The following is a 72,089-nucleotide window of genomic DNA, read 5'->3' as shown; positions in this document are numbered from 1 at the left end:
CCCCCTTCTGGCCTTATCCTCGCCCAAACAATCATTCGTTTATTTTTTTTTTATTTTTTTTTATTTTATCACATGATAACACTGAGCGAAGTTGCACTCCATCTTCTGGATCATCGCTCTTGCCCAGCACTCTTCCAGTGATCTGGGGAGGGGAAACAAAAGGTTCCACAAAAACACAACATATACTTTACATTCCTACTCTAAGCCTTAACGACACTATTCACAGGATATTTACACTTGACCGCCTCCCCCAGTGGATGCTAATAGACCCAGCGTTACCTGGGGAGCCAATTTTCAAATTTGCTTGCCCGAAAATTATGCGGACATCATGCCCTTGCTGCACATGTCAAGTTGTGTGGGATGTCGGGATCGAGTGGGACTCACACATCTTCACAACACTCACACGATGGTCATCATTACATTTCTAGGTCATGGTCATCATTTTAATCATGCAGGCTGAATCCCGTCGTGGCCGTGGGGTGGGTTACCACAAGATGATGGGGGCCACTCAGGTGCAACCATGCCCACAGGTAAGCTTTAATCCAACCCGGACGTTTCTCCGCCCCGCTCCCTTTGATTCCCTCACCCCTGGTAGCCATCAGCTCTAACCCGTACAACACTCTGGAAGGGGTCTCACTGGCTCCTCTGGCCTTCCTGGGTCGCCAAGGTCCTACCCGCCTTGGTCGCCCAACCAGACCCTCTCCCAGTTGCCTCCAGACACTGTCACCATTAGCCACCAGGTGGTGAATCTCCTTGAAGGGGGTCGCAATTCACGCTCACCGTGAGCTTCAGCAATCCCTGTGGACAAGCACATCATCCCCACCCACAAAACCCACATGACTCCCCCACCCCATCGGCCTTAAATGTGACACCTGCATTTCTAACACTTCGCCGACCATGACCTTCCCTGTTACCACACCATGTCCAATAAAAAATCAATGTGTGCACCATACATTTCACTTCTTAACTTAAAACAACTCACACAGCACTTCTCACCCGATCCACGCACCAGCCATTGGACAGCCACTTGTGCCCGCTTTTTTACCAATTACCCACTGTCCCGATTGTCACTCTAAAATCCAGCAGAACTTACAAACCCATGCCAATTTTCCCACAATTCATTTTTTTTTTTCACCAAAGGAGGGCACTTCGCCATAATCTCAGCAGCCGAGCATGGCCGTATATGCTCAGCCCAATCTAGTCTCCCCGACTCCCAAGAGTGATCTCCGGACCCGACCTATGAAAGGGCATCTCGGATAGACCTGGCGGTTCAGCAGGAGGATTCACCCTCTCCGAGTCTAAAAGTCTATTGGAGGGTCCCTCCATCGCCGGGTACCGGCAATATCGTTGCATGTGTCCTCTTCGCCCGCACCGGAAACAACTCCCCATAAAAGGCCCCCGTGGGTATCGGTGTAATGTCTCTTCCGGTTCCGGACCCCCTCGGCCATAATCAAATTGCTCTCTTGGCTGGGCTGGACCCCGCCGCTTTGGCACACCAACTACCGAATTACCCCTTATCAAACTTAACAGTTTCTGGCAAATTTCCTGAAACATTTCGATAATGCCAATTTCTCCCAGCCCCCCTCCCTGGTCCTGAATCTCTGCCTGTCAGATCGTCACCGATGGCCTCTCGGGCACCCGACCTGGCCGACTCCACAAGGCCAGCCTGGCTGCGCACTCAGCCGCTCGGTGAACGGTGGGTGGATCCTGTAGCTCCACTAGCGCTCGGACCTCAGGGTCAGGAAGAGCAGCTAAAAATTTCTCTAGTGCCAGTCTGTCCCACGCCTCCACTGTAAGGTCCCGATACGCGATCCTGACTGATTGGTAAATGTCCTGAGCCCGCACCAGATCACAGTTTGCCAAACCGATGGCTCAACGCCTCGCAAATGTGGGAGCTGGTCAACATCCCCTCCGCGATCACGTTTTACACATCTGCGGCTGGTCCCCACAACGTTGCCACCAAATTCCCTGTACGTTCCCGCTCATTCCACCCGTTTAGTCGGGAAATGCACTCAAATTGCGTCAGAAAAGCTTCAACGCTCCCTGATCCATCGAAATTTACCAGGGGGATCACTTTTACGGTGGCCCGCTTCTCAGTTTCTCCCTTGTCCGAATCCAGCCCAGGGATCAAACACCCTTGTGGCTGCGTATCCAATTTCGGAGCCCACTGTGGCCAAAGATGTTTTGTGGTGAGGGTCTCATGGGTCAATTTTGCCTCCTGTTCCAAACGTTGAATGGACCGATTCACCTCTTCCCTCAGGATCTTCTGGGCCCGCACAACCTCCTCCAAGGCTCCGTCGCAAGTTTGTAGCTGCTCCTCAACCAACCCGGACACTCTACTTACAAAAGACGGCTCTACCAGGCCTTTATCCAAGACTTCATCTTGGCTCATAATTTTATCTTGTTCATCCAACCGAGCCTCCAATCCTTTTACCTCCTCCGCCAAATTCATCCCTTGCTTCCTCAGCTCTCCCCACTCTTCAACTTGCAGCTGCATACGAGCATCCACACAGGCACGATGACGTTCCAGGCTTTCATCCACTTTATCAACCCGAATGTTCGTTGCATCAATTTTATCTACCAATTTTTTCCATATATTTTCCCCCTCCAATATAATTTCTACCTTTGTTTCCTCCAATCTATCCTCGAATTTACTTTGTATTTCTCCCAATTTAACATCCACACACTCCTGCATCTCAGTTTTCATTTTCTCCATCTTTTCCCCCAATTCATCCCTCATTAAATCAATCCGTGCACCCAACTGTACCCCCATTACCCCCAATTGATCTGTCATTTCTGCCCTCTGTGTCACGAATTGATTTTCCATTTGTGCCGTCATTTTGCCATTTGTGCCCCCTGTGCCATCATTTTTGCCCCCTGTGCTGTAATTGCACTCATTAAACGTTCCAACATTGTCCAGATCGTCATCGTGCCGGTTTCCGGCGCTGCCGGCTCCATTACGGGCGATGAAGCGCGGTCCACGCTCGGAATGGGGGAGGTTCCAACCCTACCCCCGTCTCTCCCTTCTTCCCCCGACTCGCTGCCAGACACGTGGCCTTCCTCCTCAAACATCTGCACATCCGCCATGGTGCAGAAGTCCCGTTTGCCGCCAATTAATTTAAATTTGAAAAATCCCGCCAAAATTTTCCCGCGCTCGCGCGCTTTTCTGTAGTAATTTTATATTCCAATTCGTGGCGAGATTTTAATCTTGGTATATTCTCCCGATACCAAATATAATTTAGAGGGGTTCGAACATCCAACACCCTGACACCAATGTGACATCCACGGGACTTGAATAGTCCCGCCAACGTAGAATGAGCCGAAACGATGGAGGCGGTTTATTTATTTATAACCCAAACATGGCGGTTCTAATCGCTCTACCGTAAACGGGACGAGGAAGGTGGCACGAGTCACTTTTCACTGAGTTGATGATGTTTATTTGTTTTTACTATTAACCAGAAATAACAAGACTCGGCAAGAAAAGGGATCCGGGGCGATTCGACGGGATGGTGTGGGATCGGGCGTGGGGAAAAACACAGACAATTCCAATGAATATACAGATCTACAACCCTCTAAGGCGCCAAGCACACACACACACACACACACACACACACACACACACACACACACACACACACACACACACACACACACAAAACGTAGCTATTTCTGGTGGTCAGGCTGGACCGTGGTGTGGACGCAAATGTCCCTGGATCGGCGTCGGACGAGCTGGCCTTGCTCTCGTCAGGGGGGGCAGGAGAAACCGTGGTGCTGTCGACCTCCTGGTCTTGGCCCAAGTTCGCTCACAGCCGCCAGGGAACCAGTTCTGGCGTCAAGTTGCGAGCAGGAGAGGGAGGCAGGTCCGCCCGCCGTTCGACCCCGTACTCCGAGTCAGCAGAACCCCAGAGCCAACCAAGGTGAGGCACGAGGCTCAGCAAGGCTCCAAGACACGATGAAGAACACGATCGAATCAGCACAACAACAAGGACGCTCTCCGCGCAACAGCGTCCACACCAAAAAACACGATCTTTTTGTCCCGATCTTCTTCCTCTTCCTTTTCGACCCCGAACAGAACCTTTTTATCCTCCTGTCCTCGTCACTTCCAATCGAGCCGTTTATTGGCCCACCGCCGTTGCCTTCTGCCAATCGTGACCACGGGGCGGAGCCATCCGCTGCACTGTCCTGTGACGTCACGGCCATCCTCCAGAGAATACCAAAAGGGGTTTACGCAGACACACTTACCCTATCCCGTGTCCCTATCTAATTACGTGACAATTATCATTTCCCCCTTGAAGAAATGAACATTTACCAGACAACTTATCACCACTGAATTGCTACTTATTACATTGAGATCCTGGTAAACTCGAACAGCATGGCATACCTAATTAAACATCCTAATTACCCTTTGAATGCATACCCCCCCCCTGAAACGTAACAATAACTTGTGTGTCAGAACTATTGTCTGAAGCACAATGAAACCATGTTTATTATTTCTGATAATCCTTAAATGTTACGCCATTTTGAGGTGATCAATTTGCCTTGGCAAGAATTATTGCTTTCCTCACTGCAATTGAAATACATTAAATGTGTTATTGAGCTTGCATCACTGTCACAAAGTTCTGTCAGGTGAAAGACGCAATTAGTGAGCGAAATATATTTACAAAAATTGACTAAATGGCAGAAAATTGTCCTTCGTTATTGCATAGTTACAGATTCCAACGTTTTTTTCCTTAATTGGCACAGTGAAATTAGCCACGTCAACAAAAAAAATAAAATTGATGTCATTTTAAGAGTAATTTATTTTCCTTCACTTTATCAATTTATTTAAATGGACTTGTTGGATGATTGTTATGAAACACATGATTGTGGCATGTTTTAAAATATGAATTTTCATCGACATTTTGTCCTTTATTAATTGAATGTCGAGTTATGTGATCATAGTGGAGCTTGTACACAAATCCCATGCAGAAGAAAGACATTAGTGGACATCAATGAACTTTTCCAAGATTTACAAGGACATAAGAAGACAATGGGCAAACATGCATTTTGAATCTGGGTTCACAGCATTGTGAGCTAAGGGTTGACCATGGGAACATGAACATTCCAACCCACAATGGATTGTTTTAATCTGAAAATACTGTTTGCATCACTGACATTGTTGATGTGTATCCACGTTGACAGTTTGTTACTCAAGGCTTTTCAACAGGATAAAAAGAAGCTTTGAAATGATGTGAAAGGAACTAGGTAGATGAGGCACTTGTGTTCCGACATTAAGCAATAAAGTAAACTTTGACACAGGGAAGGCTATTGATGGATCCGACCTGTACCATATTCACATTCGATCACAATCCCCTGCTTCAAGTTATGATAAGTATGCAGCACACCACAAGCAATGATTTCAGCCAAAAAGGATAAGTCATTGGCACACAATGGCTTCTCCTTTTTTTTTTTTAAAGGATACCATCAGATCTTGAAGTTGACACACCAAATGTGGCTTTGTGTCCCTATTAAAAGAACAGCATGCTCAATGATACAACGCCTCCTGCTGGTACTTCTTCTTTTGTCTGGTTGAGCAGAAGCTATCGTCAGAGTTGTGGTTCTAAGTCCCCGAGTCAGTTCAATGCCCTGCCGGAGAGAGTTTAACTCCAATATGTCACCCTGTAACTTGTGTCAGAGATAAGATGTTCTGATGTGCTCCATGGTTTGGTCAAGGTTTCGGCAGACACAGCCAGGCGAGGTTTTGAGGGGCCACATGAGCTGTGTCCAGTCCTTATCCTGTTGAGGGTTGTTCACATGCTTCTCAAAATATTGCAACCAGGTTGTTGAACTGTTTGGTCAGGAAGAATGTATTTGTTGGAAATGGAGTTTTCAGCCACACTTTCATCCAATATTCTTCAGTGTTATGGAGGAGAAGGTACTGAACTCGTGACCAGAAAGGGCTTCGGAAGATCACGTGGCGAGTTAGGACATCTGTCAGGTCTCTATGGATAGGAAGATCCGGGTTATTGTTTATTTGGATTACCTCTCTGCGTGTTGCTGCATTCCACCAGATGGAGGGGGTGGGGAGTGGGAGGGTGATGTTTGAAAGGAGTGGTAACCAGTGAACTGGGGTTTATTTCAGATTTCCAGTGATTAACCTCATTGCTAAATGAAGATGTTTCATTGAATTTAATGTGACAAACTGAGGCTCAGATGGAGGCACAGTATTCCCTATTCAGCTGTCAAAAAGGTCAGAGCTCAGGCAGAAGTGCGAAAGATAGCAGCTTTTGCACCCCAAATTGTACGAGTGATCTAACGAATAATTTTTACTTTCAGCTGTTTTTTTTGGCAATCTTACAGATGGGTATTGCGTGGTGATAAGTACATGTAGGTATTGCATCAAAATGGCCTCCCAAAAAAGCCAGACTACCAAGTGAGCGGTCTTTCCAGACTATGACACCATTTATGGGTTGGCCTCCAAGGAGATTAGCGGATATGATCTGATACAAAACATTCTGAATGAGACTGAAACAAAGGAATTTATGGGTGGTAATATTGTAATGAGTCACTGGAATTTCCTGGATGATATTTTCTGATATTGTGAAGAAATATCTGTGTACCTTTAAAAATGAGAATCCTCGACAGAACATTACCATGGACCATGATCCAATATGGGTGGTGTGTGGTGGTCACAAGGATTTTTGCAAGCACATCTTAACGCCACTAACAAGAATTAAAATGTGGACAGGGATATTTCTATTTCAATGGCTTCATCATCTGGGTGAAAAATGGTTTATTCATGAACTTGTGAGAATAAGTGTTTAAAGGTCCCCTGACATGAAAAATAAACTTGAAATTTATAAATTAACTTGACCTTCCTTGTGAAGAAATCACCCATGTTTATTTTTTTTAATCAAAAATGGGATAATTAGAGCAATATTTCGATCATTTCTGGAGCTATTCACAACTTACTATGCCCCGCCCCTTAAAAAAATGGACTTCAGCGAATGTCTGCGTGACGTCACATACAGTAACTCGCACAGAGTGGATTGACTCGAGTCGAGATGTCGCGCACCTTATACAGTACCTACAAATGCATTTGCACATGTTAGTGCAATCTCTGTGATCGTCTTAATTCCAGTGATTGTTTCGCGAAAGTTTTAAATAGTTTTAGCTGTACTTTCGAAAATGCCTGCAAGATGTATCGTAGCAGGATGCAGCAATACAAGCAAAGACGGTGTAAGCCTTAATGTATTCCCGAAAGATGATAATCGTCGGAGAATATGGACATCTAGAGTGAAGGCACTGCTTCCATTGGCATGCTATTCATTAACATTTTGCCAAAATGCTAGCCTGGTGTTGGCTCAGTGGTTAGGGTGGCGGCTTGGGATCCTAGGGTCCTGAGTTCAAGTCCCGTCGGCCGCCGAATTAATACACCAGGGGGTTGACTCAGCCAGTCAATCTTCCGAGGTCGGCGAAATGAGTACCAGTTCCAGTGTGTGTACTGGTAGAGGGGCACTGCATCAGCGACACAGTCACGCTTCAAGAAATGATAGCTACCCTGGCAGCTTAGCTGCCATATGACCATCACCAGCAGCCAAAATGCTGTAATAAAAGAAAAGGGAAAAAAAATGTTTGCACAACTATGAAAGACAAATGTATCTGTCCTATTACACGGCCTCATATCTTCGGGACTCTTACGACTCTTACGCATTGACTTATACATTGTGTGCATGCTAATACAAGTTAATTGTCAACTCGAGATCTCTGGAGTCTAGACTAGCCCGATAAATCCGTCGTCCGTCTGACTAGGCTGATAAATCTGACGTGCTGTAGCTTTATTTTATTATCGTCTTTTTTTCATTGTTTTCTACTGGCGCTACATAACGATAGTAGGAATAAAATAAATAAAAATGCAACAGAACGTCAGATTTATCGGACTACTCTAGACAATTGTGTCGCAAGGTGTGTTCTGCACACAAGTTTTCATCGTATCCGGACAGCGAGGTTGCTTCGTTTTATGCACGGAGAGATACGGCCGATGACATGCGCCAGCCTTGTTTGTGATTAATTCGCCGCGGAGAAACATGTCCGCTGTGCTGGTCACGTCACCTCACTAAAATATTTCTGATATCGAGCAGTATGCAAGTCAAATTTACATTTTTGAATTACGAATAGGATTTAGTCTAACCAGTTGTTATTGCCAAGTCTTCCTTCGATGTCATCCCGATCATCATGAACGCCAGGAATTTCATCGCCATTTTTCTCTGCTTGTCCTGCTTCGGGCTCGAACTGGTAAGGCCGTATTCCATTTCCAGCTGCCTGAACTTCACCTCCCGCGACGACGTTATCCGACAATTCTCCATGTGATTCAGACCAAAATCCTTCATTTCTCTCACACTCACTGTCGTTACCAGACAAGTGAAAGTCCATGTCATCCATTATTCAAAACCAAATGTTCGATTTTTTTAAAGCAGAAATGAACGAAGCGATTGAGTCGACCAATCAAATGTGGAAACACAGAAAGCCAATAGAATCACGTGGACCACCCACCCGAGTAATTAACGTGCAGCCTTTGACATCTTGTATATGACGTCATGTGGGTTACGCCCCTTTCAGGAGAATTTTTAGGAGCGTTCCCGAAGAGGTTTGTTTTTTTTATTTTACATTTTACAGAATGAGTATTGTGATAAAACATTGTCAGATATGAAATCACGATGAAAAACTCCTCTCGGACATATATACTGTAAATGAAATTTATGTACTTTGGCATGTCAGGGGACCTTTAAGTTAAAGAGCACAGGGAATACAATTTACAAACATTGTTATGAAAATGAGAATTTGCATGTATTTTATCGTGGTATTTTTGATCATGTAATTTTACCGCGATGCTACTTCAGACCAAGGATACTCATCATTATTATTAATTAAAAAAAAAAAATTCTAAATATTACAGTACCAAGCCTTACCAGGCTGCTACGCCATTGATTATGTTCTGCTTATTTCCGATGGACTTAGTCCGAAATGGGGGCTCATGGATTTGGTCTCAATTTTCATGTCAGTGCATGCATGCATGCGTGCATGCATCCGTCACCATATTTCGGACATTTATGGACCAATTTTATTTGTACTTAGCAAAAAGAGAACACATGATGGTGTACATATGCACATCATTTTGTTTCGTGATTCAATGAAAGATGGTCGACTGGTGGCCATTTTAGTTATTTTAAAAAATAAATAAATAACGGTATCGAACACGCCTTCAACCATTTCTCGGACATGCATTCACCGATATTGTTCAAACCTGGCACACATATAAAGAATGATAGATCATGTATGCAAGCCATTCTTTTATTTTTTTTAGATAAGATCCAAGATGGCCGACTGGCGGCCATTTTCATTGCAAAAAAACCCAATGTTGAACATGTCATCAAGCATTTCTCAGACATGCATTTGCCAATGTTGTTCAAACTTGGCACACAGATAATGAACGATAACTTGCATAAGCAATTCATAATTTGTCGAGATCAGATCTGTTCTTAAAAAAAAAACCTGGGAGGGCTCCATTACTTTTTTTGGAACTGGCAGCCATTTTGTTACTTAAATGTGTCCCCAACAATTTCTCATACATGCATAGTCCGAATTTGTTCAAATGGCACAAGCACAGTACATCACGGCATACACACGCTCCTCATTTTATTTTTTGATCTGATCAAATGTGACTGTCGGGACGTTTGAACAAGATTGGTAAAGATTAATCTGTGTCAAATTTGAACAAAATCGGTAAATGCATGTCCGAGAAATGGTTGAGGATGTGTTCGATACAGAGGATTTTTTTGCAACTTAGATGGCTGCCAGTCTACCAGTTTGCCATCTTTGACCAGATCACAAAATAAAGTCAGATGAACGTACATGGCATCATGCACTGTGCCTTTGCCAAGTTTGAACAAAATTGGACAATGCATGTCTGAGAAATGGTTGGTGACGCATTTTATTAACAAAATGGCTGCTCGTCGGCCATCTTGGATCTCATCTTGAATCAAAATGAAGTACATATGTAAGCTGTCAATCCTTATCTGTGTGCTAAGTTTGAGCAACATTGCTAAATGCATGTCCGATAAATGGTTGAGGATGTGTTCGACACTGGGTTTTTTTTTAACAGCTAAAATGGCCGCCTGTCGGCCATCTTTGATTCCATCGCAAAACAAAATGAAGTACATATGTATACCATCATGTGTTGTCTTTGTGCCCAGTGCAAATAAAATCGGTCCATAATGTCCGATATATGGTTGTGGGTGCAGCAGCGCACGCACACGAAAATGGAGACCAAACCCACCAGCCACCATTTCGGATGAAGTCCAAAGGGGGCTAATAACACTAAAGGGTGCATACTTAACCAATGCTGAATCCAAATTTGTATACAAGGTTGAAAAAAAAAATCAAAAACAACAGATTTAATATTGAGGAATCGAATCATATCTAATAACTCTAAAATGGAACTAATACTCCATAAAGTGTTAATACCAGAATTATTACGAATTGCTAAACAATATTTCCTAAATTGCTCCCAAACCACTCGTAACTTAAATTAACCATAACTGACAAACGTTTCAAAGTACATTGCTCCGACTATAAACCTAAACTTATATAGGTTTCTAAGAAACTTAGGGATACAGAAAAAGACGGGGAATACATCCATTTACCTCAACTTTTTATGTTAAAATTATTACTGAAAACCTTCGAATGCTCAGCCATAATGTCTTGGAAATGCTTTTGACATGGAAAATATGTGCTATTCCCTAAACCAGTTGAAGAACTCTATCAATACCTAACTCCCTTAATAAAACCGCCATGTAAAACTTTATACAACCCACCACAATCGTATTAGCTGATTTATCTGCCGGAACTAAAACATACTTCTTATGCACATCCTGAATATCCTTCGGAACATGAAGCTTACTCAACAATGGGTTTGCCCAATCTTGGGAAAACAAGCCTTGGCTTCTCAAACACTTAATCCTTTAATCGAAAATTTCACATTTTACAGACAAAATCAGAAACAGAATCAACAATAGAAGATCTAACACAACTCCATGGCCGAATCACTGGTTCCCCTATATTTGGCTCCCATTTTCATAAGATCCCTGATATAAGTCAGAGTGTGTGTGTGTGTGTGTGTGTGTGTGTGTGTGTGTGTGTGTGTGTGTGTGTGTGTGTGTGTGTGTGTGTGTGTGTGTGTGTGTCCTCCATAACTCCAAAACCATGAAGCCGAGCAACTCAAAAATTTGCATGCATGCTACATAGTGCATGAATGAAAACTGGGTGGTTGGGTAAAGTTAAATACCTTTTTCGAAGATAATTAATTAATGGTGTACCTTCATGAAAGGCTCATCCTTGGTCAGCCCAACTTCACCTCACAGGTTTTAGTCATCATTTTGATTCGGCCTATTAAAAATGCCTTGCCTTGGAAACACGACATACTCTCACGGAATAATTAAAGTAATAATTTAAATATGATTTCGGATTTGAAGATCAGATCTCATGGGCTAAATAATTGTCGAAATCTGTAAGCCTCTAAATTTCATCGAAGAGCTCAAGGAAAACGATGATATTTTAGATTTTGTCTTCCGGCAGACATGCGTGCAACATTTCATGTTGCGAACTCCGCGCCACATACAAACACAAAATAAACATCATGCTGATGTTATTTTCGTCATGTGTGTTGTTTACCATTGTACTTGAATGGCCAATAGTTTTTCATGTGTTTTTTTTTTAACCAATCAAGTATACCATAAAAACGAATCAGAATCAAAATAAAAAAGAACAAGTATATTTGATATTCTAATATATTAATACATATTTTGATGTGAGACTTACATAATGCCGGAGGGCGTCAAGAAATTCAAAAACGAAGACTTTTTTGAGAGTTTGTACCACGGCTTCTCTTTGTTCTTCCGTAAAATTCTTCCACGGCTATTGGGGCATCACTTCCGCTCTTGGTCTTTGACAGGCTGCACCCATTGGATGGTAATGAGCTCCTGATCATGTAATAATGTTCATATCTCATTCTAGGCATCATTTTTGTTCATTATTACTCACACAAGCAGGGTACCTGCCCCGCAGGCGATCTTGATCCAAGCATGCAACACGTTCTTCTGATGCATACTTTTATTTGGGTGGTGGAGAGGGCAACTGACAGCTCTGAATCGGCAAAAATTAAAATAACCCATGCAGTTATGTGCATGAAGCAAAAAAATACCTACTGATTAAAATTCAAAACACCTCACTGCACTGCAAAACGTGGGGACAGGAATACTGCACTGTAAATGGTGAAAAATTGTAATACCCTCCCCCACTTGGAGGCGGTGCTATACGACAATTTACATGAAGAATTTGCGTCTCTCCCCTCCCCCCCCCAACATCACCGCCAAAGTTAAGAACACGCCGATACATCAATTGGGGCCATGCTGATTCTATGTAGCAACTCTGGATGGAATCAGCCCACAACTGTTTGAGTAGTAGCGTGACAAACAAACACACAAACACTGGTCCATGAATTATAGTGAGGACAAGGGAAGAAAGGGGGAAGTAATTGTGAATTTAACTTTACATCTATATTTACTTTTAACATTTGTCTTAACAAATGGGAACGGGAACAACGCAGGCATGATAGGCCGAATGGCCCTCTCAAGCGCCAACGTTCCCTGTGTATATTTGTGTAATGTTGTGAAGAACAGGAAGAAATGGGGAGAGGAGGACAGAGAGTTGGCGGTGTGGGTGCATGGAGTTGGAAGAGGGAGATTGACATGATGGGAAGGGGGAGGGGGAGATTGAGGACTTGGGTTGGAAGGGGGATTGAGTACTTGGGGTTTGAGGCAGTTGCGGACTTGAAGAAGAAAGGGGGAGGGGATGACAGAGTTGGCTTGGGGGAAGTTGGGCAGAGAGTTGGGATCAAGGAGTTTGAGGCATTTGAGGGGGTGGGCAGATTGAGGACATTGGGTTTGGAGGGGGTTTGAGGATGAGATATATATATATATATATATATATATATATATATATATATATATATATATATATATATATATATATATATATATATATATATATATATATATATGTATATATATATATATATATATATATATATATATATATATACATATATATATATATATATATACATATATATATATATATATATATATATATATATATATATATATGTACATATACAAACATATATATATATATATATATATATGTACATATACAAACATATATATATATATATATATATATATATATATATATATATATATATATATATATAGATATATATATATATATATGTATATATATATGCATATATATACATTATACCAAGGTGATTGCAAGATATATATATATATATATATATATATATATATATATATATATATATATATATATATATATATATATATATATATATATATATATATATATATATATATATATATACAAGAATCTCGATCAGAGAACTTGCAGACAAGGCGGGTATCAGCATTGGATCCGTTCATTCCATTGTGACTGAGGATTTGGGCTTAAGGAGAATCTCAGCGAAGTTTGTGCCAAAGCTGCAAACCATCGAGCAGAAGCATCTCCGTTTGGAGATCGCACAGGACATGCTGGAGACTGTGAACAGCGATCCCAACTTCTTCAACACAGTGATCACTGGCGATGAGACCACAGTGATCCGTTATTTTGTCAAAAACGAAAATCCGACGGCGCTCACTTACACTTCCTCACTCATCGGCGGTCTGTCGGCGACTGACAGCTTCTGCAGGCGGGAAAATATTTACACATACAGATTAGGATCGCCTATGTACGTGCACCAAACCAGGCCTCCCTAGCTTCATTTGTTTACGCACAAAAAATTAAGGTTGGATACTTTTTGAACACACGTCATATATATATATATATATATATATATATATATATATATATATATATATATATATATATATATATATATATATATATATATATATATATATATATATATATATATATATATATATATATATATATATATATATATATATATATATATATATATATATATATATATATATATATATATATACATATATACATATGTACATATATACATATATATGTACATATATACATATATACATATAGATACATACATATACATACATATACATACATACATATACATACATATACATACATACATATACATATATATGTATATATATATATATATATATATATATATATATATATATATATATATATATATATGTCGAGATGTATATATACCCCTTCTCTGTTGATTATGATCTCCATCAGATATGAGTCCCATCCCAAATAAAAAGACCAATGAATCGCTTCTTTTGAGCAAATACTCCCCAATCAATCTCACCTTTGTACATAAAAGAATAAAAATAAAAAACAATGTTTTCTTTCAAAAGTTTACTTTGTTATGTTTCCCAGGTCTCCCAGACCCCATTACTGGAAAGGTGTAAAGTTGTTGAAAATGTTGTGGATGTCTTCTCAATAGTAGGATCAGTGAATCGTCTTTTTTGAGCAAATACAGTCGTGTCCAAAAATATTGGCACCCTTGCACTTTTATCAAATAATGCACTATTTCTTCCAGAACATTGTTGAAATTAAAAACATATTTTGGTATCCACATATGAATTTCTTTGGTTTGCAGAGGAACAAAACAAAAAAAGCTGAAAAAAATCATTAAATATTAGCTTATTCCACACAGAATATCCTAAAATGGCCCAGACAATTTTAATATCACCTTTTATGAGTTGTTGAAAATAATTAGATTTCAAACATGTGATTCTGCTTTATTTTGGAATGGAACTCACCTGTATGTCTGGTGTTGGCAAAATGGTTAGGGTGGTGGGCTTTCGATCCTAGGGTCCCGAGTTCAAATCCTACTCAGCTGTTGAATTAGAACCAGATGGGGTTAACTCAGCCTGTCATCCTTCCACGGTTGGCAAAATGAGTGCCAGCATGCTGGTATACTGTGTCGGAGTGGTGACCCGTCCAGGATTGTGCCCAATAGCCAAGGAGACTGCTTAAACAGCACCATCGCTCTGCATAGAGTATGATCCCAATCTTGAGTATGAATTTGAATTTGAGTATGAATTCATACTCCCATAGAGTATGAATCCAATCACACAGAATATCCTAGAATTTGAACTTGAGTATGAATTCATACTCCCATAGAGTATGAATCCAATCACACAGAATATCCTAAAATGGCCCAGACAATTTTAGTATCACCTTTTATGAGTTGTTGAAAATAATTCGATTTCAAACATGTGATTCTGCTTTATTTTGGAATGGAACTCCCCTGTATGTCCTGGTGTTGGCGAAATGGTTAGGGTGGTGGGCTTTCGATCCTAGGGTCCCGAGTTCAAATCCTGCTCAGCTGTTGAATTAGAACCAGGTGGGGTTAACTCAGCCTGTCATCCTTCCACGGTTGGCAAAATGAGTGCCAGCATGCTGGTATACTGTGTCGGAGTGGTGACCCGTCCAGGATTGTGCCCAATAGCCAAGGAGACTGCTTAAACAGCACCATCGCTCTGCATAGAGTATGATCCCAATCTTCTCCTCCTCCTCCTCCTCACATGTGGTGATTTGCAGATGCCTGTAATATAAAAATCACTCATTCAACCAGTTTGAATGGAGAAAAGGAGTCAAACAGATTCAGATTCCAAACAGATTCAAGCTGATCTTCAGACACAAGGTACAACAGTTTCAACTCGCACCATCCGTTGTGAACTCATTGAAAGGGGATTCTATGGTAGGAGACACAGGAGGACAGAGAGAGAGAGAGAGAGAGAGAGAGAGAGAGAGAGAGAGAGAGAGAGAGAGAGAGAGAGAGAGAGAGAGAGAGAGAGAGAGAGAAGAAAGCCCGAACGGAGTTTGCCAAAACACACCTAAACAAGCCAAAATCCTTCTGGGAGAATGTCCTCTGGACAGATGAGACCAAATTAGAGCTTTTTTGGGAAAGCACATCATCTCTATGTTTACAAAAAACAAGATGAAGCCTTCAAAGAAAAGAACACCTTCCCTGCAGTCAAACATGGAGGAGGTTCAGTGATGTTTGGGGGTTGCTGTGCTGCCTCTGGCAGTGGGTGCCTTGAATTTCATGGCATCATGAAATCAGGAGATTACCAAGGTGTTTTGGAGCGCAATGCTCAACCCAGTGTCAGAAAGCTGGGTCTCACTCGATGGTCATGGGTCTTGCAGCAAGACAATGATACCAAACGCACTTGAAAAGCACCCAGGAATGGTTGAAGCCACAATGCTGGACTGTTCTGAAGTGGTCAGCAATGAGTCCAGATCTAAACCCCATTGAACACCTGTGTGGAGATCTGAAAACAGCAGTTGCGAGAAGGCACCCTTCAAATCTAGGAGAACTGGAGAAGTTTGTACAAGAATGGGCCAAACTGCCAGTAGAGAAGTGTTGGAAGCCCATACATGGCCGTAGGAAATGCTTGACTGCACTTATTTTGTCCAAAGGCTGTGCTACCAAATATTAAGTTGAGGGTGTCAATAATTTTGGCAATGCCATTTCTTTTTATTTTCTGATTTAAAAGGATATTTTAAGTTCTGATCAAAAACAAAGGTTCTGTAATATTAACAATGAAATAAGGAAATGTGGAGACCAAATACTTTTGTCAATTTCAACTTATTTTTCGAGAAAATTGTGATTTATTTGAAAAAAAGTGCAAGGGTGCCAATAGTTTTGCCGCGACTGTACTCCTTGATGAGCCTCAACTTTCTGGAGGAAAAAAATTATGAAATATAAAAAAAAATCTTTTTTTGGCAACAATAAAAAATACATACATTACCTTTATGAGCTTCTTCTAAATAATAGGATCAATGAATCACTTTATGAGGAAATACTCACTTATGAGCATCGACTGATTAAATAATAATAACAAAGAATAAAAAAAATTAAAAGTTTACCGATTCGAAATAAAAACATCTCTCTGATGCAAAAGATTTTCCTTTAGAATTGGAAAAAAAAATGTTTGGCCCAAATAATTTATTAATGTCATGTCGCCATTTCAACAAAATTGATTCAAGCATTTTTAAAAACTGAATATATTAAAACAATAAAGTATTGGTAAGAATTCAACACGTGTGGGCTGACACATAACAATAATGTGGGGGCTCACATTATCATTGTTTGTGGTTTTATTTTTTTATGGCGTCAAAAAGAGTTTGGGCAGGGAAAAAAATTGGAGAAAATAGTACAAGTAAAATGTTAAAATACATCGAGAATCATGATACTTCGAATCGTATGTATGCAACCCACCTCAACCAGCCCCCATCACCACCCCTACCTCCCACCCCATTTCCCGTGCCCACATCATTATTATATGACCCCAGAGGTATTGCCTTCACGGCTCACTATGCGATATAAAGTCGTTCTTTTTAATAAAAACTGACAAACCAAAAAAAAAATTCCAAACAAAGAAGACAAATCATGAATGTTTGTGTAGACTCAAGCTAGTCACAGCAAAAATTGCGCACAGCCAAGCAAGTCAAGTGACGTGATGTCTGCAACCAGGGACCAGGGCAGGCCTCATTGCAGTCTGCACTTGACTGCTCAATTTCTCCGCCATCTCAGACACTCACCCCTGAACCTAAGAGTGCAGCCTTCGATCCTCATTGCTCACCCAACCTGACAGGCCAGCCACACATTCCCTCAATTGCTGAAAATTCCTTGCAGCACAAGAACTCTTATCCCATGCCAGAAAGATCTTTGCACGAACCAGTACCGAGAGTAAAGATAAGGCTAGATGCTTCAACATGCATACTACTGAATAACTTCTCAGGTATAATGTATATACATCGATTAGTGATGCCATAAATAATGAACATACTGACACGTGATACAATTTATGTCATCATGTGGGTTTGATAAAATCATGCTAATCTTCAGCGATTATTGCAACATCATAACTGAAAATATTTTACAACACAGCAATTGATTACAAATCCCATCAGTAATTATATAGTGAGCAAAAAGGGTAGCTCAAAGGTAGTGCAGTCGGCTTTGAGCAGTCTCGTGTGCATGTGATTACAGACCAGACTGTAAACTGTCAGCTTGATGCTTGTTCTGTTGCATCCACGAGTACGCCTGTATCCGAAGGGATGTCAAACAGACTGTCTGGTCTGCTAGAACTTAGCTCGGGATTTTAAGTATTGTCACGGTACCATTCGAAAAGAGTCAGGTATTGTGTGTATCGCCACCCTCGCCAATTCTAAATTCCTGCCATGACATATGGAAGGCATTGCATCAGCCACACAGTCAGCAATGATACAAAGCAGCAGCCAGGTGCTGTGCACTCGTGAATGAATGAATTACACAGGTTAACACCATTACCAGTACTGAATATCACAAAATACTCATGTTTATTACGACAGTCTTGTGGTGTGTGTTGATTAAAATATTAATGACATCCTTGTCTGTTGATTATGATGCTTAGTGAAGAAATACCATCAACACTCTGCATTATTATACTGCTTGGTACAGCTGAGGTTAATACGAGGTGTACACTGAGAGTAAGAAGAATTGAAGAAACAACAGGAGAAACCATATTGGCTTATTATAAAGGTTGTAAGTGCTCAATGTATTAAACTCGATATTGACACCAAATCAGACTACTAAGCTCCATTAAGAGCTGATGTTATTTAGGCCGAGGTCACATTTGCCACGGCGGCCGTGGGGTCTCCAAAATCTACGGCCACTAGCAATTATACGGCGGCCGCAGTATTTCCACGGTCACACAATGTAGCAGTCACATATGTTTTTATTTTTCGGGGAGCTGCACGGCGTATTTATAAATTGTGGAGACCGAAAACGTGGGGTTGCCATACGGTCTTTGATTTGATGTCGTACGGTGACCTTAGGGCGTTCCTGCGGTGGCCATAGAATTTTCAAGGCAGACGCAAGGTGCCCGCAAGGCGACCGCAGGGGTCCCTAAGGCGAACGTGCGGCCAGACGGACGTTAACGAATGGGTTAATTTTTTATTTTATTTTTATACCAGTTTTTTTTTTGGGGCTTGTCGAATTGCTACGGCGAATGTAGAAATGAAAAAAGTTATAACTCCATGTTATAATTCCACGGCGACCCTACGGCCTGTAAAATATAGCCAAACAGCGTAGGGCCACCCTGAGGCCACCTCAGAAACTCTGCGGCCACCGCATGTTTCTGTCAATTCAGAGGGCGTACGGCCACCGTATCCTCGCCGTAGAGCAAATGTGACTTCGGCCTTAGTTATGCATGAAAGCATGGCACATGTTGCCTTATAATTAATCAGCCTCTTCAAAGCAACACGTTGTGTAAACTTGGAAGAAATCATAATTGCGATATCTTTGAGTGAACCTTTGGTTAATGCAATGAAGGGAAAATAATGTAAACTGAGAAGACAACAAAACCACTAGAAATTACAAGCCTGATTAAAAACTCATGCAATGAGCAAGGCTTGAGTTTTCTTCATTGTTTATAGATGATCATTACAAAGTGTGTGATATATGGTGGTTTAAAACATTATCGCACATGAAAGTGTCAAAACGTTTGTGCTATACTGCAGTTAAAAAAGCTACAATTTCCACAATTTCGGCTATCTGTGCATACGTGATATGTAAATGATTGCAAATGCATAATCTCTATGCTTAACATCCCTCACTCTTATAAAGTTGTTTTATTACCCACACACTCCAAGCAAAAAGCAGGGTTAAGCAATTGATTCACTTTGCCTGTCCGGCAGTCAAACAAAATTGAAAAATCATTCCAAACAGGAAACTTACCCATTTTAAGGATGACATAAAGGACACAAGCAACAGGCATGAATAACTAATGTAACATGTTAAATAATGTGGTGTAAAAGATGCTGCATCAACGGTGGTAAACGTCCGAAAAAAATGTTTTTCTATATCATCATTATATCATCGTTTTATGGCTGTTTCCATGCTTGCATGTGCAATCTGTGGTTCATCTAATGGCTGCTTTCCAGGCTACACGATCCCTTGCTTGTCCTCTTGTTAGGCCTTTAACTGTAAAATCGTCTCTCATTAACACATCCCAGATTTTCGTCGAATGGCCTCGAGCTCTCCTTCCACTCATATTCATATTTATACACCTCTTCACACAGCTGCCAGTCCCCATCCTCTCCATATGTCCGAAAAATCTCAACCTACCCCGACACATAACATCACTAATGCTTTCTATACCTAACCTATCTCTTAATTCCACATTTGGTTTCCTATCGTTCTGTGTCACATCACACATCCATCTCACCATTCTCATTTCATTTCGTTCATACCTCCGTTCATCCTCCTTTTTGATCAGCCATATTTCACTGCCATACAACATCACACTTCTAATGCAAGCTGCATAAAGTTTTCCCTTTAATCGGAGAGAGGTCCCTTTCAATGTCAATCGGGGTAACAAATCCTGAAACTTCCTCTCGCTACTTCTAATTCTACATCCTTTAAAATCTATATTTTATCTCAACTTCATTATGTACTCAAACACTGTCGAACACAAATTAGCACTTTCAAAACCCTTTTGTTTAACAGTACTGGGATAAAATATTATGGCATTTTATTTTTACATCATTACAACCAATCACATTTGTGGCTCACAGTCCCTGCACGTGTCTTTTTTTCATCAAGACTGCATGGAGTGAGGAGTCCCATGAACTCTCTAGTTTATTAACTTTCTCAGCAGGCTCCTAGAGGAGTTTGAATTCGTTTGAGTAAAGTTAGAAGACCGTCCATAGCCAGGTGGGCATATGAAGGGACAAACGACTGAGATATCGGGCAAAATCGAGACCTGCTAAAAAGATGGCAGAAGACTGCGAAGCCAACAACCTATCTGCAGTGACAGGAGGAGGATCATAGAATGTGTGCTTCAAACTCATGCTTGCGATACCAAGTAAGTTTAGGGTATGGGTTTAAAGAAATAAAATGTCATCGGCCCCATTGTTTTAATAATTTTGCTGCATGAAGTTCAAGGGCTAGCCCCTATTTATTTAAAACTAAAATGGCCATCGGTTTACCAGTCGGCCATCTTGGATCTGATCTCGAAGAAAAAAATTGACGTGCATATGTAAGCAGTTATTTGTTATTTCTGTGCCAAGTTTTAACAAGATCGGTAAATGTATGTCCAAGAAATGATGGACGTGTTCGATACTGGGGTTTTTTTTTTTAATTAAAATGGCCGCCAATCTACCACATTGCAAAATAAAGTGAGGTGCATGTCTAGGCCATCTTGTACTGTCCTTGTACCAAGTTTGAACAAAATTGGACCATGCAGGTCTGAGAAATGGTTGGGGACACATTAAAGTCACAAAATGGCTTCCAATCGGCCATCTTGGATCTGATTTCAAAAAAAAAAATGATGTGGATATATGTAAGCCATTAGTGCTTGAACAATGTTGGTAAATCATTCTTGAACAACATCGGTAAATGCATGTCCGAGGAATGGTTGAGGACGTGTATCGTGAAACATAATAGTGTGTAAAACAAAAAAATATATGTATATATATATATATATATATATATATATATATATATATATATATATATATATATATATATATATATATATATATATATATATATATATAAAATCATGGGTTGTCTTTATGCCAAGTATGAATAAAAAATGGTCCATACATGTCTGAGATATTGTTGCAGGTGCACACACATACGCATGCATGGACACAAAAATCGAGACCAAATCCATAAGAACCCATTTCGGACAAAGTCCAATGGGGGCTAAAAAGAGGACTGAAAGAGTGAAGTTGAGCAGTGATTCTTGATTTTAACAGTTTCACTAGAAGGGGTTGTTGGCAGACCTCTATTGCCTTGCAGAAATATTATGGGGACAGAATCAAACAGAAGACCAAAAAGGAACCCAAATAAGTAAAGACCAAATATGGAGTCATCAGTAGGAACCTGGACAGAATTCGGGTTTCAACCGCGACTCCACAACCCTCAAACCCACAAGGCACAGCCAAGTGAGCCTTACAGAAAACGTTCTGCAAGAATTAACTTCCCCTTCGAGCGATAGATAATGAAAGGGAGAAATACACACATTTATTATCATATACTGTACATATATATATATATATATATATATATATATATATATATATATATATATATATATATATATATATATTTGTTTGTTTTTGAAATATATATATATATATATATATATATATATATATATATATGTATTTAAAATATATATATATGCATGTTTAATATGTATATAATATATATATATATATATATATATATATATATATATATATATATATATTTGTTTGTTTTTGAAATATATATATATTTTTTTTAAATGCATTGTTGCAGTTCTGTGAAACCGGGATTCCCCTGAGGTAATGGCACACAACATATAGCAATCATGCGGCAGTTATTTCATTGGTATTCGTTTTAGTTCACCCTTCCCTTATGTGTAATGGGTTTATGGGACAATATGCATTGCGTGGGCTTCAGGTTGTGTTTTTCTTTCCATTCTTTACCAATCTTTTATTCTTCTTTACATTATTTTACTTCGCTACACATGTGAACCTCCACTTTCTTCTTGCATGCATACATACCACAGACGACAGCAACAGGGGCAGGTCATTTGCATACACGCGCCCTTTCCCATTCAAACCGCGCGCCATTATCCAACAGAAGTTCCACTTCAGACTTCACCAGACTTGATCCCCAATGTTAAAACATTTCACACACCATCAAGATTCCTTTATTTAAAAGAAAACAAACAAAAAAAAAAATCACCACACCATCGAACCTGCTTGCATTCACCATCACCACCACAAACCAACACGACACTCACCACTATGCTGCCATCGCTCAACCACGGTCACTGCCAGCAACCGCCACTGCCTTTTGGGACCAACAGGGAATGAGGGAGCATGGCGCGCTTTTGCCATTGCTCGGTTCTGGACGAATGGATCTCTAACTTGGGGTGCAAATCTTCACTAAGCTCCTTTCGACATCGTGTGGATAGCCCTCGTTCTTCGCTCAATTGCGGCCATCATTGGGTGTCCAAAGCATGTTTGTGGCCGGAGAGCACAACTGAATACCCTGGCACCATGTTAACCTCAGAGATGGATCGCGTGGCAGAGTTCGGTGCAAGTGATGCCAGTTCTGCTGCCAAAGCCTCACATGGCCGGGGCTAGTGCCAGGGCGTTTGCAGCCTGAGATTAAAGCCTATGGTCATGAATAGATGAAAGCAAAGATGTCGAACTAGATTTTGCCCTTGTCGTTGGCTCATCAGGATAACATAGTTCTGATCATTTATTCATGACCATATTAGGCTCAATAATAAAACTGAATCACACTCCCTAACTTGACGAGGCAGCAGGGCACAGATTGAGACCATAACTTCTCAGTCTGCAAAGGCTTGAGTACCATACGGATGCCTCCTAGTTTGGAGGTGATGTTTTGATATGATTTATGTTCATGACATCAGCATTGTATCATAGGGTCAGTGTGCTTTTTACGTTGAATTTAATATTACTGGCTGCAAGCCTACTGACTGGTGATCAGCAGGGCAGAGAGAATGTGCTCGCATGGCAGGCGACACTTGTTGCTGTCAGGTCATGCAGCAAATGCTGTGATGGGACTCGGTTTGTGCCCTGCTGCCTCATCTCGTTCGGGGGTTCGATTCTTCATACATTATATATGTATATCAAAATTTAAAACAAAAACAACTCTTTTTGAAAACATAGGGGGATAGGGGAATGGGAGTGATGAGAGGGATAAAGGGGAGAAGGTGCGGTCTGATGGAAGGTGGAAGTAATGAAGTTTGTGCCGCACCAGCAAATGTTATCTTCAACACTTCCAGAATCATTGAATGTAATTTGTAAAAGTATTTACTTTAATCATTTCACAAAGGTATTTCTCCACATTTTGCTCATGAATGGTTCCATCAAAACAATTTTTTCTTGTTATTATTCACCACTCAAAATCCTGTTGGCACCACCAAGCATACATTTGTCTTGAAACAATGCAATGTTGGGCTCTAAATACGATTCAATTGAAAAGCCAACTAGGATAATTCATTTTTGCCATTTCCCAGCTTCGCGTCTGTTTGCTTTTCACTTCCTATATGTTATCAGTGAATCTATGGAGTTCAAATGTTGAATAGGATGGAAAGTGAGACGTTTTATGATCCCTGATGGTTTGTAGTATTCCTGTTGATGATTTGGTAATTGAAGGCAAACAATAAGCAAGTTTTTAATTTTAAAACATATTACACAAATCTCGTGGAATTGAACAGGCCGACTTTAGTTTACTTCAATTTAATGTAATCTGTACTGATGTGAATTTCCAAAACTCAAGTGGGTATGAAACGCTAATGTTAATGTTCCATTAAAATTTTATTACCAGATGTAAGAATCCATTGAAGGGACTTAGCACATGACAGGTGCATGAGCATTACTAGTGAGTGTCAAATACCTAAGAGATGAAAGCGAGCACGCTCAACCGACATAGCCAAACGGGTTCCCTGCTGTGATTATAACTCTCGCTGTGGCCGTTCCCATAAAGAGAGATGCACTGCAAGAAACGACCCAGAGCCATGGATTCCCCTTCCCTCCAACGACCGATATTTATCAGAGCCGGTCCCTCATGACCACCAAACGAAGGCTGCTGGATTTAAGGTTTTGTATCTTCCGTGGTCGCACCGCGTGGGGAACTGTGGTTCAGCAACACGAATGTTTGTTTCTTGTTTATCTCTCAATATCAGCATCAAATTCTCTCTCCAACATCGGCAGGTGGGAAAAGCGCTCAATAACATTCGACGGCGGATTGTAAATTGTTCTTGGTAACACCACTCTCCTTCTAGTGGAATATTTTTCACACTTTCCTTTCAAATGTTGCAATAGTCACAGCCCAATGTGTGATTTTGGAGTCTCGCTCACACCCGTGTGTGTGTGTGTGTGTGTGTGTGTGTGTGTGTGTGTGTGTGTGTGTGTGTGTGTGTGTGTGTGTGTGTGTGTGTGTGTGTGCCATCATGTAGCTTTAGTTTCTGTTGAAAGAAAAGAAAATTGAATGCAGTTGTGAAAAATGCACAACCTCATTATAAAGGAAATGTACTTCATTACTCATGATAATAAAACTGCGAATCAGTTTGAATGTAACTTTCGCGTTTCATACATGAACAAAGGGACCTGATGGTGGTCCAGCAAAACTATTCATGGCCTTGGAGGCCATATACACATTAAACAGCCAGACTGGAAGATTTTAACCAGATGCCCCTCTTATCCTCCTCACTCCCTTTCTTTCTCCTTTTTAAACTTTTTTATTTTATTATAACCATCCCAATCCTCCCTCAATTCCCTGAGCATTTTGCAGAAATAAAATTCCTTGTTAGGTTAACGCTCTTCACAGGCAGCTGTTTGTTTATTTATTGATTGATTGCTTATATTTGTGTCATTTCCTGTCTATAATTCGAGCCATCTTACTCTGTAGTTGCAGGGAAGATTTTAGAGACAACATCAGCCAAGCAGTGGCATGTCATTGGAGCATGCAGCTGTGGTATGTTGTCAAATTAATGATATACCATAGCACCATAATTTACATCAAGCTTGCTTGCGTTTGGCATTCTAGAGGAACATCATTGATCGCAATTCTTGATATAAAATTATCAACTCGTTTGAGGGCAATGAAACTTGGAATTATATTCTTAATTGGGTGTTTGTTTACTCCAAGGTGCATGAGAAGGTTGTGTGAATGTGTATATCACATGCAAGACAAAGACATTAAAAGACATCAATATTGCACATTTCCATGAATTACAAAGACATTAAGAGATAATGGACAAATCAATACAGGATATGGAACCTGGAATACCAGCATCAAGAGCTACATGTATGCTCAGGAAATGCTAAACAGGACAATGAGTTCAAAGCTTATCGTGCAGACCCTCCTCTTGCCAATCCCCACAAACCTTTTTGCCAAATATGTCTCTCGGTTCAGAGAGAATTACAGTATATTGAAAGTTCTTCAACCATCTCACCATCACAGCTTTCTTCATAAGTATTGCAACAACAATTCTTTTAGGGATAATGGGTTAATCAATTATGTAATGTAGTTATTTCTTAATCTGTGTGTTTCGATCAATCATTTTGTAATTATCCTAATTAGCATTGCCAGAGATAAGTATGTACAATCAGGCCCTCATCCATCCTTGGCTTTCCCATAAAAATGTGTGATTTTCTCTTTATTTATTTAATTGTTTTGTTTCAACAACAGTTGGGGTTATTGTTGTTGGTGGCGAATGTAGCACACATGATCATGACATCTTGTGGGCCCTTGGAATCCCTATGATTGGCCAATGTCTGTCAAAGGCAAGATCATTAATGACAGTTTGTCACTAGAAGGAAGAATTGTGCTTTGGGCCCCATGCAGTAAAGATCTCTGTTGTGCTTTTATCCCTTGGACCTGTTTTTTTGTGAGGGAGCAACCACTTAGTTTGGGGGAAAGGCTGGGGATGGAGCTGTGAGGTGCAGGGAGGAAACGGGAGCATTTCTGGCATGGCGCGGATGTTGTAGGCCATACCTTGTTGACCTTGCATGCACATGCCAGGGAGCAACTCTCACATGCCACGTTGTGTGTACAAGGAAGCAGTGTGGCACGTCCGGCCGGTGCTAGTCCACAGCACCTTGGACAGAGAAGGTCTTACCCAATTTATACCCCTCTTATATCTTTCTTTCCTGACCGCTTCCTGTGCAAGTCCATGTCCATAAGTATCAAATAAGATAGCCAAAAAACTGTATTTGTATCGAATAAGCGTTTCTGCTGATCGGGTTCTCTTTTCTTCTGTTCTGGTTTATGCTCCCTTGTTCACAGCCCCAATTAGTATTTATGAAACCTTTTTTTTTCCTTTTATTTTCTTGTGGGTTTTGACGTGCCGACATGACCTTTCACGTAGCAAATTACTCCTCGAGTTCATAAGCACCCAAACTTGGTTCATAAGCTCACTAAAACAGCGATTTAAATTATAACGGTAACCCCAGGCTGCCATTGGCGTCGCTGAAGTCAATTAATTCCCCTCATACTCAGGTTGTTCTGCAGAGCATTCAACCTGGCAGGCTCAGGTTGAAGTCATTCAAGAGATGGGCTCGGTCCCATTACAGTAATTGAGTGGGATTATTCAAAGGAAAAAAAAGATTATATCTTCATTATATTTTTCTTCTTTTCTTTTGTTTACAAAATGGCTTGTGGGTTAATCTTTGGTGAGCTGGAACACAGAACAGATCAGGACGTGACAACAAAAGGAACAGGTACAAAGGGAGGGGGTAAATACACCAACATCAGTTTTGAGGACAAAATGGAGGGAGACTTGGAAAAATAAGGAACTCGACGGATTGAGCCGGGGGCAGAACTCGGCAGAATCGCCAGGACGAAGAACTTGCCAGATGCCAAAGCTCGCGAGACATCGGACCTTGCCGGGGAAAAGGTGGCGCAAGGAGGACAAGTGTTGGCACTGATTGAGGGGTGCCACAAGGAGGACAAGTGTTGGTGCTGAATGAGGGGCGCCGCGAGTCAGCATGATCAAGCATGGGATCACGAGCTACTGCTGTGAGCCGAGGCTGCATCTCACAGCAACACTTACATGTACATATTCTCATTCCATTACAATAGGGTCTTTTCTCTTATGAATCTTTCTTCTACCATCTATCTCTCATTTAACGTGGATGCAAAAGAGCAATCAAGATGGGCAAGCCCGACCAAGAACGTTCTTTTCAGAGCTAACCCAATAGCTAACTCAAGAGTGAACCATATTGATCTGCACCTCACATTCTCCTCTTACACTATGCTGCACCCCATGTTGCATTAAACTTGCACCTCTCACTCATGTGCCATAGACACCATCAGTATTTCTCCCTCCTCCCCTTTCCGAAGCGTTTTGGGATGCGCAGGTCCACCGACTGCACCAGATATTGAGAGGTCACTAATCCTCAATTGATTCGATCTATCTGGGCTATCTCTAATTTTCCTTGGGTATGAATGTGTTTGTGTGATGTCACCTGTCGTAGCATAAATTAAGACTGTATAATACTATTCGGGATAACTCTGCACTGTCTTCTTCTTCTTTTGTAAATATTGTATGCTTTTTGCCACACTGAACAAATTCATTGCTTTTCCTGCTGTACATTTGCTATAAATCCCATAATGTGCCACATAATTTTCCTCACTTTGTTAAATAAATGTGCCTGTTAGAAATAAACCCAATTCGTTTTTGTCTTTTCCTCCATTGGTCTCGAATGGCCTGCACCCTGGCTTATCCGGGACGTTATTCCCCAATATCTGCTTAAATAGCCGGTGCGTACTTGGCAGCTCCATTTGGCTGCACCCGATACAGTAAGTACTTCAGTAACGCAAGTACGCATCAAGGGTATGATTACCCGATAAGGCGATCACGTGTTCCTCGGTAAATGGTTGTCAGATGGAGGACCCTGGGTCACGTGGTCAAGTTATTGGAGTTTGTGGTCGATTAGCGACCCGCCGTGACACAAAGTTATTTGTGTGCAATGGCCTATAATTCCTGGTGAGTCGGTAGAGGAACTCAGGACAGCCCCTCCCTAGTGGTTTCCCTGCGACGCTGGGGCAGTGATTATCAATTCTGGATGATTTAAACATTGAAGTTAGTGTAAAATGAAAAGGCTAGCACAGAACAGAGTCATGGAGAAGTCGTTGAGTGAAGGACCTGCCTTTGGGCGGAACACACATGATAATGATGATTAAATAAAAATGTATTGGGCAAACCACAATTCTATGTTGGCCTCCAAAGCCAATCTGTGCATCCTTTTTCTTGAAAAGTTCTTCCTTTGCACACCTGAACTCTTATCCACTGACAAGGCTTTCATCCACTGCTTGATGGAATACTGCTCTCTTCTCTGGCCCATTGCCCCTGCTTCAAACCTTGCTTGGCTTGCCACAGTATAAACCAGGGTCTTCAAGATCACTGGAATCTCCCACATTTAAGCTGAGTCTATGGGCATGTAACTTTCACATTGCAAACAGGTCAGTGGTCTCTCGGTTTTTGAGCACCTCCTTTCTGGTTTTGCACCCTCTGCATTTTCCACACTTTGTCCCTTACAGGTTTCCGCAAAGTGCACACGGTCCACCTACAACCCCCTTCTGGTGAAACTGCCTAAATGCAGAACCACTGCTCACCTCCACTCATTTGTTCCTCTTTTTTCCCACCTGTGGAATTAACTTCCACATTTCCTTCAATCTAATTTTCCTCAGGATCTTCAAGACAGCTGTTCAGCCCCATCCAAAACCATGATATTTTCTACCCCCATTAACACCTCTCCCCCCCCCCCAAGCCCACCCCATTCCAAATTTTCAGGTTTTCCTTCCTAAGAGTTTGCTTCTGCATCCATCTTGTCCACCCCATATGTTTTCTCCCACCCCTCATTTTCCCCACATCCTGTATTTGGCCATCTTCCTCTATTTTGTTGCTCAATTCTGCTGTTAGTGTGTTTCTCGCTCTTATTCTACGGCCCCTTTTGTTCTGTTGCAACCTGATTCATTATGTGTTCTAGCTCTTCCACGAGGGACAACCTCCATTTTCCACGAGCCATGACTGTAGACAAAAAATAGGATTACTAAACTGCTGTTTATTACGTGATTAAACTTATTGAAATGCCCATCGTCCAAATGTCTTGTTTTCATGTCACTGCACCACTCATAAATATTTAAACACATATTTCTCCTTAGCTTGTGCACCAATGGGCAGACAAGGTGAGATAGATCTCCTAATATAATATTTCCATGTCTTTCTATGGAAATGATGCACAGAGCAATGTTACACGTGGAGCTACGCTCAATCAAGAACACCACAAAACTCAGCTCCTCGCAATTTTACAATGATGGTCATGACAATCAAGCTACCTTTCAGCATTGTCTGCATGACAGATAGCTTGGATTCACACAATAGCTCAATTTTGGCAAGCTGATTGCAGTCAATATTTTATCCTTCCTGTCGCTTGACATGTCTTAGCCTCAGCTCCCTGCCATTTCTCCTTCTGTTCCCAGATTTTCGAACTCACCACCCTCTTCCATCCCCACTAACCCATTTTCCTCCCTCCACCCCCATGTGCTCCCCAACATTCACAACTCCCACCTTCCAATCCACCATCTCCCCCATTCCAGCAACTGCTGCCTTGAGTATAGGGGATGGATGGCAAACAAATGTTTACCGCAGGTCAAAACAGTGACAAATGGCCACCTCTCAATATGCCGAGAGGTTGTCCCTCCTCTTGACTGAGGGGTAAACCCCTCCTCATAGTGAAGCAGAAAAGGTTTCCATCAAATGCACGCACTCGTAGACCGATTTGTTGTGCACAGGGTGAGCCACTCACTATCCCAGACAACACCTTTCTGATCGCCATACCGCGAGCAAAGCCGTGGCCTACGGGGCCATGACGTGCCTTCTTGATTGCAACATGTTGTGAAACATGACAGATCATCGTTTGTAAACAGCGCAGCAAAGCCCTGTCTTCAAATGATATAAAAGGCATTCTGTGAAAGGATGCACACTTCTTATCAGTATTTACTACCTTGCGATAAATCGGCTTCAAACATGGCTCATGAAGAACTGAAAAATGCCAATTAGTGTTTGGAGATGAATGCAGAAGTGACGTTTGAGGCTCTCAGGTAAAAGATGCTGAACGGATGATTAAAAACAGAATGCTGCATCAGTATCTGTATAAGTACTGACCTTCAAAAAGAGCAATGTGCAGGGTGCAAAAATTGCCCACGCAAGGGTGTATTTCTCTCGTGTTACTACAAAAACTGACTCAGCTCACCTTTCCCATGAAACAAGTATCAGCTGCCTCTCAATTTGGGAAAAACTTTTACTTTTTTTGTTTTTTTTGCTCAACACAGCATCTCTGTATGTTTTAATGCTGGAATTCAGAGCTACCCTTCACATCCTCTTGTTGTTCTCCAAATACTGAAAAATTTTGTTGTAAAACTAACATAAATTACAATAAAATAATATTTAAAGCACTGCAAATGAGTGGGTTTTTTTGGTTACTTATTTCACTTTAACAGCGATTATTAATTATATTACATTTTTAAGGCTGTTTTCTTTACTGTCCAAATCATCTTGACAAATATTTAATACCTGAAACAGGTGGAATGTAGCTTTTTGGAAGAAAAATGCAATTCAAGATTTCATTATTCCATTCATGAAGAATAAATTTGCATTGTTACAACACGTACAGTGGAACAATATATACATTAAGGTCTCAAATTATTCAGGGGTTGTGTTCCTGAAAATGGCCGCATATATTTTAGAATAAATATGCTAACTTAGCTCCAAATCTGGAGATAATGAACATGCATATAGTGAGACCCTACTGTGTATGTGTATATCTAACAAAATTTTCAAACTGAGCTATCTCTCCAAGTAAAATGAACAAGTCTTGCTTTGCGAAGGGCATTGTGTCAGTTTGCGTTGTCGCACAGGTAGAACAATGGATGACATCAACAGAATGTTGACAGAGGGATGTGAACCGCTGTGGGAAGCAAGGAGTGAAGCTGAAGTTTTGGACTTTAACCCCTCCTTGGAGCAAAAAAATGGCTTTTATTTGTTTCCATTGAATAGTTCTACTTGCATTGGCTGATATTTTATTTGTCCAAACCAGTTCATCTGCACCGAAAATGCCATGACATTCTGCAGTGAATGGACAGTTCGTTAAGTAGGAGGACAGGAAGAAGGGTTACCTTTAGTTGATTACTGTCACTGTCAGCTATGCTCGGCCCAGGCTGTTAGGAATACATGCACTGCCAAGGACCCAGGTTCAAGGGTTTGCAAAGAGATCAGGGCAGTAACACATCGATCGAAGGGTCCCAGTAGTCTTGGAGCGCTCCATTGAACAGTCAAAGCTGGCCACTCATGACGCTCACCATATCTTTCCCCTTGTGTCCCGTGAAGGATTTAATCAAGCCTCCAGGCAATGGCACTTGTCTGACTGGTCTGCTTGCATTTCGGCTCCACATGTGAACTTTAACCCCTGTGTGCACCACACATGCTGCATTAATTTGGCTGTTGACAAGGCAGTCGTTCCTTGCCAGCTCTGCATTTTATCGAACCCAGACCTCGGTTCCTCTTGACCAACAGTTGACCTCTCCTCTCAGAACAAGGAAACCGCAGAGAATGGCAGGGAGTGTATCACAGTGATGAAAAGATGAGCACAGCACTTGTGTAAAACATTCACACAACATGCCTGTCTTCCACATATACTTTCTTAGCATGGAACTAATAATTAAATTGAAAGAAAACTGCATATCTTTAAACAGTCCAACACAAAAACGAATTTTGACTGTCTGAGACAACCTGATAGGTTCCAAGAAAATAGATGCTCAGTTCAAAAAAAAGTCAGGCCAAAGAACAGGTGTATTCACTTTCCACTCCTTGTCTAATCTACTTCTGCTCTGTAACCAACCACAACCAAGCTTGTCAATATTCTACAGTCATAAAAAAATGTTTTTGGTAGTCGAGACAATCACTGAAACCATGGGCAGTGAAATAACCCATAAAGTATAAATTATATCTTATTTTTCATAATCTTTTGTGGATTGTATCTTATGCAGTGACGAGAATACAGTATTTGGAGGCATTGAGTGTTTGTATGTGAATATATATTGTGTAAAGAGCCAAAGGTCATTATGACAAAACAGACAAATTAACACAGCACGTGTAAGTCGATCTTATGCCTTGTGCGTGTTGAAACTGTTTGCTGATCGACTTGTTCAGGCCACTTGTTTTAATCGATTCTACACAATATTCAACAAGCACTGACAGATTTTTAAAGATTGTTTGCAAACAACAGGATTTTGTAAAGATTGTTATCGTTAACTACAAGGAGATTAAAATAATTAAAACGGAAACAATGTATGAGAGGTGTTTTTTTGGTTTTTACCATTTTTTTAAAACTAAATGTATTTATAATAAGGAGGAAAATATATTTTGCTATTCATTATATTATGCAAGTTCATTGTATTTCAAAAAATAAAAACATCGGCGTTTCATGCACGATTGTGATAACTTTGTTCAGAAAATATTTTGAACGCCCATCGTAAAAGGACTGAAAAAGGTGTTTTATTTCTTTATTTTCAAGTAAAGAAGCTTCAAGCATTTATGTGAATACAGATTAATTTTCAATAAAAAGTACTATTTTCAGTTCAGTTATCTTCATGCATACTTGGAAGCCTGGTGTTGGATTAATGGTTAAGGTGGCTGGCTTAAGATCTTAGAGTCTTGAGTTTAAGCCCATGTCTGCCATTGAGTGAACAGGTGGGTTGACTCAGCCCATCATCCTTCCGAAGTTGGCGAGATGAGTACCAATGTACTGTAATGGAGGGCACTGCATCAGTGGCACAGCCAGCCCCCCCAGAAAATTATGCAACCAGCAGACAGGCTGCACACAATAGCTATGTATACTTGCTGTTCGTGTGCAAGGGAATGTTGTCACACATTCAGAGGTTGCAATCACTCACAGGGCACACTCAGTTTTGACCACACCACCAAAGGCAGAATCCACATCCAGAATTGCAGGGGTGCTTGTTGGCTCTAATACCGGAGGGTTAAGAAGAGGCCAATTAACTTACTACACAGAGAAAAGCACATACCACATTGCTGGAAATATATATATATATATATATATATATATATATATATATATATATATATATATATATATATTTAACAATCAGCACAGCTATGTCACTATTATATAGCTACTAATTAAACATCCTAAATCTAAAGTTCTTATTTCTTAACTACAGCAGTTAATAGGGACATTCCAGATAGTCTGAGGTAGTTCAGTTGAATTCAGGGAGTATATAAATAGCCTCAAAAACCAAATGTTTCATTCAGGGCAATGCAGAAAACCAAACTTTAACTGAAAGTCTTGTTGGTGTAATACACAACAGAATCAGGTATGCAACTCTCACAATGGAGGCACATGTAATGCAAATAAGCATTCAAAATTAAGGCCATTTAGGATCAAGCTGGCATGGTACAATGGAGAGACTTATTAATGGTCCATTCAAAAAGGACAGACAATGTACAAGGTCATAGGTCGCAATCAATGGCTTTCGTTCAGAAGCAGCTGGGTATCTGGATTTTCACAAAGTCCCACAATGTAACAGAAAATGGCTATAGCGATTAAATGGCATGGAACACCACCACGAGAATCACAAGAAGTTTGCAGAAAGAGCAGCCTGAACAATTGTGGTGCAGCCACAGTCCTACCTCCCCCTGCGCTGGAAAGGCCTGGTCCTAATATTGACGCCTTGACGAATGACAGCTCTCAAGTGCCATGAGCCTCCGCAGAGCATTGATGAACTCACAGGAGATCTCTGGCTGATATGCTTGCACTCTCAAAAAGACTGTGAGAACGATGTGGAGTGACAGTGAAAACCGGCAGGGAATGGGAGAGGGAGAGAACAAGCCTTGTGGATGAATGTTCAAGCACTTTTATGCTCTCCGTATCAAGCACAGCATTTCACATCCCAAGGGCTAACAACACAACAATACTATTGCCAAGCCTTGACTAATTGGATGATGCTGTGCCACACCATGGGTCCATCCACAACACCCAGCCTCCTTTGGACGTGCTAGACATGTCTAGTGTCTCTCAAGTAAGGCCTTTGCTGGTCACTTACGGTTGACTATGAGACTCACCTATGTGCAAGCACGTTGAATCAGGATGACCCTTTTGCTAGAATGATGCTGATTTCAAGGCACCTGTGGAATGTCTTACCCAAGACATCAGTGCAAAAAAGTGCTCGGCACTGTATCCCACATCCAAAGCACTCATATTAAAATCAATATAATTTGCATTTTAGTGGTTTTCCTTTCCAAAATTAACAACATATCCAAAACGATAATTTTATGACTGACAATAATTACAAGTCTCTTAAGTGTAAAATCAAGAAACAGCAAAACACGATATCATCCAAAACTCTCCAAAACAACAACAATACCACCATAAATTACATGGTCATGAAAGTTCCTTTATTTATTTATTTCTTTAACAATACATTTTTGGCCATGATTTGAACAAGGGAGAAGAAAGTATAAATATTGTGTGTTTAATCATCACCTTTTTTTGCTTTTGATGGCACATCATTTTACCTATCATGCTTGTTTACTCCACATCTCAAAATCTATTTTAATGACTTGATTTACTGAGCACAAATCTGCATCTTCTTTACAAATCGAATTTGCTTCATTTTTCCCGATTCAATACATTTTCACAGTTTAATGGACCGTTATACTGGTCTACAGAACCCCTGTTATGGGAATGAGATGTATTTTATACTCCCATGATTTCAAATGAGAAAGCCAGCTTCAAGTCCTCTCTCAAAAATGGAGATGCAATGCCTTCTGCTAGCGACAGCACCATTGCAGCATTGAGTTTCGACCTGCAAAGTTTGAACTCCGAATAGGACAGCTGTACAATACAAACAATGGGCTGGCGGGATAGCCGATACGTCTGCACACTCGCCGCTAGGCCGTAGAGCCTGGGTTCGAATCTCAGTCCAGTTATTAACTGGTCATCCTGGTGTCTCACCGGTAGAGCGAGGAATCAAAGAATTTGGACGTTAAAAATGGGGTGTTGTGGTGGACAGACCTGTCATTCATTCAACCCTTCTGAGGTTGAATTCAGAAAATTGAGGACGAGCTGACTGATAACAGGGGACACTGCATCAGCAGCACATCCGTGCTCCACAAAATGATGCAGCCAGCAGACACAGGCTGCATACGAATAAAATAAAATAAAAAAGTTGATAGCCATAAAGTAACCCACAGTGTCCTTTGTGAAAGGTAGGTGAGCTATCTCTGGCACTGGTGAAATTCCAAATTCCTTCTCTAACCTACAGGGGGCACTGCATAAGCAGCACAGCCGTGCTCCCAGGGGTAAGGAGTAATGCAACCAGAAACCATACGCTGCCTACGAAATGAATAAAACACAAAGACCTTCTAAACATAGATATTCTTCAATGTGCAATGTGTCTAATTTATATATCATGGAGCAAGTGTATGTGATTATGTATATTGTTTATATGTATGTATATCTGCTCTTCAACCATTGGTTGGACAGTTGACCTATGCCACCCACAAATGACACCTGAAACACTTAACCTCAAGTGTCCAGAGGACCCAAATAGCCCCAAAGACCCAAAAGACCCCATAGACACGAAAGACCTAAAATACCTCGAAACCCAAAACACCCCAAAGACTGAAAAATGCCCCAAAGATCCAAGAGATTCAAAAGACTAAAAATAATAAAAAGACAGAAAATACCCTGAAGACCCAAAACGCCAAAAACACCCCGAAGACAAACAACACAAAAAGACCCCAAGGACCCTAAATATCCCGAGGAACCAAAACACCCAAAAGACCTCGAGTACCGAAAAGACCCCGAGGACTGAAAATATCAAAAGGATCCAGAGGACCCAAAAGACGCAGTGGATCCAAATGACCCGAGGAATACCAAGAGAATCCAAAATACCTGGAGGACCCCAAAGACCAGACAGACCAAAAAGACACAACGGCACTATCATGGACCCATGGAAATTCTGCATCATGTAAAATGTGACATTGGGTTCCTAACCCACCTAACCCCCACACACAATACTGTGTCCTTAACCCCCCTCCCAACCAAAAGTCCTCATCTCCTCCCCCCACCCTCACCCCCTCAAAAGCCTCAAACTCCTCAATCCTATCTGTTCCCTCTCTGCCCTCCCTCCCCCAAGCCAAATCTGTCATCTGCTCCCCCTTTCTTCTTCAAATACTCAACTGCCCCAAACCGCAAGTCCCCCAATCCCACCCCCCAACGTCTCAATCTCCCTCTTCCAACTCCATGCATCCAAACCCCCAACTCTGTCTTCCCATCCCCATGTCTTCATGTTCTTCACAACATGACACAAATATACACAGGGAACTTTAGCGCATGAGAAAGCCATTTGGTCTATCATGCTTGCGTTGTCACTGTTCCCGTTTGTTTAGAACAATGTTAAAAGTAAATAAAGATGGAAAGTGAAATTCACAATTACTTCCGCCTTTATTCTCTTATCCTCACTATAATTCACTGACCGGTGTTTGTGTGTTTGTTTGTCGTGTTACTCCTCCTACAGCTGTGGGCCAATTCCATCAAGACTTTCTCCAGAGGATCAGCATGACCCCAATGAATGTTAGGTGTGTCTTTATCTTTGCAGGTGGTCTTGTTGGGAGGGGGAGGGAGGGACACAATTCTCTATGTAAATGTGTATCGTGGAGCACTGCCTCCAGATGTGGGAGGGTATTACAAGTATCCACCATTTACAGTACAGGATTTCTGTCCCCACGTTTTCCAGTGCAGAGAGGTGTTTTGAATTATAATCAGGACATGTGTTTTCGCTTCATACACATAACTTCATGGATTTTATTTTTTATTTTTTTGCTTAAACACCACCCAAATAAAGGTATGCGTCAGAAGAACATGTTACATGCTTGGAACAAGATCGCCCATATGGCGGGTACTCTTGCTTGGATATAAAGGCCAGTTCATTTTTAGACTAGGTATGTATGTATAATATATATATATATATATATATATATATATATATATATATATATATATATATATATATATATATATATATATATATATATTGTTATGTTTGAGTGGGGGGGTATGCATTCAAAGGGTAATTAGGATGTTTAATTAGGTATGCCATGCTGTTCGAGTTTACCAGGATCTCGATGTAATAAGTAGCAATTCAGTGGTGATAAGTTGTCTAGTAAATGTTCATTTCTTCAAGGGGGAAATGATAATTGTCACGTAATTAGATAGGGACACGGGATAGGGTAAGTGTGTCTGCGTAAACCCCTTTTGGTATTCTCTGGAGACTGGCCATGACGTCACAGGACAGTGCAGCGGATGGCTCCGCCCCGTGATCACGATTGGCAGAAGGCGACGGCGGTGGGCCAATAAACGGCTCGATTGGAAGTGACGACGACAGGAGGATAAAAAGGTTCTGTTCGGGGTCGAAAAGGAAGAGGAAGAAGATCGGGACAAAAACGATCGTGTTTTTTTGGTGTGGAGGCTGTTGCGCGGAGAGCGTCCTTGTTGTTGTGCTGATTCGATCGTGTTCTTCATCGTGTCTTGGAGCCTTGCTGAGCCTCGTTCCTCACCTTGGTTGGCTCTGGGGTTCTGCTGACTCGGAGTACGGGGTCGAACGGCGGGTGGACCTGCCTCCCTCTCCTGCTCGCAACTTGGCGCCAGAACTGGTTCCCTGGCGGCAGTGAGCGGACTTGGGCCCAGACCAGGAGGTCGACAGCACCACGGTTTCTCCTGCCCCCCTGACGAGAGCAAGGCCAGCTCGTCCGACGCCGATCCAGGGACAGTTGCGTCCACACCATGGTCCAGCCTGACCACCAGAAGTAGCTACGTTTTGTGTGTGTGTGTGTGTGTGTGTGTGTGTGTGTGTGTGTGTGTGTGTGTGTGTGTGTGTGTGTGTGTGTGTGTGTGTGTGTGTGTGTGTGTGTGTGTGTGTGTGTGTGTGTGTGTGTGCTTGGCGCCTTAGAGGGTTTGAGATCTGTATATTCATTGGAATTGTCTGTGTTTTTCCCCACGCCCGATCCCACACCATCCCGTCGAATCTCCCCGGATCCCTTTTCTTGCCGAGTCTTGTTATTTCTGGTTAATAGTAAAAACAAATAAACATCATCAACTCAGTGAAAAGTGACTCGTGCCACCTTCCTCGTCCCGTTTGCGGTAGAGCGATTAGAACCGCCATGTTTGGGTTATAAATAAATAAACCGCCTCCATCGTTTCGGCTCATTCTACGTTGGCGGGACTGTTCAAGTCCCGTGGACGTCACAATATATATATATATATATATATATATATATATATATATATATATATATATATATATATATATATATATATATATATATATATGTGTGTTTGTGCCGATGGACTGCCTTTGTCCCATTAGTTGGATAGCTCGCCTGACTCTGCCCACCATCAAAATCATGCACCACCATTTTGTGAAGCAGTACAGATGGCAGGCCTCAGGCCTGAGACCTGGGTGTCAGTCCCTGGCTCAGTGCAATTTGAATTACCATAGGTATATAACCCCCTTGGCGCAGTGGTTAGGGCAGCGGCTTGGGATCCAAAAGGTCCTGAGTTCAAGCCCCGTTGGGCCACTGAATTAATACACCAGGGGTTGACTCAGCCTGTCATCCTTCTGAGGTCGGCAAAATGAGTACCAGTATACTGGGCCGGTGTATACCCCGGTTAAAATAGGTGTACCATATCCCTGTGTCGTAAGAGGCGACCAGGGTTGCGTCAGGAAGGGCATCCGGCGTAAAACATGTGCCAAATCACTATGCGGATCATACGGATGATCTGCTGTGGCGACCCCTAACGGGAGCAGCCGAAAGAAGAAGAAAGATAGAGGTATATAACCCCCATGTATTATGGATGCACATAAGCATTTCACACGTTTTTGCTTCATGTAGGTAGGTACATTTTGTTTTAAAAAAAATATTTTTGGCAAAAATGATGGCAGTGATCTGTGGCATTACAGACCTCCCACATAAAAGAATGTGTATACTAGTGTGAGAAATTTGGCGAAAATCCAATTTACGCACAAAAACCTTCATTTATTTTGCTGGTGTGAATAGCATAATTAAAGGGTGTCAAAATGATCGGTTGGAGTTATGGTATGTAAGTGTGTTGATGTATTGAATGTGATATGTATGGTGTTGTGGCATGTTGAGCATGGTGTGGGTGTGTGTGTGTGTGTGTGTGTGTGTGTGTGTGTGTGTGTGTGTGTGTGTGTGTGTGTGTGTGTGTGTGTTGTGGTGTGGTGTGTTTCCATGCGTTGCAGCAATGGTTTGTTGTGGGTGTATGGCATAATAAAGTGATGTGTTGAGTAGAGTGGTGTGTTGGACTGACGAGATGGAAAGACAGATGGAGCCGATAACAATACCCCACCTCACCCCTGTCAGGATAAGAAAGGGATGAGCAATTTTCCTGATTTCTGTTATTATTATTATTACTGGAGATGTTGGCGTTGTCTTCAGTTGTCTCTCGTCTTCAGTTGTCCTACCTTTCCTCCCGCCCTTGGTTCACTGAAGCTTGTGGTGAGGCAGTTGTCCTGAAACAACTTGCCTTTGCCTCATAGAAAGAAAACCCAACTGAGGGCAATCTCAGTTCCTTCCATAAAGCTCAGAACAAGTGTGTATCTACCCCCAGGAGAGCCAGAAAACAACATCTTTCTACTCTCAAGTCTGAACTCACAAACCTCTCTCCCTCCTCAAAATCCTGGTGGCATCTAATCAAATCTGTTTCTGGTGTATGTTCCCCCTCCATTCCCTCCCTTCCCTCAAATGGCCGCACTGCTGATACCACACGTGAAAAAGCTGAATGCTGAAACTCGGTGATTGCAGCTAAATCTTGTGTCCAAAACCCATCACTTTCTCTACCCACCTTACCCAGTCGCACCCAACTGTCCCTGGACTCTGTGTCCTTTTCTCCTGACAAGGTGGAGAGCTTGCTGTCAAACCTCGACTCAGATTCTGCAACCAGTCCAGACGGCATCAGCCCACGTGTCCTAAAAACCTGCTCTTCTGCTCTTGCTCACCCTCTCTCTGTTCTGTTCACCCTCTCATTTGCTCAAGGTCATCTGCCATCTGATTGGAAATCGGCAAACATTACTGCCCTGCATGAAAAAGGTGCAAAAACAGATCCCTACAACAACAGACCAATCAGCCTTCTCCCAATCATCAGCAAGGTTATGGAATCCATCATCGCTTCAGACATGAAATCCTTCCTCTTCTCCAATGGCTTGATTTCCGATCATCAATTTGGTTTCAGACCAGGTCACTCTACCCTGGATATGCTGCTTCTGCTCTCCCAACAATGGATGGAGCTCCTCAATGCCAGACAGGAAATCCGAGCCGTATACCTGGACATATCACGTGCTTTTGACACAGTCTGGCACCCTTCCCTGCTCACCAAACTCTCTTCCTTTGGTATCCAAGTCCATCTCCACTCATGGCTCGCAGACTTCCTCTCCTGTCGCAGTCAACGTGTGGCCCTAAATGGAGTTCTTTCATCCCCCCCCCCTTCCTGTCCAAGCTGGAGTTCCTCAAGGTAGCGTTCTGGGCCCTGTTCTTTTTCTGGTTTTCATCAATGATCTCTCTGACTCTGGAAAATCCTCTGTATCTCTTTGCTGATGACTCCACCCTCTGCCGTACCATCGGTCATCCCTCAGACCGGCAAGCAGCAGCTTCTTCGCTCACTGCAGATCTGGACAAAATCATAAAATGGTCCAACACGTGGAACATGTCTTTCAATCCGGACAAATCTCACACTCTCACTATGTCTCTCCGAAAGGACCGTTTAGAAAACCCCCCCATCCACTTTCTCAACAATCCTCTGGAAGAAGTCCTTTCTTTCAAGCTTCTGGGTCTCACTATCTGCCATGACCTTTCCTGGGAAAGCCACATTTCAAACCTCGCCTCCAAAGCCAGTCGCCGACTGGGAATCCTCCGTCGTGCAAAGTCCTTCCTCGACCCACCTGAGCTCCTGACCACTTACAAAGCTTTTGTCCACAGCCTGATGGAGTATTGCTCTCCCCTCTGGGCTGGTAATACTGCCTCCCACCTTACTCGGCTTCACGCTGTGGAAACCAAGGCATTTCGGATCATTGGCATCTCCCGCAATGAGGCTGAGTCTGAGTCTCTCACTCTCTCACTGCAGGCAGGTCGGTGGTCTTTTTGTCTTCTACCATCTCCTCTCCAGTCTCCCCCCCTCCCCCCCCTTGCTGTGTCTGCGATTTGTCCCCACCATATTTCCGCAGGGTGCTCAAGGTCCACCAACAACCCCCTTCTGGTAAAACTACCAAAATCAGGAATCACTGCTCACCTTCACTCTTTCATTCCTCTTTTTCCCGCCTTTGGAATAAACTCCCTCACTCTATTCAATTCCATTCTTCCCTCCAGGCCTTCAAAACAGCTGTTCACCACCACCTCTTTTTATCCCCCATCCAAATCCTCAATCTTTTCTTCCCCCGATAATCCACCCAAGCCCACCTCCTTCAAATTCCCTGCTTTCCTTCCTGAAAGTCCTTGTAATGTCCTTGTATTCCCCACGTTCCTCGTCCCATCCCTCTCCCTTCCACAGATCTCCTAATGTCTCTGTTCCCCACTGTTTTGTCCTTCCCACTCCCGCCCCTCTTGTCTCATGCCCCCCCTTGATGTGCGTTGTGTGTTAGCACTCTCACGAGCCTCGACAAGGTATACAAAAAAAAAACGATTGTGTCTGTCAAGTCAATGCGTGTGTGACTGTATATAATGTAAACTGTGTATTTCGTTGACAAATTGCTCCCCTCACCACTAAATCTCCCGAGGGGAAGTCTCATTTCTTGGATTGTATTATTTACTGCAAATAATTCATAACTTTGTGTGTATTGAGTTTTGTGCACCCATCATTTTAACGGGCTTTTCTGCTAGTCTATATATAATGGAGCAAGTGTATGTTTGTATGTTTCATCTATCTACTCCTTTGAGAGGATTTGACTGTGCAAGCTGAAACTTTCAGGGATTAATGAGGGCACCCTGAAGTTATCCATGTGCAAGTTTCGTTTTCTACCATCAAGTTCAGAAGAAAAGAAAATTCGCCCATCTTGGCATTTTCTTCCTTTGAGGGGAGGGTGAATGCAATTGGAATTATCCAAGCTATATAACCATAATTTATCACATATGCACATAAGCAGTACACATGTTTTCACTTCATACAAGTCACACAGGTTAATTTTAGCTTATCACACAGGAATTTACATTCCAGATTAGGTATTGTCATCGTGCCCCATCCGTCCATCTGTCCGTCTCCTTTTTCGACTTCTCCGGCCAACCCGCTGGGCCTATCCGGCTGAAATTTGGCAGCAAAGTTCCACTCCTGAATGGTAACAAGAATTACAAAGCTCGTTCCGGTGACATGACTTTAAGTAGGTCAAAATGGCGGACTTGGTAAATTTCTTCAACAATCTCCTTTTTCAGAACCACCAGTCAGAATGCTATCAAATTTGGGTTGCAACATTAAGACAGGGTCCTGATGCTAAATTGCGAAGGCCCTGTCGATCACATGTCTGGAAGTATGTCAAAATGGCAGTCCTGCAAATTCCTTCCAAAATCATCCTCTCCTGATCCACCAGTCAGAATGCTACCAAATTTGGGTTTCAACATGAGGCTCGGCACAGATAAGCTACAGGTCCAGTGGTCCTCTTTTTTGTTGTAATACCTTGTCGACGCTTGTATAAGAGCTAACACAGAGAACATAAAAAGTGAGCAGAAGACAAGAGGGGGCGAGAGAGTCGGGAACTCGAGAGAGTCCAGAGAAAGTGAACAGTCGGGAACAGGAACATCAGGAGGTCTGTGGAAGAGAGACAGAGAGACAGAGAGACAGAGACGGGTACACAGTATAAACAATTTGGACACTGCAGGGAATTTCAGGAAGGAAAGCCGGGAATTTGAAAGATGTGGGTTTGGGGTGGATTAACGGGTGTTGAAAAGATCATAGTTTTGGATGGCGGAAGACATGCGCCAGGAAGGGTAAGGGTGCACATACCAACCGCACATGGTGGTCACTTCAGGAACAGCAGTGACAACACCAACATATAATGGCAATGAGGTGGTGGTGAACAGCCATCTTAAAGACATGGAGGGAGGAGTGGGACTGAAGAGAGTGTGGGAGTTTGTTCTAGAGGTGGGGAAAAAAAAGAGGAATAAAAGAGTGAAAGTGAGCGGTGTTTCTTGATTTTGGCAGTTTCAATGGAATGGGATTGCGAGCAGATCTTGAGTGCCCTGCAGAAATGTAAGGGGGACAGAGCACAGAAAGAGCAGGGGTGAAAGACCGAAGGGGAGTCGGTAGAAGACAGAAAGGCCACCAACCTGCCTGTGGTGAGAGAGTGAAAGATCCAGAGACTCAGCCTCATCGTGGGAGATACCAATGATCCTAAAAGCCTTGGTTTATACAGAGTGAAGCTGAACTAGGTGTGAGGCAGGAGGACCAGCGTAGAGGGGAGAGCAGTACTCCAACAAGCTGCAGATGAAAGCTTTTTATGTGGTTCAGAGCTCTGGTGTGCCAAGGAATGACTTTGCCTGACGGAGGATGCCCAATCATCGACTGGCTTTGGAGGCCATCTTGGAAATGTGGCTTTCCCAGGAAAGATTTTGTATTCCGACATGGCTGGTGCTGCAAAGGAAAAAGGAAAAACAAACATATTTACATTATGACAAAAAAAAGTTCGCTGGATCATGGTGCCATCTGGGAGCTGTAGTGAAGAGGATTACACACCGGACAGCATCGTGCCAGAATGGGATGCTTGGATCCGTGGATGCAGGAATGACCCTCCAACTCTTCAGAAGGTACAGACAGGTGTAGCAAGGCAACAGCTGTTTTGGAAGCGTGGTCAGGATGCGAGTGAGAGGGAGCAAGAGCATAGTGAGAGGGAGTTTCAAGAGGGTCTCATTAGCAAACATAGACCTGGCCCCTTTGAGTCAGAGGCCTGGAAGCCAAAGGGAAAATAACAAGGAAGCAAGAAGATATGGGGAACCAAACATGTTGGATAAAAGATGATGAAGAATTTTTTTTTTAATTCAGCAGTAAATAAATTAAGGTTTTCCATGCTTGGAGTTTCCTTCTGTATCTATTTTGTCCACCCCATGCATGCGTGTTTTGCGTCCTGTTTTTGTCTGTTCCGTCCTGATACATTCACTGGACTAGCTCTTCCACAAGCCTCGACTGTGTATACAAAAACAAAAAAAAACATGGCAAATAGTGAGACCCAAAAGCTCTTTAAGAGGATTGTTAAGAAAGTAGATGGAGGGGGGAGGGGGATTCCAGACAGTCCTTTCGGAGAGACATAGTGAGTGTGCGATTTGGCAGGATTGAAAGAAATGTTCCAAGTGTTTGACCTGCTTGTGACTTTATCCAGGTCTGCAGAGGGAGAAGAGGCTGCTGCCTGCCGATCTGAGGGATGAGAGATGGAACGGAAAAGGGTGGAGTCATCAGCAAAAAGATAAAGAGGCTTTTCCAGAGTCGGAGAGATCATTGATGAAGATTAGAAAAAGCACAGGGCCTAGAACACTGCATTGAGGAACTCCAGAATGGACAGGAAGAGGAGATGAGAGAATTTCATTAAGTGTGACAGGAGAGGAAGTCCACGAGCCATGAGTGGAGATTACCTTGAATACCATAAGAAGAGAGTTTGGTGAGCAGTGCAGAGTGCCAGACCATTTCAAAAGTTCGCAATATGTCGAGGGAGATGGAGCTTGCATTTAGGACATCCATCCATTGTTGTGAAAGCAGAACCAGCATGTCTCAGATAGAATGACCTGGACTGAATCCAAATTGATGAGAGGAGATCAAGCCATTGGAGAAGAAGATTTAATTTCTGAAGCGATGATGGATTCCATGATCTTCCTGATGATTGGGAGAAGGCTGATTGGTCTGTCGTTACAGGGATCTGTTTTTGCACCTTTGTTATGAAGAGTGCTAATGTTAGCTGATTTCCAAGCAGATGGCAAATGATCTTTAGCCAAATGAGACGGTAAATAGATGAGAGAGAGGGTGTGCAAGCGCAGCAGAGCAGGTTTGTACGACATATCAGTTGATGCCATCTGGACCGGTTGCAGAATCTGAGTCGAGGTTTTACAGTGGCATATATGTATGAAAACAAAATGCTCGAGAGCATATATGTATGTACATATGTACATGTATGTATGTATATATTTTCAGGTACCAATTCCTGCCAGATGATTTGACCTAGGAAAGAATATTAAATAACTGTCGTACCCTGCTATTTGGGCGGATACGTTCCTGGAAAATGCCACAAATAGCGAATCTGCAAATAGCGAGGCATTGGTTCAATGGAAAAAGGGGGGGGGGGATAGTTTCCCGGTGGTTCGTGATTTATAAGTGAAAATCAAAAATTCTGTGAAAAGCCAAGAAAAACTGCAAAGACTGCCCCTGCAAATACGCAAAGCAGAGAGCAGCGAATGTCGAAGCAGGTTGCATTTTATTAACCGCAAATATGCGGGGTCTGAAAGTATATACATACATACATATATATATATATATATATATATATATATATATATATATATATATATATATATATATATAATCATTATTATTTTTGACCCCTCCCACACTCCTCCCACCGAAGAACCTGCAAAAAGTAACCAACCCAAGAAGACCTACACAAGGTGCGCGATATGCTGTTTCAAACCCCTCCCAGAGTTCCTCAACAACTATGAGGACGTTCACACACAGTACACACGTGAGAATCCCAATGCCATGCACCCCCTCAGCTACCGGATCGGTTTCAATGCTGAATGGTGAATCATCAGTGATAGCGCAGACAGCAATGCATACCAGTGAGGCTCCCAAGTATGTTAGTGGGGCAGATAACAGCAATTTTTGAGAGGAATCGTGCAAATGATGATACAAGCATCAAATTTGGCACATTTGTTCTCCAGAGGATTCTAATCAAATCTGCCTGATTGGCCATTTGAAAATCAAAATTCTGAAAAATTTGAAGAAAAAAAAAAAACTTCAAAAAAACCAAGATCACAAATCAATGTTGGATGCTGGCTGAGATTGGTGAATGTTTCAGAAACATCATCAAAGACGTTCCAAATCTGCCATGCAGTTTTCTTCCCTTTAACGCGGAAGGCAGACACGACGTCACATCCAGTGAACGCATGGAAGTATGGGATCCCTCATGCTTTCTCAGGCCCTATTGCAGAAACTACCTCATGGACTGGAATCCATCATGCCTTGGCTCCTTGGCCAAAGGCAATCCACATGTTCACAAGACCTAGTTCCTGTAAGGATGGCAGTACAGATATTGCTATGACTAGTACGTCCGTGTCATTAGCCTTAATGATAATGGACTTCCTACCATCCGTCGTTGCATCCCTGGCGTGTACAAATATTCGAGTGTCAGCTTCTTCATGACAACATGGAGACACAGCATCCAGTGACTTCCTTGTGTTGCTAATGGCATCTTCTCCTATTGTGACAATGACTGTGCTTGTCATCTGTGCTTCACACATCTTTTCTGCAAGGAAGTGAAACAGCTCAGTCTTGTTGCTGTCATCTCGATGAAAGCTTCTCCAGTTACTTGGGTTCTTACTGGTTCCTGTCACTCTTCTTCTGATTCCTTGCCCCCTTTTCGACCTTGCCTCGGACTTCAGACTTGACTTCTTGTACACATAAAACACTACGTCCACCCTCTCGTACCTGGCACCATAGGATTCCACCTTTGGGATGATGTCTTCTTTAGCATAGTCATCAAATATCTTTGAAGTGCATAGAGGTAGGGCATTGATAAGTGCGGAGCCATCAATGATGACTGCATCTCCCCTTGTTTCTCTGTCTGGGATGTTCACTTGTGCTTCAGGAATTTCAGCCAGCTGTGACTTCAAATGGTTTTGAAGTTTTTGTTTTTTTCTCAAATTTTTCAAAATTTGGATTTTCAAATGGCCAATCGGGCAGATTTGATCAGAAAGCCCTGCAGAACAGAAATGCCAAATTTGATGCTTGTATCATAATTTTCACGATTTTTCTACTATCGACTACACTATGTACCACATGCAAACGTCAAAAGCAACCAATATATAAATGAAGAAAGACCCACACACATCTCTCACCTGTGAATGGAGGGAATCAGTTCTCACCTAATCAACTAAACCCAGATGGCTAGGATTATATAAAAAATTGACCCCTCCCACACTCCTCGAGCCGCTGTTGATTATATAACTCGACATATACACACACATATATATATATATATATATATATATATATATATATATATATATATATATGTATATATATATATCTTTACATATATATATCTTTACATATATGTATATATATTTATCTTTACACACACACACATATATATATATATATATATATATATATATATATATATATATATATATATATTTATATATTTATCTTTACACACACACACACATATATATGTTTATATATATATATATATCTATATATATATATATATATATATATGTTTATATATATATATTTATAAAGAAAGAAAGAATCAGCCACATCTCTCACCTGTGGTTGGAGGGAATAGTGAATCACCTCTCACCTAATATATTAGCACATAATGGCCAGCGTCTTGCTCCAGTACGTCAGCAAATTCGCACAGCACAAACACGAAAATCGTGTCGCCTTCTTCGTCATGTGTCGAGGAGAAGCCAGCCATCAAGACCCTCCGTCTCAATTGTGTGCCTCGCACAACTATCTGCCCTCGTCTCTCCGCCCTTTCTCCTCAGAAACGTACAAACTTCATGACCCAGCCGGACAGTCAACGACGAGCATCTTGTTTCAGTATGTGAACGAATTCACACCAGCACCAACAATGAGAATCACGCTGCTATTTCATCATGCTGAGAGGAGAGCAAAAACGAGACCCTCTGCCTCAATCGCGTTCCTCACCAACTCTCTGCTCTCTGATCATGCCCTCTTATTTCCAACATCACACTGACCAATCATCAGCCTCGGGGACGTGACTTCCCTGTTTTAAGCCGAGAACGCAGGGTTTTCACTTGCTCCGGAACGTTCGGCTCTGTTGTTGAAAACGTAGTTCTTGTATTTCTGGTTTTGTAAATGCAAAAACATAGGAAAAGGTCACAGGGGAAATCACATACAGGGAGCAATTAACCTTAAACCCCACCTAGTTAACACAGCGCCACCCCCCATGTGGTGACATGTAACAACTTTAAGCTGACAGTTTTCTCTACTTAATTTAACTGAGATGTCTCCTGCTTGTCCACGGACGATGCTGCCCTGTACAATCCAACCTTTACTATGAAGTTCCTCCATCTTCCCCACAAACATAACAATATATATGTATGATTCTCGAGAAGTATCCAGCATTGTTAGATCGCTCTGATGTACAAACAATGCAAGCCATGAATATTGTAGTTTGAGGTCAATGGAAACAAAATGGCACCCATAACCCACATGACCAGAAATTTCCAGGACATTCCATGTCACAACTCTCAAATGCAGGGACTCCAGGGCACACATAGTCCACCATCAACCCTCTTCTGGTGAAACTATGAAAATCCAGGATCACTGCTCACCTCACCTCATTTTTTCCTCCTTTTTCCCCACCTGTGGAACAAACTTCCATATCCTCTTCAATCTCATTATTCCCTCCAGGTCTTCAGGACAGCGATAAATCAAAACATGTGGAGTGTGATGAGCACTCCCCTGATCTCCATTGGACAAAGTCATACTCGTCACACTACACATGTTTCGATTTACCTGCCGATCACATCACATACGTTCTGGTTGAATGGTTTACATTAACGGGAACAATCATGTGGGTGGCAGACAGATGATTGCTCTTTGCAGATTATGCGGTTTTACCGTGTGTGGCATAATCCATGGCTATGCTCACCATAACAGTCAGGAGGTGTCTGATGTATAAATGATGAATGTGGTCATCATTGGTTAGGTATTGTTACGGATTTCAAAATCCGGTCTGATGAATGCATCCACACATCCAGGTCCTCAGACAGTTATTTCCTTAAATGCATGTTCAGATTAACCCCATCACCATGTCTAATGGGATCTTAAATGTGATGCGTTGAGGGGCAAAGAATAGATTCCCTCTCTGGGAAGCTTTTTTTCTTTACGACAGACACGTTCACACACATTTCTTTCACGAACTCTGAAGCCCGCCCTCATTTTATCTCAGCAACATTCTTTTGCGAGCTGCGACGCCCGCTTTTTTGAGAGCACATGGGTCGTCGTGGTAACCGTGCGCAAGTGAGGTTGGGTTTGCTTGGGGCGGACACTGTTCCGCCTAGACGGCCCGCAGATATTAAACGAATGGAGGTCTGTTCTAGGGCGATAGAAAAGCGGAGGTGAAAGAAAGCAGGGCAAAAGAAAGTGGGGCGAAAGAAAGCCAGGGAGGGAGAAGAGAACGAGCAGTAAGCTTGAGAAGCGAGAAGCGGGTGTAAGTACGCAAAAGAGGAGAAGGAAGCGAGCGTGTGGTGCGTGTGCGGGTGTGAGAAGCGCCACCAACAAGTGAGGCACAGGTCAGTCACCAACAACACCAGGGTCTAAACCCGCGACAGACGACCTCGGTGCCCTCCAGCGTCAACTGGCGTTAAAGGCTGTTCGTGAGAGTGTGCACGGCAAGGCTGGGTGGCGGTGACGGACGTGACACGCACGCACACATTTCAGGATGTTTTCACTTCACGGACGACTAGTTTCTGGTGAGCGAGACGATTCTTCCCCCTCCCCCCCCCACTGAATGATCTGTTGGGTACCCATGTCTGTATTTAGCTGTAAGTCAACCCCCGATAAGCATCTGCTCTTTGTCTCTTTCCTGGCATTTTGATTGATTTTGCTTTGAAATTCATTCTTTATTTACCTCAGAAAATACAAAGATCTTTCCATTTATTAATTTTATTATGAATAATTCATTTGTCGATTTCCAACCTGTCCGTGTTTGCCCTTTCCTTCTATTGGTCTCGCATTGCTCAAACCGAGATAGACTGGAAGGTAATTACCAGAGATTTGACCAAAAATAGTCGGCACGCACCAGCAGTTAAAACACAGCGGTTAAACAGTGAGTACAGTTTCCAACGCCATCAAAAGGCACTTGGAAACAGGAGGAAACTCTGACAGGAAGAGGTCTGGCAGACCCAAAGCCACAACACAATCAGAAGACAAGTTTCTGAGAGTCAAAGTTTGCGTGATAGGCGGCTCACGGGACAGCAGCTTCAAGCACAGCTAAACACTGGTCGAAGTAAGGAAGTCTCAGTTTCAACTGTGAAGAGAAGACTTCGAGCTGCAGGTTTAACAGGTCGAGTGGCAGTAAGAAAGCCATTGCTAAGATGGCAAAATAAGAAAAAGAGGCTTGCCTGGGCCATGGAGCACCATCAGTGGACTACTGAAAACTGGAAGAAGGTTTTAGGACCGATGAATCAAAATTTGAAATCTTCGGTTGATCACGCAGGGTTTTTGTATGCCGTCGAGTAGGCGAAAGGATGGTTCCTCAGTGTGTGAAACCAACTGTCAAACATGGAGGAGGAAGCATGATGATCTGGGGTTCTTTTTCTGGATCCAGAGTCGGTGACTTGCACAGAGTGACTGGCACCCTGAACCAAAAGGGCTACCACAGCATTTTGCAGCATCATGCAATACCCTCTGGTCTACGCCTAGTTGGTCAGGGGTTCATCCTACAGCAAGTTAACGGCCCAAAACATACCTCAGGGCTATGTCAGAACTATCTTAGAAGAAAAGAACAAGACGGAAGGCTTCAAATCATGGAATGGCCAACACAGTCTCCAGACTTAAAGCACATCAAGCTGGTTTGGGATGAACTGGACAGAAGGGTGAAAGCAAAGCAACTTACAAGTACAACACATCTGTGTGAACTTCTGCAGCAGTGTTGGGAAGAACTTTCCGAACAATATTTGATTTCCATCGGAGAAAGAATGCCACGAGTATGTTCTGCTGTTCTATCTGCAAAAGGTGGCTCCTTTGACGAGTCAAAAATTTAGATTAAATTTTGTTCAACAAAACGATTTCATGACTTATTTTTCTCTGCAATTGTTTATTTGTTCTATGCTTTAATTTCAGAGTACATTGAAACATTAAATTGCTTAAATTTCAGTAAAAACTGGAAAAATGGGGGTGTTCTAAAACTTTTGATCGGTAGTGTATTTGTAAAACAGCCAATCGAGGTTTTTGTGTTAAATTAGGTCAGACAGCAAGGGAGGGTACATCGTTCATGCAAACGTCATGTTTTATTTTGAAAAGGGAAATATTCAGACCAGTATTGCATGCATTACACACCTTGATCAAGACAAGAGGGATAAACAGGCAAGGGGGGTGGGATGTGTCTGTGTCTTGAGAATTTTGAGAAAACTAGGTGTTTCAAAAGTGCATTGCATGATTTTAGACATTTATAGTCAAATTTACCCATGGAGATAGGTGTATATAGTGATGTTGTTGGATTAAATGACCCTTTAAATAAATAATTTGCATTTCTGCTAGGTATACAAAAATGCCTATTAACAGTTTGTTCATATTTTTCCTGACTGTCTACCATTTTATTTTTCCTCATTTTTGCCCATAAAATCAGATTTTAGATGATGGTGAGCAAAACACTTTCGGTAAGCTTTGCTTCTCTTGGGAAATGACTGTCTGAAGCTTCTCCCAGCTTGTCCAGCAGGAGTGATAAACAACTAAAGCATCCCATTGCTCGTCATATCATGAGCTTTGATGTTTCTCGTGTCGCCTGAGGTTTTTACACCTGATGTGCAGAGGGAGGAAAAGGTCACGACGAGAAAAATGTCTGACACCTGCAGCTATTCTCCTGCTTAGAGGAAGATGGCACGTTCGGTGCATGGAAGTGAAGTTGGAAAACTTTGAGCTCTTGCTTCAACTGTTTATGCTGAGCATGTCACATCAATTGCAACTCTCTTTTGGAATCCTTTCTTTTTTAAGGTTTTAAAAACTCTTCTTCCACAGAGGGTTGGAATTGAGCTCTCTCAGTCAAATTATAGTAATCCCTACAGCATCACACTCGTCACAGAGAGACTCCCAACACATTTCTATGATAGAAAAGATTCAGACAGTTGCTTATTTTCTGCAGAGTGACTGTGAAAAGAAGAAAAGTGCTCGACTATCACTCAAGGCTGCACCAGGATGCGAAAAGATGGATGCGTTTGGAGTGGGAGGCAGCAGAGGAATGGTAGAATGATTGCCTGAACCTAAAGATAATATACCATGTCCTATTATCCACTGGAGCATGGCTGATAGCATAATCTCAAGGATATCAAATTACATTTTTTACGAGGGCTCGACAAGACATCCGTGACCTCAAGAGTTTTTGAGATCATCATTTCCTCATTCCTATTACGTTTGCATGTTTAACAAACTAGGCAGAAAATTAGGTACTTTTTGTGGGTCATGATATCAGTATTTACTGAACACTTCACTGGACAACAAATCCAGGAATTTGTCATCTTGAATCAGGAAAAAGTCAATTTGATCGCTACATTGCACTCTATTCCACACAGTTACTGAAATAGCATTGCATTCTGCTTGATGGTGGAATAAGGTTGTGGTTGTTACAGACATTTGTCAGACCAAAAATAAAAATAAAAATGCATTCACCAGTGCAGAAGTCAGAGATGGTTGATTTGATTTTTCGGGAACTTTTATGCTCGTAGTTGCATGACGTAACCAACCAGCATCCTCTTCACAAGACAGCAAAACCCAACAAGCAATCTGTTGAACACCAAAACATCAACCGAAATATTAACACCAGTCTCTGTTAATCCCATAACTGTAACAAAGGTTAAGGTGGCAACACAGGAAGTAGCAATCATTAAGTTATTGTGGACTTTGTAACCCAATGGTGCCCATCTCTCATGCAGGCATAGCTAATAATACAAGGAATTAGAGTTTTGCCATGGTACTGGGACACAGTGGTCTACTCTTTTTGAAAAGCATTGTGTGATTTTTAGTCGACTTGTAAAGCAGGCTCACTGAACTTTCAAAAAGGATGGCATCCTAAATTATGCAATGGCTTGCCTGAAAAGTACGAGGGCAACAATTAGTATATTATGGACCTTTTCATACCGTTTGGAATTGAAACCAGAGTGATTCATAAAACAAAGATTTTATTAAACTTTACGCTATTGTGTCAGCCACATCCCAGTCTAAAGATAATAAAATACATTGAGCAAATGTTTTAAGAAACAAAGTTGTTGGTCGTAAAAGGCAGAGAGGAGAAGGAAGGGGAAGACGAGGAGGGAAAGAAGAATGAAGATGTCACTCCATTGGTCTTGCCACTGACATAAAACATAATTTTGGGCTCTCTCTCTCTCTCCCAGATCCACTCTGCAGTAAATGATTTGTTTCTTTTTTGTAATCCTTTTGTAACATGAATGTAATCATAATTATGATGAATATTGTTTATTTGCAAATTAATTTGAAAAGCTTTTCATAATTGGTGGTTTTCAATGGATGGAAATACTCCACAAAGTGGATTTGTGGAATGGATTTCAAATTGAGTTTCACAAGAGGTGTTAAACGACAAATGAGCAGCATGAGAGATCTACTATCGCACATAATTACGTACAGCTTGTACTATTAAACCAGGCTTAAACATCCAAATCATTACCGGCTCTTTGTCGTCGATCATTCTAAAATAAAGGTGACAATTTTTTTTATCACTTACTTTGCAGATAACGAGAAAAACCACTCCAATATGAACATTAAATCATCTAATACCCTCCAAATAGATCCAACACACAGCAATAAAGCCTACACTGTTTGTTTTGAGGAAATTTGACCGCTTATTAAAAAGCAGCCCACTCTGGTTTTATTGAAAACATAATGACAAGGAAACCTAAAATAAATATGTACACTGCTAATTTTGTGGTGGATTGTTCATAATATCAAACAAATGGAACCATCTCATTTCCTGCCAAAAATGGGCTTAGGTGACAATTTTGTTTAATGCCTTTACATTCAATATAAGCCTTCTTCAATACAGCACGACTGCCAATGAAAAAGGGATATGGACATTGAACAAATGAAGGAAACCAAATAATTCTGCTTTGCTCAGCAGCAGATGAGGATGAGGAATCAGACCTTCATGATGCACATGTTTTGCCTTTTCATTGTGTAACGATTCCAAACCCCATCAGCTCCCTACTGTCTCAATGTTGGTGCTATTTTGAGCAAGACTTGCTTCTACCCGAATAAAAGCCAAATGAAAATGTGGCCTGGTTCTCAAGAATTATTGGAAAAATCATAGTTTTTTATGATTATTCACAACCTACCATATGTTCATCCATTCCGAACCACAGACAATGCTCCAGACCGAGACTGAATTACCTTCCCACATTCTTCCTTCCTTGCACCCCTACATTTGTCATGTGGGACAACACTTCTCAAACACATGCACAGTACAAATAAACGTTTGCGCACAGGGAGGGAGCAGGGGTGTTTCCTCACTGCTGGGCGCCCCAGGGGTGGGGTAGGGGCTCACGGCACCATCTGAACATCAAGACGCAGGGATTTTCCACAACCGGTCACTGCACCCACCCCCGTTGGATGCACATCAATGAGGAAGATGCTCATGTGACGTTTGCATCCTCTAATCCACATCCGCAACTTATAAAAGGCCAGGACTCGGCTCTGTTCGCTGCTGTTGTCGATGCCCTGAGGGCTGTTGATGCACCAGGGGCATGAGTATGTCTCAGACTGCCTGTTCGGGAGATTAGCTGCTGGAGTACAGGTCGTGCTGGACCCAGCTGTGCTGGTATGTGAGGTGCAGGAGTGAGTCGTGCCGAGGTCAGAGACAAACGGCCCATGAGCAATCCCTGGGGTGTCTCGCAGCTCCCTATGCACTCACACCACACACTTCTGAAACATCACCGACACTCCACCACCCAACCCCTCATCCCAGTAACCCCATCTACCCCCTCACAATAATTGGCCTGATGCAACCCTGTGTGGTTGCGTCCACTCTGTATTCTTTCTCCTCATTTATTCTCATCTCATTCTTCCCGGAATGAATGATGGCGCCTGTCTATTATTTAAGTAACTCTGTATAAGGGGAATACGTATGAGGGGTAAGTCTGCTCTGTCTATGTGCCATTACCAATTAGCTTGTTATGGCTTGCCAAGCCAGCCAAACCTTATCAACCATTTCATTGGACTGCTTACTTGAATGCTTAAACAACTTGCCAAGTGCCCTACTTTCCGAGCTCATCTAAACAATTACGGAATGACGTCTTCTTTATCTAAATCTTATGCATTCCTCACAATCTCCAAAGAAAGGCAAGACAACCGAAGAAACAAAGAAAGAAGATGCAATAAAGGAAGGAGGGGGAATGAGGCCTAATCTTGCAGAAAAACTGTTGGCTAGCATCACAGTGAGACATGCTTCCTCCCACATATTGTAGACTGTGAGTGTATCGTCCTGAACACGAACTTACAAAACGTATATCTGCAGTCTTGCGGCATCCCTGCAGCATCTGGATAGCTCCACCATTCTGTTGCAATGTCCTGCAGCTTGGTCCTGGGCCTCTCAAGTCAAATCTCATGGTAGACCCAGGCTGTTCAATGCTCAACTCTCCACCAATTATCTTTCCAGTCTGGAATTCTTCTCTGGAACCCCACTGGACCTGCGATCTGGGTCACACTCTATGTCCTCAGTGCTTCTGTGCCAGCTTTTTATACATGTGGCCCCGACGTCATCTGCTACTGGGCCCGTCCCTTGTTGAATATCACACACGTGTTTGCCATGTCTCCACAGCACGCCAAAGATGGTACACGTGGTTGTGGTATTTCCAACACCTCCCGCAGAGATTGCACATGCAGTCATGCTATCTTGGCTTTCCAATCACATGGGAGGTAAGAAAGTAAAACGGAGAAGGATTAAGAAACATTAAATACAGTGGGATAAATGTGAAGGAGACAGACGTGGCGTCTGGAGTGACACGAAGCTCTCTAACCCTAGCAGTTACGAAACAGGGTGCTACAAAACAGGTATTGCAAACACCAATTATGAAATAACTACCTAATTAACCCCCGAGTCCTTTTCATAATACTATGTGCTAGTGGGGCATCCATGCAGTGTCATCAGAAAAATAAATCAATTAAATGAACAATGGGTGAGCAGCACGTGCTCCTCTCCCGGCTGAGGAAGTGATGCACCGTATCACACTGAGAGGAAATTTGAGACATACTCATGCCCTTCGTGCATCAACAGCCATTGGGGCATCGACAACAGCAGCAAACAGAATATCCAAGCTCCACCCCTACACTGCCAAATTTTTGTTCACAGATATTTTCAGACAGTCATTTATGGAATTTTTTTTCTTTCTGGAATCGGGGCTTCAGGTTATATCAGAATGCAGAATGCAAAATGCAAAAAAATTCAGCTTTATCGTCCTCAGAGAAAGTACGAAACATTTACATGGGTGAGTCAGTGAGTGAGTGGTTAGAAAGAGCTGTCAATATTTGATAATACTGTACAGCAGGGTCCAAATGTATTAGAAGGGCATAGCTACCATGGAGAGGGTTCAGTGTCGGGTTACTAGAGTGATTCCAGCTCAAACTAGACTCAGCTATGAGGAGTGGCTGAAGGAGACTGGACTTTATACATTAGAAAGGAGGTGATGACAAGAGAATTCGATTGAGATGTTTAGGTTAATGAAGGGTGCAGACAATTTAAGTGCAGAAGGGGTTTTCAGCAAAATAGACAGCGATCGGACCAGGAGCGATAGTCTGAGAGTTAAAAAAAAAAGAGGAGAGTTAAGATAGTAGTAAGGGGGACCAGGAGCGATAGTCTGAGAGTAAAAAAAAAGAGGAGAGTTAAGATAAGATAAGAGGAATGGTCTCACTAGAAATATTGTGGCAACATAAAGAGTAGCTCGGCTTAAATTGGAATTATATAGGTGCCTAAATGCATTGGTGAGAGAAGGGTACAAGGATATTGGCAGGACTAGTAAGGAGCTTGTATGTTGATGGGTTAAGGCATCTGGTGTTGGTGTAGCGCAGGCACGATTGGCATGCTCCTTCGCCAAAGTTCCTCATATATCCATGCATATTCTTTTAAGGTAAGATCTTTCCTTTTAGAGACGTTGAATGAATTTAGATCAGCAACGATTGTGGAATAGGCTGCTCGAGTGATAGAGATTCTGCCATTGAGCTGTCTGGTCTTGGTTCAATTCCCAACCCGATGATAAACTTTTGGGTCGGTGATCCACTGCAGGCAGACAGACATTGGCCTTGGTCAAGTGACGTTCTGTGAACGGGAGCGAAGCTCCACCGGCAGACTTACCATTACAGATATTTATGGACAGTTTTGTGATTTTTTTTCTGGAATCATGGCTTTGAGTTACATCAATATGTAAAATTTCAACCTGCTAACTAACCCACGTAGAAAGTACTAAATTTTTGTGGGATATGCAATGATGGACCATCTATTTATTATTCAAACACGGTTGTGGAGGGGGGGGTGTCAATGTAATTATTTTTTGCTCTACCCTATTCATTTAACCAGTGAATTTGCAAATATTCGATGCACTAATTATACTCTTACTATTAACTTCATCGAATCTTAACATCTACATGCATTTATAATCACACATTTCATACATCAACAATGGTCATGCAATGTTCCATTCATCTTTATTGGCCTGACTCCATCACCACTCACCATTTCCCTCCGAGTTTTGCCATTTCAGTGTGAATTGCTGAGTTTACGTGCCAGTTATCCTTTGACAGGGAGAGTCGGGGTTGCAATGGTAAAGCCTGCATTGCCAAGCTGCATCTTAATTTTGAACTTTCACTTTGGAAAAAGAAAGAAATCACTTCAAGTTACAATTTGGAGTATTTTTTGAGATTTGGAGAAATCATTTCAACAGATAAATCGTGTGAAGGTCATTACTGGTAGAGGAAGGGGAAAGAGGTGGGGGAGTTTTGTTAACTTTGTTCGTTTTATTAATTGGTAAAGTTATAACATTTACAGACTATGCATGTGGGATTCTTAATTATACATAAATTTGAAGTGTTTTCCCTATATTTTTTGTAAATATGTAAAAAAGTTTGTAAAATAAAGTTCCCAAATTTCCTGGTACTTGATTGTGTTATTACAAATGAATAATATATGCTTGGACTTTTGTCTCAGCTTTAAAATTGTGCACTTCCTCTAAGTAAGGGATGGGGGAAGGCGGTGGTGGGGGAGGAATAGATGAATGGGGAGAGCGGGGTATTGTTGACCATGGGTGTAAATGTATGGTTGTGGCCTCCACGTTTGCGTGCTAACAAACGGTTTACTACACTGCCTTGCTGACTTTCCCTCCAAGACGACAGAACATGAAGGCAAACTCACAGACTCCCCAATAATTGATTGATATTAAAATAGTCATGAGAATATATATTTTTAAACACTCATACAAAGCCATTAAAAACTTGATTCAGTACGAACATAAAATGTGAACATACAGAGGGAAAGCTTTGTCAAAAAAGGGGAGTAAAGAGAGAACTCAAAATCGTGAGGTAGGGGTTGGGGAGGAAGAGAATAAATGATGGAACAACCCATGGGTGTAAAATATGGTGCAGCCTCATGCATTCTGGCTAACTCGTGTGTCGTGTCGGAGAGCTCTTGGAGCGGCCTCAGGTATGTGCATTGCATGCAAAGACCACAAATAGTACCACTGGTTTGGGACACAGTGAGGATCTCTGCCAGTCTCCAACTGCCTAGGCTCCCAACTCCACTGCAACTGGTGCAGCAGCCACAAAGTTCTGGCTAATCTATGGCCAACTAACTCCCTAACTTGTCTCCTCGCCTTGCTCACCAATTCTTCAACTCGTCTGTCTCCAACTGCCCAACTCAATCTAGTGTCATCCGATCTGCTCTTAAATGGGTGGGCTGAAGCAAGTCTTTGACGACCAAACAAAACCCATGCGGGGAAAGTGGATCTGTGGGACTTGTGGCATCTACTGTACATTAATTATAAACTGACTCACACACACATCCACAAAGTATGTACAAGGAAAGTGATAGTATTAACATAATCACAAATACGAAAGCCACTCCTCCTCATACACATCTACATTTTCCTCTCCACCATTCTGCGGTTCCAAACTCTCACTGCTCTCAATTAATTGAGAGATAACATAAAAATGTTGAACCATATTCTGTTATAAGCTAATAATTGACATTTAAAGTTGAAGTTTGACAAGTTTGAGAACAGGGGGCCTGAGATTTTAGCAGTCTTCTTTTTTATTTTGAGATTTGTATAGTCGCAGAAGCATTTAATCAAATTGTACAATCAATTCCAAACTGAAATGTACTCCAAAAAAGAAATACAATTTTATGTCATGCAGGCTCGGGCATGTTTCCACTACGACAGTTAGTGCCTCTCGGTGAAGCAGAATTCTCACGGGCACCGAGGACACATTCCCTGTGAAGACTTCTCCAGTAAGTAGGCCCCTCCTCGAGTGCCCCCTATGGCCCTCGTATGTCATATGTCCCACGGCCTAACACTCTCTATCGGCCATGCCTTGCTCCTGAATTAATCCATCTGCTCCCCAAACTGCCTCCAGGCCTTCACATCAGCTTTGCGGTCGGGAAACGGTCTCGGTCGTCCTACCCTTAGAATGGCCCTTCTAACAAATCTTCCATAGAACCTTTCACTTCAGGATTTACCGCAGTCCCCAGGGAAATCTTTGGACTCTGGCCCAATGTGGAAGTCGTGAGTGATAGCTGTGATATATGATACTGATGTACTTGCATAATGATTACTGGTGCTAATTTAACTTACAGGCTAAATTGGAAAAATTTACTGTCTTGGTCGTTGTCTGCATGAAGTTTTATGGTATATTATATAGCTTACTTAGACCGCAGGTCACACGCTGGCATAAATTAGTTTTTATTCCAGCAGAGTATGATAAAATTTAGCATAAAGTGCAGAATATTTCTCATACTGTCAGAGTGCATGTCTCATAAATTTTCAAAATTCCTTCCCATATCTCTCCTTGTAAAGAGATGCTTGGCTCCAGCGAATGGATATTTTTTCGGGGCTAAATTCCACTCAAGTCTTACAATAAATCAAGTCATGATAAAACTGGCTGAGTTCTTAACAGCTGTGCTTCCAGCTTCTGCACAATCAGGCATCCATGCATTATAAGTTAGAATCAAAACATGGCATGCAACAGAATTTCATGAAAACAATATGCAAAATATCTCAAGTGCTTCAAAATAACTTCTTATTTATATATATATTTATTTATTTATTACCAGCAGGTAGTACAGCAAGCTTAAACCATCATAAAATAGTTTGTCATAAAATAGTTAATAGTGCCAATGAGCAGGATAATCAAATAAAAATGGGCACACAGTGAGTTGGATTTCAATCTACTAAGATTGCAGTGTAAAAACTCATTTCTTGAAATGTAATAATGCATATTCTTTAAAATCTGTCATTCTAAAGTTTTGACGAAATCGTTATCGCAATTTCCATTCGCACTGTGCTGTGAAACTTATTAGTTTGCTCAGATTTAAAAATAGGTTTTAAAAATTTAATTTCAGGAATATACTCATCACATCACAAATATAACTTTCAAGTGGAACAATAGAATTGTTAAAAAAAAAATCAAGGCACATAAGCACTATATTTCATTGTCGATGTAGTAGATTTGAAAATCAAATAAAGATGAATAACAGTTGCAGACAATACCACTAGATTTTGGCATGCATCAAATCATGCTATACCTGTTGCAACCTGGTATGTTGGGTGTTCAGAGAGTTATCCCAATGAGATACTCACAATAGTAAATGAAACACCATTTTATTATTCTCTTAATCAATACACAAGTAAATACAACTCGGAAAAACATATTATATTTCTTTACTAATTATATACACCTATGTACAATATAAAAAAATTATTAGTGTTCTTTGTTGACAACTACTTATTTAACAGCTCCAATTAATCCCGCCTTTTATGGGGTCATCAAAGAACGATTTTCGCACAAGACTGACGAATAAGTGGGTCAGACTTGACATTCGACTGAAGGTAACATGATTTTTTGTTCAGGGTGCCAATGATAACTCGCCAAATCTTCACGAACATATTTACAGTCCACCAAAAGGCAGTGCTGGCAGAGGAGTCCTCTGCTGTAATGTCATACAGATGTGTGGCTCACTCATTGATTGATTGATGCATTGCCAGCATGAGAAACACCAGTGGTAGTTTACAGCTGGGTCGAGATTCAAACCCAGGCTAGACAGCTCAAAGGCAAGTGCGCATACCTCGAAGTGCCTACATTTTGAATGCCCCATATAGTCAACTTATCGAGAATTTCATTCCTGTTTTCAGCTGTTGAACTGGGATTCAAAAATATATTGAAACTTTCAATAATATTGTTGCGAATTCGCGCCCGCCGGCGTGCGAGCGGCCACGTAACTCGAATCGCAGCACGTCGCCCACCGGACAGACAATTCCGTCGTGACCCTCTCGGACTAACGCCGGGAACTAGTCACGGGTAGGCCTTTCGGCCTCACCACGATCGTGCCAATCGGCCCCCCGCGTGGGATAGGGTTGTTCGCCAAATTCGACCTACCTAAGTACCCACACGGAGGGTAGACCGGGCGATCGCACCTCGCCGCAGGTCGACTTCCTACACGGGCCACTTTAAGCGACCCGTTCCGTACTATCGGGATAACCGAGCGGTGTTATCGTCAACCTCGACGGTTCCGATTAATTATCGGGCGTATTTAGCCCACGACCAACCCTTTACGTGAAGTAAGATGGAGATTCAATTCAAGAAAAGACGAAGCGAAACGGGAAAGACAGTTCAACATAAGGCACATTTATTCCGTGGCAAATGGAAAGCACACATATACAATTACAACAATTATGCACCAAAAGCAAATGTAAAAGAAACACAACAATTATGTACCAAAAGCAAATGTAACAAAAGAAACAATTCAGATCTACTACCGACTACGCGAGCACACGGCAACACTTACACAGTTTTACTTTACAGACGGCGCCGACAACACATATACTCAAAGCAAAAGAAAAAGGGGCCACCCTCAACTACAAGGGGGCAGATGGGCCTGGGGCCGAGACCGCGTCGAGCCTACCCGTCTGGTGATGAGCCGCAAAATGGCAGCGGCGCCCCGACTCCGCGCTCCTCCGCGGGCCTCGCTGGCACTGCCTGGAATGGGGTGGGAACGGGGCCCCCTTCTCGCACTATCTCAGCCCGGGGGGAAACAGGGGGGGTTGTTGATGCTCTGGGGAAAGAGGATATCTGGCTTGCTTGGGTCCCGCAACGAGCGACTCCACTGTGACCTCGATCGCGTTCCCGGCCTCCCCTCTCCGCAGCTCCCCGACAGACTCCAAACCCCGTCTTGACTGCTGCTGCTGCCACGCTTCGCCGCCGCCACAACGCGCCCGAGCCCGAAACAGAAACTCTTCTCTCTGCCGCTGCCGCTGCCGCTGCCACACCTCTCCTATTCGCCCGAGCCCGAAACAGAAACTCTCAACTCGACCCAATTCGCTCCACGCTCGGCGATTTATAGTGCGACAGGAGAAACCATATGCAGATTTTTGGATCAGGATCGGCTCGGGGGCGGAGCCACGCTCGCCCATTGGACGGAGGAAAAGTGGGCATGAATCATTCCTGATCCTTGAATCTGCATATATCGATTCTACTCCGACGCGCCTGGAGGCGGGGCCAAATCGCCCCGCGCTCGCTGACAGGACGGAACAGAAGTGGGCGTGAATCATTCCTGATCCGACTTCCCCGGAAAGGCCGCTTTTTGCACCCGCTGCTCGGCGCGCGCCCTGTACGAGTCCAGGATTGGTGCCCACAAGCGGTGTGGGAATGGCGGCGGGAGGAGGAGAGGTGAAGGTGGTGGAGGGTTTATTGTGGTGGTCCCTGGCCACGGTGACGCTTGGAATGGTGGTGATGCGATGATTGCGAGAGCGAGTTGTGAAGGTAAAGGTCGTGGCTGTTGGCGTTGTTGTTGTTGTGAAGCGGCGTTGCGGTTGGTGGTTGTTGTGTGATGGCGGTTGAGACGTGGTTGGCTCAAAATAAAGATAGAACAGAAAAACGGCTATCTTAAAGGGTCGCAGCCCGAATGAATGACATTTATTCCCTCTAAACAACAGGTTTGGGGCTAACTACACATATACTTACAGAGATATCTCACCTACGGGACCTGAATGGTGGTTTGCAAATTTCCTCAACCACAACAATATATTGTTTCAATGCCTTCATAATTAGTTTGGGAAATCCAAGCAAAAATGCAGTCTATTTGTTTTACAGTGGAGACAGGTGTTATGCAAGCCCAGGTGAAAGCACTCATTATAAAAACAATCACAGCCATTCTTCGATTGAAGTAGGAATTTTGAAAAGTGTTTCATTCATTGCTCATTTGAAAACCATATCACAGGGGGAATTTCACTTTTGAAAGCAGGAAGAACTAGAGAGCTCAGAGAACACCTTACCCCATGCAGTCTAGAGAAAAGGGGCATAGGAAGGGTCTTTTCAACTCTTGCTTTGCGTTTCTGAGCAAAATCTATATTTTGTACGAGCCACAATTTTGTCTTGATCTTGATATTTCCCAACGCTGAGAGTGTGTACAGTAAGTTTGATTGGTCAAGATGGTGTAATATGGTGTAACATTTTGTCCAAGTACTACAAAGCTGGAGTTTTTAAGTGCCAGGAAGGTGACTTGTGTTCTACAGTATTCAAGTATATAAATCAAATGAAATAAAATAAAGGTTTTTAAAGGCTGTAGAATTAATTTTTTTTCAGAAGTTTACCACTGTTGATGCACCATCTTCTAAATCACCATATTTAACACATTAAATTAGTTCTTCGTACCTGTTGTTTAGGTCCTTTATAGCACACCTAAAAGCAGCAAATTTCCTGTTTGGAATGATTTTCAGTTTTGTTTGACTGCTGGACAGGCATACAAAAACAAGGACCTTATTCCTCTGTGCGCATTTGCGCTTGGAATGAGATTCCATACAATTTGCCAAGTTTAGAGCCAAATTACTACTAAACTGCATGCTTGTGTTCCGATTCGTGTTCAAAATATAAAATTCAATTGAAATTAAATAATTCCTTGATCATCGACTGACGTTTATAGACAGACAAAACAAAAGTGAATCAATTGCTTAACCTCAATTTCCACTTCGTGTGCGGGGTAACAAGCAATTTGATAACATGACAAAAAAGGGGTTTTCTAACTTTTTTCCTGTGACAATTGACAGATTTTTCCATAAACCTGTAAAAAAACATTTGAGCCTCATCAATAATTCTTATTTCATTTGTTTCCCCTACCTCCATTTTAAACCAAGGACAATAACTGACAATCTCCAGTAGAAGTCAAAAGTGCGAGACATTATTTTGCTGTAATATTGATATTTGTAAAGATTATTTTATGGCTTTTCCTCTTTTCTTTTCTTTTTAGCAGGATGACAACTATACCATGACTGCATGTGCTTTGGTAAATTTAGAACAACACTTGATTTGCTGAAATTTATTGCAGATGCTACAATTCATTCACGTTAGGGGAGGGGGGGGGTGGGAGGAGATGGGGGTAACACCAGCAAACATACTTTAAGCGAATGCCAATGTCATGTTCGACTCTCACATACATGTGAAAATTTTAGCTGAATAATTGTCCTGGTGGTATAAGGAGTGGGGAAACATACTCTACTCGGCATCTGGGTTTCCATAAAGTGTCTAATACCCAGAATACTTTTATACAGTATCTGCCACCTCTGACCACTTTCCAGTAAACATGTTCACATGTTTATTTTGAATATTGATGCCTTTCACTCTCGTTCTTGATTTGTGTTGTTGTTTTTTTTGCTTTTGTTACTCTCCTGCCCTTTCATGAGCATTGACTTTGTATCCATAAAATTGCTTTTGTGTCAAGTTTTAGGCAATTGTCTCATCTCTAAGCCATCACTGAGAGATGGTGTGTTTTGGACAATGAGCTTTATCAACCAAAATTTGAGGGAGGTGTATGCCAACTGCCATGTGAAAGTAATCATGGTTTGGATGTGAACCCACTTATTCAAAATCCTCTCTTGCTTTAGGCAGGATGCCGGTGATACTTTGCCTTCTATTCGTAAACAACATAGCGGGATATCAAATGCTGTCAAGGCAGGACAATCAGTGGAATGTCCATCCGAAGGCTGGCACTTGTTGATGTACTGCCCTGCTCGTGACACACCAGCTTGACAGTATATACCTGGGCTGAGATTGGAGTCCAAACGAGACAGCTCACAGGTGAGTGCACATACCTCAAGACTATCCTACCAGACCAAATTGACGATACCTTTGAGAACAAAAAAATAAAGAGAGGGACATATCATTTGCACCACAAAGTATTCCATTCCAAGAGGCATAACCATTCTGAGATGTACTAAGCTGAAAGCAGAGGTGATCATTTCGAGTTCTACATGAACTGCGATTGTATATTCCTATTGCGGCCCTTCATTTGCTTGTGTGCAAATGTCATCTTTCACATTTTATCCTGACATAGCTTCACAGAAATATGCATCCTCGTGGATAAACAAAGGCATTTGGTGTGCATGGCAATAAAATGTGGAATAGATAGGAACCAAAAGACAAGTGAAAATTGACAGTCAGATTCTGTCACATAAGTTGAAAAAAGAATGTTGCAGAAATATACATACATATATATATATATTGTTGTGGTTGACGAAATTCGCAAACCACCATTCAGGTCCCGTAGGTGAGATATCTCTGTAAGTATATGTGTAGTTAGGCCCAAACCCGTTGTTTAGAGGGAATAAATGTCATTCATTCGGGCTGCGACCCTTTTAGATAGCTGTTTTTCTTTTACTATCTTTATTTTGGACCAGCCGCCATTACTACCACCACAACCACCACCAACCACGTCTCAACAGCCATCACACAACAACCACCAACCGCAACGCCGCTTCACAACAACAGCCACGACCCTTGCCGTGACATCTCGCTCTCGCAACCATCGCATCACCGCCATTCCCGCGCCGCTTGTGGGCACCGATCCTGGACTCGTACAGGGCGCGCACCGAGCAGCGGGTGCAAAAACACCAGCCTTTCCAAGAAATCGGATCAAGAATCATTCACGCCCACTTTTCCTCTGTCCAATGGGGAGCCAGCCAGAGGTGAAGGATCGAAGGTGAAGGAGCGAAGCCCCGGGGGCTATAAAGGGCCGCGTTCGCTCGCCGAAAAGGCAGTTGTTGAGGGAGTTTCTGAATCGGGAGAGAAAAAGAGTTTCTGAATCGCAGTTGGACGGAGTTGAGAAGAGTGGAGAGTTGGAGAGTTGTGGCGGCGGCGGCGAAGGCAGTCGAGAGGGCGCTCGTGTCAGAGTCGGGGAGCTGCGGAGAGGGGAGGCCGGTAACGCGACCGAGGTCGCGGTGGAGTCGCTCGTCGCGGGACCCAAGCCAGCGCGATATCCTCATTCCCCCGAGCATCAACAACCCCCTCCTGTTTCCCCCCGTGCTGAGATAGTGTGAGAAGGGGGCCCCGTTCCCACCCCATTCCAGGCAGTGCCAGCGAGGCCCGCGGAGTCGGGGCGCCACCGCCATTTTGAGGCTCATCACCAGACGGGGAGGCTCAACGCGGTCTCGGCCCCAGGCCCATCTGCCCCCCTCATCATTGAGGGTGGTCCCTTTTTCTTTTGCTTTGAGTATATGTGTTGTCGGCGCCGTCTGTGAAGTAAAACTGTATAAGTGTTGCCATATGCTCGGTAGTCGGTAGTAGATCTGCATTGTTGCATTTGCTTTTTGTGCAGAATTGTTGTGTCTCTTCTACTTTTACATTTGCTTTTGGTGTATAATTGTATATGTGTGCTTTCCGTTTGCCGCGGAATAAATGTGCTTTATGTTGAACTGTTTTTCCCGTTTCGCTTCGTCTTTTCTTTTATTGAATCTCCATCTTACTTCACGTAAAGGGTTGGTCGTGGGCTAAATGCGCCCAATAATTAATCGAACCGTCGAGGTTGACGATAACACCGCTCGGTTATCCCGATAGTATGGAACGGGTCGCTTAAAGTGGCCCGTGTCCGAAGTCGACCTGCGGCGAGGTGCGATCGCCCGGTCTACCCTCCGTGTGGGTACTTAGGTAGGTCGAATTTGGCGAGCAACCCTATCCCATGCGGGGGGCCGATTGGCACGATCGTGGTGAGGCCAAAAGGCCCACCCGTGACTAGTTCCCGGCATTAGTCTGAGAGGGTCACGACGGGATTGTCCGTCCGGTGGGCGACGTGCCGCGATTCGAGTTACGTGGCCGCCCGCACGCCGGCGGGCGCGAATCCGCAACTATATATATATATATATATATATATATATATATATATATATATATATATATATATATATATATATATATATATATATATACATATATATATATACATATATATATACATACACACACACACACACACACACACACACACACACACACACACACACACACACACACACACAACTGGTCAAAAGTTTTAGAACACCCCCATTTTTCCAGATTTTAATGAAATTTAAGCAGTTCAAGTCCAGTGAATAACATGAAATGATACAAAGCTAAGTGGGAAACTGCCAGAGATAAAAAAAAGGTTAGGTTTCCAAAAACTGAAAAATAATGTAAATTTCAGAGTTGTTAAAAAAGGCCCTTTTCAGGGAAAAAGTAATGGGTTAGCAACTGCAGCTGTTCTGCAGCAATGGAAGTAAATTAAGCCTTGAAAGTTGATGCAAACAATTTCTACAGGTGTCCTAACTTTTGATGATTAGTTACAAACCCTCTGTCTGTATAAAAGCAGTGTTGGAACAGACTGTGTTGCTACACTCTCTGAAGCATTATTTGGACAATATTGCATGACAGGAAGTAGCAAATTGCTGTCATAATGGCGAGAAAAAGACCATTAACAAAGGAAGACAGAAAGACATTTTTAACCCTTAAAAGTATAGGTCTTTCCTTTAGAAAAATTGCAAAGAAGCCAAGGTGTCAGTGTGTACAGTTTCCTACACTATCAAAAGGCACTTGGAAACTGGAAAAAACTGATAGGAAGAGTTCTGGCAGACCCAAAGCCACAACTCAATCAGAAGACAAGTTTCTGAGAGTCAACAGCTTGCGTGATAGGTGGCTCACAGGACAGCATCTTCAAGCACAGCTTAACACTGTGTAAGGAAGTCTCAGTTTCAACTGTGAAGATAAGACTACGAGCTGCAGATTTGACAGGTCGAGTGGCAGTAAGAAAGCCATTGCTAGGATGGCAAAATAAGAAAAAGAGGCTTTCCTGGCCCATGAAGCACCGCCAGTGGACTACTGAAAACTGTAAGAAGGTCTTCTGGACCGATGAATCAAAATTTGAAATCTTCGGTTCATCAAGCAGGGCTTTTGTACGCCATCGAGTAGGCGAAAGGATTGTTCCTCAGTGTGTGACACCAACTGTCAAACATGTAGGAGGAAGCGTGATGATCTGGGGCTCTTTTGCTGGATCCAGAGTCGGTGACTTGCACAGAGTGACTGGCACCCTGAATGAAAAGGGCTACCACAGCATTTTGCAGCATGCAATACCCTCTGGTCTACGCCGACTTGGTTACGGGTTCATCCTACAGCAAGATAAAGACGCAAAACATACCTCTAGGCTATGTCAGAACTACCTTAGAAGAAAAGAACAAGATGGTAGGCTTCAAATCATGGAATGGCCAGCACAATCTCCAGACTTAAACCCATCGAGCTGGTTTGGGATGAACTGGACAGAAGGATGAAAGCAAAGCAACCCACAAGTGCAGCACATTTGTGGGAACTTCTGCAACAGTGTTGGGAAGAACTTTCCGAAAATTATTTGATTTCCATTGTGGAAAGAATGCCAGAAGTATGTTCGGCTGTTATATCTGCAAAAGGTGGCTACTTTGATGAGTCAAAAATTTAGATTAAATTTTGTTCAACAAAACAATTCCATGATTTCTTTTTTATCTGCAATTGTTTATTTGTTGTATGCTTTAATTTCAGAGTATATTGAAACATTAAACTGCTAAAATTTCAGTAAAAACCCGAAAAATGGGGGTGTTCTAAATTTTTTGACTGGTAGTGTATATACATATACACACACACACACATATATATATATATATATATATATATATATATATATATATATATATATATATATATATATATATATATATATATATATATATATATGATTGGGGTGGTTGGGATTACACATTTTTAAAGAAGAAGCGCTTCCAACCAAAAGTAAAAACTGGATCGACTCCGCTAATTTGAGCAAAAATGCGAGAGCAGACCCGATCTCATGTGACGTTTCACCGGCTTCACTTCATTTCCTCAGGCAAAATAAACAATACGTAGACACTACGTCATTTATACCCGTCATTTATATACATTTATATATACCCGTCATTTATATGATGTCCATTAATTTTTTGTAGCAATAATAAATGTGTCAGATATAGATTTCTCACCCTGAATAGAGACACCTCTGTCTCTGTCTCTGTCCTTTATACACTGCCACATCTTTTAAGTTCTCAACTCCAATCGCGGGGTACAAATACAACTTTGTTTGGGGGGTAAAATAGGCTATGTGGCCATGGCCTCACACGGGGGTGTGGGGGGGGGTAAGAATTTTCCGTGCAAATGTGTACCGTGTAGCGCCATTTGGCGGTGGTGACAGAGGGAATAACAATTCCCTTTTTTACCTGGGCAATACTAAGGGAGGCAAAGCACTCTTCACATGGGTATATTTGTCCTCCTATCCCCCCTTGCACCCCCCAAAAACGAAGGAGGCTGTCAAAGGCCAACATTCTAGCAGGAAGTGACATTAGGATGAATGGGAGGGGGGAGGGGGTGGCACGCGAGAACGGGGACAGGGAGGGGGTGGGGGAAGGGGTTAAACACTCTATGCACGGGTATATTTGTCTTCCTTTCCTTCTCATTCTCGCACAAAATTTTTGGCAAACACGACGACTAATTGGTCCATCAGCGAAGCCACAGGTGAGCTCTGCTTGTGGACAAAAAAAATCTCACATCAGCTTGTTTGACAGTAAATTGGGTTCAGTACTTTCTGTATTATTTCGTGCAATACACATTTACAAAATGGCATGTGAAGTAAATAATTTTTTTCTATAAAGTAATAATGACTCCCTATATTTACAGATATGCCGACTCTTATCCTTAGAAATTATTAAATTTTATGTACCAAAGACAACTTCATGAAATTCAAGATATATATCATTTCATTTGATCTTTCATGTTGTTGTAGTACGAGTAAGGCCTAAGTCACATTTGCTCTACGGCGAGGATACGGCGGCCGTACGCCCTCTGAATTGACAGAAACGTGCGGTGGCCGCAGAGTTTCTGAGGTGGCCTCAGGGTGGCCCTACGCCGTATGGCTATATTTTACAGGTCGTAAGGTCGCCGTGGAATTATAACGCGGAGTTATAACTTTTTTCATTTCTACGTTCGCCGTAGCAATTCGACAAGCTGGGGAAAAAAAATGGTAAAAAAAAAAAAAAAAAATTTACCCATTCGTTACCGTCCGTCTGGCCGTACGTTCGCCTTAGACCCCCCTGCGGTCCCCCTGCGGTCGCCTTGCGGGCACCTTGCGTCTGCCTTGAAAATTCTATGGCCACCGCATGAACGCCCTAAGGTCACCGTGCGACATCAAATCAAAGACCATACGGCAACCCCACGTTTTCGGTCTCCACAATTTATAAATACGCCGTGCGGCTCCCCGAAAAATAAAAACATATGTGACTGCTACATTATGTGACCGTGGAAATACTGCGGCCACCATATAATTGCTAGTGGCCGTAGATTTTGGAGACCCCACGGCCGCCGTGGCAAATGTGACCTAGGCCTTAATACCACCCGCTGCTTCGCTAACGGGATACGAAGAGAGGATGGGAGGGGGGGCAGAGAAAGAGGGGAGAGAGTTGAGAGAGGGATCGGAGAGGGATAGGGGTGGAAGAGAGAGAGAAGAGAGAAGGCGGGAAGGGGTGTGGGAGAGAGCGGGAAGGGGTGGGGCAGTGAAGAGGGAGGAGTGGGGGAGCGAGGCAGGGGTGGGGGAGTGTGGGGGTGGGGAGGGGAAAGTGAATCGGGAAGGGTAGGGGAGTAAGAACAAACACAGAGATGGGGGGAAGGGATGGATGGAGAGGATGGATTGAATGGATGGATGGAATGGAGGTAAGGAATGGAAAGTGGATTCACAGTAAGTTCCATAGTTGTGAACACAAGACACTCCAATCGAACAGAGTGAACACGAGGTGTACAGAATGAATGATGAATGAATAAATGAATGAATGAGTTCCCACATGCTGTTTTTTTGT

At 42.3% G+C, this 72,089-nt stretch overlaps 1 long non-coding RNA gene across 1 annotated transcript; it reads right to left on the bottom strand.

Moving 5' to 3' along the window:
- Nucleotides 1–33,853: 33,853 nt before the first annotated feature.
- LOC147016767 (uncharacterized) lies at nucleotides 33,854–56,654 on the bottom strand. The gene is made up of 3 exons (XR_015049695.1): nucleotides 56,184–56,654; nucleotides 53,347–53,460; nucleotides 33,854–34,486 (listed from the first exon to the last, which is right to left on the bottom strand). It is a non-coding gene; the product is annotated as an uncharacterized LOC147016767 (long non-coding RNA).
- Between the last annotated feature and the right edge of the window lie 15,435 nt (nucleotides 56,655–72,089).

The sequence above is a fragment of the Eptatretus burgeri genome, chromosome 11, assembly GCF_056783735.1.
Source record: "Eptatretus burgeri isolate ZD-2024b chromosome 11, Ebu_testis_v1, whole genome shotgun sequence".
Taxonomy (NCBI): Eukaryota; Metazoa; Chordata; class Myxini; order Myxiniformes; family Myxinidae; genus Eptatretus; species Eptatretus burgeri.
Note: the sequence above shows the minus strand (reverse complement) of the source record. Positions and strands in the feature narration are given on the sequence as shown.